The sequence below is a fragment of the Copadichromis virginalis genome, linkage group LG23, assembly GCF_057382275.1.
Source record: "Copadichromis virginalis isolate Kocher_CV1m ecotype Utaka linkage group LG23, C_Virginalis_male_GT1.1, whole genome shotgun sequence".
Classification (NCBI taxonomy): Eukaryota; Metazoa; Chordata; class Actinopteri; order Cichliformes; family Cichlidae; genus Copadichromis; species Copadichromis virginalis.
The window spans coordinates 46,433,203-46,501,364 of record NC_140639.1 but is presented as its reverse complement, the minus strand read 5'-3'; the positions used below and the strand labels follow the sequence as shown (position 1 = coordinate 46,501,364).

The following is a 68,162-nucleotide window of genomic DNA, read 5'->3' as shown; positions in this document are numbered from 1 at the left end:
TTGTCAATATCAAATAAACTGAGAACTAAAAGGAAATTCTCAATCTCTCCTTGTTGTATAGCTGAGCTTTTCAAACAGTTTTAACAGTTACTTTAGTCTTACAAAAGCCGAATGACGAATTAGCGCTTCCAGTCAGAGACTGAGGCTACGTCCACACGTACACGGGTATTTTTGAAAACAGAGATTTTCCGTTTTCGTTTTAAAAAATAATCCCGTCCACACATAAAGGCAGAAATGAAGGAAAACGCTGCTATGAACATGCCAAAGCAGCGTTTTGGCTAGATTCCTAACCGTGCAGAAATGTTGGCCAATCAGAAGTCTAGAAGCCTCGGTGGGAAAAAGTAAACAAAGCTGGGGCATAGAAGCAGAACCGAGTCGTGTGTGTGGAGGGACAGTAACTGTGTGTATATGTAAGCATTTAAACACTGCAGAGAGTAGAATTAACAGTAACAGTATTGTAGAAATTCATTTCACCGAAACAATAACGCGGCGCACAGTGTGACGCATGCACCAGTTTATTGTATTTCCAGACTTGCTTTCGGCACAATTTACAGTGCACGCTACTCTGTTTTTTGTCAGACTTGAAATAGCCGAAATACCTTCACACTACGGAACTTCTATGGCTCTTCCGTTCGACAATCTCTCCGGCATTGGAACCATCATCTGTTTTCTCTTCGGTCACGCTCGGTTGATTTTTCTAGTCGGCACACTCATTTCCTCCATTACCCGCTGGCTGCTTCCCAAACAAACACACGTGCGGCTTGGCACTTGTGCTGTACGTAACAAGTCACGCGACGTGACGCTGCGGCTGTGATTGGTTCGGCTCTGCGCTACTTAGTTTGGATTGGCTGACCTTTTTTTTTTTTTTTTTTTTCTTTTTCTTAAGAGGACAAGAGCGGCGAGGTCTATCGCGATAGCTTAATTTCTCTATCGAGTAAAAGTTATATCACGATACATATCGTTATCGTTCTATCGCCCAGCTCTAGTATGAAGTGAGAGGCATTTAATGAACTGGAAGTGCTTCTCTGAGCCCTCACACACCCAAGACAGATTAGGAAGAGAGGGGAACCACCTTGCTGCATGAGCAGCTCCGCGGTCAGGTTGACTTCCACATGGTTTGCTGGGGACGCTGCCAGGGAGGAGAATGTCAATTTTAAAAGAGCGTCTCGTTCCTCTGGCAGGGCTGGACTGGGACAAAAAATCGGCCCGGGCATTTTGACTAGAGACCAGCCCACCAGGTATTATAGGAAAAACCATAAATCCTTTGAAAGAAAACAAACGCTGTTGTCACAGTGATGTACACTGTCTTGTTGGTATATATGCGTCAGTCTAATAAACTTAAACCTACACCATCCTCCCTATTCTGGTATTCTAAACAGTACCCGAAAGTAGACTGCTTGGTCGAGTTAACCTCCTGAACTATCTACAACACATGGTGAAAACCTGAAATTAAGACAAAGAAGACTAGAGGTGAGACATGATCATTACTGATTACTGATGACAGATTTAGATATATTTTCATAAACCATTCATTTACCACATCAATAAACAGCATGGCAGGGCAAAATATTTTTTCCAACAGGGCAACCTTTAAAAAGTGAAACAGTTCATAACTTCCCTTCAACTCATTCATGTCACCTAAAAGGTAAACCTGTTTCTCCATCACTGTTCAGCTCTGATGATTCAGTAAGGACATCTCCTGGTTTCATCTTCATGTTTCCCTCTCACCAGATAACCAAACCGATATCATGACCAGCAGCTTTTACAGCTGTGGCTCCAGCAAACATCAGCTGATACTAGAAATTAATATTCAATAAATTCTAACAACAGCTGATCAAGCTTAAACGTGCTGCTGTTGTTTAGCGCGACATCTGCTGGTTTCCTGTTTCTGGCACAAAGTGGGAGATAAACAAACCAGAGAGAAAAGCCGATCAGCTGATCATGGATCAGTTTAATGATTGAAGTAGAAACAGGGGAGGGAGAGAATGAGAGAAGAAGAGGCAGCAGTGCAGCAAAGACACAGAATAACTCCAGCTTTGTGTCTTTTTCATTGTAGCTGAAGTCCGGGACAAACTGTTCCTTTTCACCTCAACACGAAACGCACAATATTTTCTCTGAATACGAGACCATTCCGTTTTTTACGGGATGGTTGGAAACTCTAATAACTAACATTATAAATAAAATAAGATAAAACAAGTTCAACATCATTAACATCATAGCACGGCCCACCGGGCAAATGCCCTGTTTGCTGGGCCTTGTTTTGTGTTCATGTTTTTTCAACCTAATAAATGGTTTGCTTTTTGTTAAGATTCAGTTCCATCTCTCCCTTGTCTGCTTTCGGGTTCATATTGCAATCACATCAGCCACCGTGACAATAAACTTATTTTGATTTTTAACTTTCTTTATTTTTTCAACAATATTATGTATATATAAACGTTTTGCATCTTACAATATAAAGCCTGGATCCTGCACATATTGCACTTTGAACTTGAAGTGTGTTGTCTGTTTATTGGAGATTGTACTACTTGAATTCATTATCCTGGTGATATAACACATTAATTCTCCATTTGGAATCAATATAGTATATAATACAGTATCTGTCTATCCATCTATATAGCTATTGAATTGAACTGGAGTGAATGGAAGAGAATTAAATAATGGATTTCATGTTTATCTATGTTGTAACAGTGACGACTTGAGACATCTGTTTGGCACTATATGAAGAGAATTAAATAAAATTTAAATAAAAATGATATTAACTGTATTTATACATTTTCTTTTTTTGGATGAGACACTGTCAGTGTGCTGTTATATAACTCAGGTATTTTTAAGGCCCAGTGGCGTGTCCAGCGGGGTGGCCTGGGGGGGCACAGGCCACCCCCCCAACCAGACTGGCCACCCCAAAGGCAAAACAATAAAATTCAATCAAATATCAAATGTCCGATTATGTTTTCACGGTGAAGTTCAGATATCCGAGTGTAAGTGAATGCAGCATCGGCTTCTGCGCTATGTGCATCACGTTAGCAAAGGTAGGAGAGCCAAGCACGAAAGACGGCACCGCAGGAAACAATTTTTCGGTGAAAGAAAATGAGGACAGAATAAATGTCTCGGTAAGTAATATTAAGTTTGTTGAGTTTAGTAAACTTCGGTGAAATTAGAATACCAAGGAAAAAATAACACTTATTATTGCAGCCGTCGAATATTTCAGGCAGTATGCTACTGAGGGGAGCTAACATAAGAGTTATGAGTTATAAGATATAATCTAAGTCGTAACATTGCTGTATGGAGCTGCAGATTTGGTTGCAGGTTAACATACCTGGACTGGCCATCGGGCATACCGGGCATATGCCTGGTGACTTTTTTTTTTTGTAAGGGCATGAACAATGAGAGGTGGTGGATTGGCCAGATGCAGGTCGATGTGTAAAAATAACTCAATTGTTTGGTGGTGGCTATGGCGGGGCTTCCACAGAGGCCAGCAGGTGGATGAGGGAAGGGGAGGCAGGAGAAGAGACCCGAGGCAGCCACCAGTCCGAGTGTCAGGTGAACTGAACACAAAACAAGGCCCAGCAAACAGGGGCGACAACTAAAACTAAAACCTACACTGGGAATAACTCAGTATGACTATGACAACTATGACAGGAAAAACATGAACATGAATCTGAGGAGGTGCATGCGAGAAACTCTGATGAAAAAACATGAACATGAACATGAACATGGACCTAAACAGAATCAGGAGATAACCTGAAACCCGGAATAACGTGAACGGAGGAAAACAGACACACCAGCACTGACCAGAGGAAGACAGCGGACTTAAATACACAGAAAATAAAAGGGGAAGTGGAAACACAGCTGACACAAATGAACCTGACACCACAGGGGAAGCAAAATGAAACACACTGAACATGGAAACACAACCCTTTCATAATAAAAGACGAAACAAGGAGAGACATAGACGTGTGATGGGCTGAGTTGAAAAAGCAGGAGGAGTCACAGGAATTATTACAAAAACATAGTTTTCATTTATCTAACCCAAAAAAGCTGTGATGGATGGCCTTCGCCTCACGGTAATGCACCAAAGCTTTTAATCCGCCACCCTCCAGCCCAGAGGACATAGTTGGACTGGCCATCGGGCATACTGGGCATTTGCCCGGTGGGCCGATGGTGATTTTTCGTTTTTATGGGCCAATGGTTTTTTTTTCATTTTTTCCCCGTAACAGTATAAACACTGAAAGGTGGTGGATTGGCCAGATGCAGGTCGATGTGTAAAAATAACTCAGTTGTTTGGTGGTGGCTATTGCGGAGCTTCCACAGAGGCCAGCAGGTGGATGAGGGAAGGGGAGGCAGGAGGAGAGCCCCGAGGCAGCCGCCAGTCCGAGTGTCAGGTGAACTGAACTTGAGGTAAGAAGTTATGACCTGCAGTCTATCTGGGTCAGATATAAACCAAGTTTAGGTGGAGTTTATTTTCGTTATGCTGACTTTTTACCGTCAGTTGCAATAACTCGTACTGCGTTCTAGCCAGCTTGACGGAGTTTCTATACAGCTGTTCGGTTGCTATGATGTTACTGATAGTGAACTTTATTTTATTCATAAGGTTAGTTAGTAGAGTTGCCAACGGCTCCTTAAAAAATGGAATGGTCCCTCATTCAGAGAAAATATTACGGGTTTCGTATTGAGCTGAGAAGAGACGCAGTTTGTCCCGTACTTTAGCTAGAATGGGAAAAGACACAAAGCTGGAGTTATTCTGTCTTTACGCTGCACAGCTGCCTCTTCTCTTATCCCCCCCACCCTCCCTCTTCTGTTGCTACTTTAATCATGAAACTGATCAATGATCAGCTGATCGTCTCTCTTGTTTATTTATTGCCCACTTTGCGCCAGAAACAGGAAACCAGCGGATGTCACGCTAAACAACAGCAGCACGTTTAAGCTTGATCAGCTGTTGTTAGAATTTATTGAATATTAATTTCTAGTATCAGCTGATGTTTGCTGGAGCCACAGCTGTAAAAAAGCTGCTGGTCATGATATCGGTTTGTATATGTGGTGAGAGGGAAACATGAAGATGAACCCAGGAGATGTCCTTACTGAATCATCAGAGCTGAACAGTGATGGAGAAACAGGTTTACCTTTTAGGTGACAGGAATGAGTTGAAGGGAAGTTATGAACTGTTTCTGAGAGACAAATAACACCAGCATCCTTTTTTTATGTAGCTGACAGCTGGTAACTGTGCAGGGACGGGTCTAGGAAAGTTTTGCCAGGGGGGCAGGTAGGGTATTAACAGGGAGAGGGGGGCACAAAGAAATACTTTTCTTTCTTATTCTCATTTCAAATATTTAGCTTTTATTAAATAATTATCTAAATCTTACAACCAAAGTTTTTATCTGACATAAATGTATAGAAACCATACATATACCAACAAGACAGTGTACATATGGAAAAGATATATATAAATTTTATAAAGTTTGTAAATGTCTTGTGTGAAACTTGTATGAAAAGCATACAAGAGTAAAAACAGATATAAGATCCCTTGAAAGATTATATAATGAATCTTGTATGTTTTGGATACTTACTAAAACAATATATGAAAGTAATGAGAAAGTGGCCACTTTCATGAGTAAATCATATACGTTTTTACTATTTCTTTTCCATATGGGACTGTCACAACAGCATTTGTTTTCATTCAAAGGCTTTATGGCTTTAATACCTGGTGGGCTGGTCTGTAGTGAAAATGCCCAATTTTCTGTCCCAGTCCAGCCCTGCAGGTTAATACTGGCAGTGTCACCATGCCAGCTGACTGTATTTCATCATCAGCCAGTGTTGTTCTTTATACATCAATATTACCAAAGTTTACCATAAGGCAGCATAGAAAGTATTTACTTGCTTTCAGGTGTTATTCAAATGTTAGTCTTTTCATTTGTTTCCACACTTTTTCCTGTTTCAAAATCAAACTTCAGTTTGTGAGAAGATTATCTTCTTTTTTTAATAGGCATTGGTTTTGCATTGGCATTGGCTAATTTGTCAATTGTTTGTTACAAATGTTTGTATTTTAATATTCAAAAATGTTTTTGCCCAAAACATATGTGCACTACATGTCAGTAAAAATACTATGCAAATATTGATGTCCTTGACTGCTGAATAAACACTGACTGATTGTATCTCTTGTACTTTATCAACGCAGTATCTAAAAACTTTGCACCGTAGTGGTTAAAATCTCATTCTAATAAGAGTTAAAAGCGCATTCGCTTATTAGGTTTATAGGGTTATTGAATTATGGTTAACGGTTGGTAGAATTTTTTTTAAACATTATCTGCCAATTACATCTGCCACCCTTCTCCAAATCTGTGCCCCTACCTGGCCCCCTAACAAAAATTTTCTAGACACGCCACTGTTAAGGCCTGACTGGTGGCATTGGTGCCCATTGCTTTACTGTGCTGTTGGATGTGTATGTGGGTTATCCCTTGTACCTGACATTTGACTGGGCATCACTGTGTTGCTATGGTATAAACAATAACAAATTCAAATTCAAACATTGCTGCATTCTTCTGTCACTGAGGATTCCAAACCTGCACTCAGTCTCCTCATTACTTTGGTACTGAACAGACAAACTTTGGAGCTCCTGCAAACTTTATTCACAAACTGCAACTATTTTACACAAATCTGCGACTGACAACAAGCACAGAGACTTCAAACAATCACTGAAGTAAGGACTGAAAGATTTACTTTTAAACAATAATGATTAAGACCTTTTTCGTAAGGTTGTTTTCCCTTGATTGCCAGCTGTTACTGTTTTTATCTTCATATCTTTCATATTTGTCCACCTAAACAATGCTTTAATGATACAGTTTGAGAAGTTTGATATGAATTTATCCAACTGACTTGAAAATGAAACTGACAACTGTCCTGTAATCTTACACAGAGAAACCAAATCCTGCGTCTTTGCCTTGACAGACGCCTAAAATGGCTCGAGCTGTGGTAAGTTACCCTTCACTGTGTCTGTTTCTAAACATTAAATCGCGTGAATTTTTAAAGAAAAATCCAACAACAACAATAATAATATGTAACAGAGCAAAACGTCAGATGACTTGAATGTTCCTCTGCAACACAAGATCCCTTTGGCTCAAAGTCTGCCTCCTCCACAGGCAAAGGAGAAGCTCCCACACTCATCCGATGCAGACCGCTGTGCTCTGGACAATGAAGTTCCCGCTTTCATGTTCAGACCTATCAGCGCACCTGCATGTGAGCTCCCAAGTCCACCACCTGCTGATGCCAGCTTTCAGTCGAAGGACACAAACAAGATCATTCACCCAGATTTGAAAAATGATCGTTCATCCCTGGATGATGAAGTGACGTTTTTCATGTGTCCTACTGATGTTCCTCTGCCTCCGAGACCTCCACCCACTGCAGAGTTACGTCTCTGCAGAAAGCGCAGATATTCTACTGTTTTTTCTGTGGAGGATGAAGAGGAACATTTGATGCCTAAACGCATGAGGCTGATGAGTTCTGATGTTCCAGTTTCTTCAGTTCCTCCACCTGCTGATGACAGCTTTCATTCAAAGGACACAAACAAGATCATTCATCCAGATTTGAAAAATGATCGTTCATCCCTGGATGATGAAGTGACGTTTTTCATGTGTCCTACTGATGTTCCTCTGCCTCCGAGACCTCCACCCACTGCAGAGTTACGTCTCTGCAGAAAGCGAAGATATTCTGCTGTTTTTTCTGTTAATGATGAAGAGGAACATTTGATGTCTAAACGCATGAGGCTGATGAGTTCTGATGTTCCAGTTTCTTCAGTTCCTCCACCTGCTGATGCCAGCTTTCAGTCAAAGGACACAGACAAGATCATGCATCCAGATTTTAAATATGATTGTTCATCCCTGGATGATGATTTGGCCTTTTTAATGTCTCCTCTGCCTCTGACACCTCCACCCATTGCAGAGTTAGGTCTGGGCAGAAAGCGCAGATATTCAAGCGTTTTTTCTATGGAGGATGAAGAGGAACCTTTGCCTCAGCCTAAACGCATGAGGCTGATGACTTGGGATGTCTCTAAGTCTCCAGCTGCTGAAAAGAAGTATGTTTGCTTTCCGTGTCCTGAAGATAAGAGGTCTGAGGTACCTCTCAGCTCCCCCCAAGGCCATCCACCATCACCGGTCAATAATAATGACACTGACCAGTGTACCATTCTGCTGCCTCCTGAAATCCCAGTACCTCCAAGTCCTGCCCCTGTTGGAGTTCTAGAAACTGTTGACTTTCCTTGTGTTGATAATTAAATACGTGTTTGTAGTAATAAATTAATTTTTGAGCATATACATGTTGAGATGATTCGGTTGCTTATGATGGTTATAATTATCCAAACAGTATTATTCCTAATAAGATCTTTACTTTTTCTACTTATTTTCTCCATGAACTATTTTGATGTCTATTTTGAAGATCCACTCATATCGTGACAGTATGCTTATTCTCAGTAGAGTGTATAGCCACATCTGAAGAAAGAATAAATTAAAGTCACTCATTAACAACTTACCACATACGCCGGAGCTGAGTTCAAGATGTAAGCAGACGTTTCACAGATATCTTGGTTGTCTTTCCATTTCCTACACTAACAGTATCCTGAGAATTGTCTTATAAAGCTGATATAAAGGTGAAATTTGATGACTTAATCTAAGCATCATCAACTTAAATGCAAATGAATCCACTGTACTTGAGGTAACCTAGAGCTGGGCGATAGAACGATAACGATATGTATCGCGATATAACTTTTTCTCGATAGAAAAATTAAACTATCGCGATAGACCTCGCCGCTCTTGTCCTCTTAAAAAAAAAAGAGAACAGCCAATCCAAATTAAGTAGTGCAGAGCCGAACCAATCACAGCCGCAGCGTCACGTCACGTGACTTGTTACGTACAGCACAAGTGCCAAGCCGCACATGTGTATTTGTTTAGGAAGCAGCCAGCCACCGTACCCCCCGGGTAATGGAGGAAATGAGTGTGCCGACTAGAAAAATCAACCGAGCGTGACCGAAGAAAAAACAGATGATGGTTCCAATGCCGGAGAGATTGTCGAACAGAAGAGCCATAGAAGTTCCGTAGTGTGAAGGTATTTCGGCTATTTCAAGTCTGACAAAAAACAGAGTAGCGTGCACTGTAAATTGTGCCGAAAGCAAGTCTGGAAATACAATAAACTGGTGCATGCGCTACGTTCACACGTACCCGGGTATTTTTGAAAACGCAGATTTTTCTATGCGTTTGCACCTTTCGTCCACACGTAAACGGCGTTTTTGGTCACTGAAAACGAAGATTTTTGAAAACTCCGTTTTTGCATTTACGTGTGGACTAGAAAAACGGAGAAAATGCAGCGTCAAAGGTGTGCGCATTTTTTGACGTCACACTGTGCGCCACGTTATTGTTTCAGTGAAATGAATTTCTACAATACTGTTACTGTTAATTCTACTCTCTGCAGTGTTTAAATGCTTACATATACACACAGTTACTGTCCCTCCACGCATACGACTCGGTTCTGCTTCTATGCCCCAGCTTTGTTTACTTTTTCCCACCGAGGCTTCTAGACTTCTGATTGGCCAACATTTCTGCACGGTTAGGAATCTAGCGCCACCTGCTGCTTTGGCATGTTCATAGCAGCGTTTTCCTTCATTTCTTCCTTTATGTGTGGACGGGATTATTTTTTAAAACGAAAACGGAAAATCTCCGTTTTCAAAAATACCCGTGTACGTGTGGACGTAGCCTCAGTCTCTGACTGGAAGCGCTAATTCGTCATTCGGCTTTTGTCAGACTAAAGTAACTGTTAAAACTGTTTGAAAAGCTAAGCTATACAACAAGGACAGATTGAGAATTTCCTTTTAGTTCTCAGTTTATTTGATATTGACAAAAGTTAGTGAGTTTTGTCTGTTCTTCTGTAAAACAAACTAAGATTTATTTTTAGAATTAATATTTTGTTTCTAAGTGGAATTGACAATTTAGTCGTCTGTTTCGTTTGTTCTATTTTGAAACTTAAACGCTTTAACGGCTGCCTTTTGTGTAGTTTGCAATATTTGCCTTTATTTATCTGAAAAAGTCTCATGTTCCTTGAGTACATCTACCCTGTTGAACTTATTATGGGAAATAAATATTTAAATAAAAACAAGCTGCTGATTATTTCACATTTTACTTGTGAGCAACGTCACATTTAAATCTTATATCGTGATAGATATCGTTATCGCCTGAAATGAAAAAAACATATCGTGATATGAAAAAATGTTATATCGCCCAGCTCTAAGGTAACCTAACACTGACCATGAACGCCACAATCACTGTGCGCCAGTCCAACACAGTGCTTTACTGTGAACTCACCACAGTACTGCAAACTAAAGTGTTTATCTTCCAGTCCAATCCAATCCATCTTTATTGAGAAAGCACTTTAAAATACCCAGGACAAAACCAAAGTGCTGTACAGTAAATGAGTTAAGAACAATAGAATAAAACATAACAGTAAAAAAATAAAACACATAATACATAAAAAATTTAAACAGCCCTATATTTAAAAACAAGATAAAACAGCAAAAATAAACTAAAAAACTCAAACTAAAAACCAACATCTTACAAGGTGTCAAAGGTCAGGGTGAAGAGATGAGTTTTCAGGAGTGATTTAAGAACAGGCAGAGAAGAAGCCTGTCTAATCTCTAAAGGCAGATCGTGTCACAGTTTCAGAGATGCTACAGCAAAAGCACGATGTCCTCTAAGTTTGCGCTCAGTCCTGGGAACATTCAGGAACAGCTGATCAGCTGACCTGAGACAGCGGGTGGGTTTATAATAGTGATGGGATTTCCGGCTCTTTTTAGAGATCCGGCTCTTTCGGTTCGGCTCACTAAAAAGATCCGGCTCTTTCGGCTCCGAACCGGCTCTTGAAGGATATAAAAAAACAACAACAACAGCAATAGAATAATATTAAACACAAAGTGAACCCGTCTTCCTTCATTAAATAGGTTCTTTTAGATGTTAAGGAGGAATTGACTTAACCAGGCTGGCGGAGAATGAAGACAACCGGACACCTGCTGCAGATGGGGAATCAGTGAACTTTTATTGAGACAGAGACAACCTCTCAACACAGCTCACATCAGGAGATTCCCAAGATTTGCTGTGAGGATAGGTATATATTCTCTAAAACTTACAGGAGGGGGTTGTGAGGAAAGTGCTGCATTAGCAGAAAAACAACTCCATAAAAGGAAATCGGCCTTGGGTGTTCTAGTCTCTTCGCTTGCAGATATCTTGCACCTGCAGGATGAGGCGATCGCTTCTTATCGCTCTCAAGGCCAAAGTCGTGAGCACATTTTTATTACACAGTTGCACAGTAACTTTAAAACTGAACAATATTTAAAGCTGAATAATGTTTGATCAGATTATATTTTCTTCAAATCCCCCTTTTGACCCATCTTAAATGGGTCAACACACAAAAATAAGTAACATTCAAAGGAACACAGAGACGTGTCGAAGCCTGGCTCGAAAAACTCCTCGGGTCTTATCATTTGTCTTTATCTGTCATTGCAGATGAGGAGAAAAGAGTCCAGGCACCACCCTGCCCAGGGGTCGGCTGCAAGCAGTCTCGGTTCCCGACGAAAGCAGTAACAGCTGTCCTGCACACAAGGATACAACGAGTCAGTGCAACCAGGGTAGTGACACAAAATTAACAGTTCCTGTAACTCAGCAACCAAAAAGCATAAGTAATGATAAAAATGTGGAGAGTACAGAGTATACTATAATAATGAGAGATATAAACGTGAAAATGTGAAAGAATAAATCAACCGTAAAATAAACCCAGAACGGTAACTGCTAAGGACATTCAAAAGTGAATATGGTAAAACGTGAGGAAGGGGTGTGGAAAAAAAACAATTTATATCCAGTGGTGGGAGTACACATTCGCTCAGGCTTAAGTCCGGAGACCCTGAGAACATCGCTTAACCCTCACAACCCGACCAGACACAGTTCAACCAGATATATCCTTCAAGAGGAAGTGGGTGAGGGAAACAATTAATAACAAGTCTAATACAAAACACCACAGAGAAACAACCATTCTAGAAGCATTTAAACAAGAGAAAGACGATAATGTTCGTCACCCTCACGATCAGAGTTTTCATCATCCGTTGGCGAGGAGGTGGGAAGTTGACTAGCCAATAAAGGCATCTGCCGGGCGAGATCCTTATCCTCAGGAGTGAAAGCTGTAACAATCAGTCTCTGGAAGAGGGATCGAATGCATGGAATACAACAGCAACCGCAGGTGACTAGGACAGCAACAAAAACTGAGATGGAAACTAGGATGGAAGCTACAAGGGCCTTATATTTGCCAAACATGTTAAGCCAAGAGTCCCACATGGCAGTATCAACGCCCGAGTGTTCCTTCATTTTAACAGTAAGAGCTGTGAGGCCAGTAATAGCTTTAGTGAGGGAACCATCAGGAGCTGTGTTATTGGGGATATAGGTACAGCACTCCTGACCAAAAAGGCTGCAGACTCCGCCTCTTTCTGCGAGGAGAAAATCCGTTGCGACCCTGTTTTGGAAAGCCATTAGGGAAGTGGCAGATAACTGTGCATGCACAGCTTCAAAACCATCTCGAGTGTAATTAGCTAACAGTTGCACATTAAAGTGAATGTAGTTAATTCTGTCTACATTCGCATTTATTTCAACCATCCAAAGTATCGAGGCCCATCCTGCTTTAACCTGGTCTCGCAGTTTATATTCATCGGGGACCCCACGGGGTATACCTACAGCATCAATATAGGTTGGATTATGAGCTGAACCTGGGATTAGAGAACGTTTAGAGCGGCGTTCAGAGGAGGATGGGAGGCCAACTTCGTGTACTTCTATAGAGAGATCTACTGGAGTGACTAAAACAGGTAAAATAAGAGTTATGAGAGCGCAAAGACCTGACGCATCCCGAGGGAAACCATCATATAACTTGTTATTGCCACACCACCACCACAAATCAGCCCTAGCCGTAGGTCGGAAGTTTGGTTTCATAACCGTCATCTCAGTGCACCAAGAAGAGTTCAAGCTACCTAGTTTTACTGCATTGCCAGTCAGGTTAATACAAGTGAAATTGTTCACAGCTACATCTGATGAAAAGAAAGGTGGTTTATTAGAGACCGAGCGTTGAGTTTTAGGAAAGTGGTTTTCCAGATATGAGCAATGACCTCGTTTTGTATTGTTCATAAGATGCAGGAGGCATGCACTATTGACTGGCGCCGGTACCACTCGTAAAGTGGGGCGGGCTCCCATACACACTATGCAGTCGGAAGCCGTCTTGTCAGCAGCTTGTTCAGCTAGTAGTAACCAGTTGTTTGTTGCTCCAGAAATACCGGTTAGAATTTGGAAGAGGTCATCTTTAGACATTTTATTTGTGTCTACAATGCGTATTCGGCCGTTTCTCCCCCCGTTTGTATATGTCACCGGAGGGCCATTAAAGGTGGGGTTATCATCTTTAACTACAGAGCTTGGAGCTGCACCAACGCTAGGGCATATTTCCATTTGCCAATACAGGGCGGTGCGATCAGTCCAAGGGGCAAGTATAAATTGTTGACAGGAGGTCAAGGCCAGATCCTTTAGGGTAAAAATTAAGCCTGAAAGATCCGGTTTTTTTGCTATTCTGAGCATATTTTGGTTTCTCCAGTGCAAAGCCTGACCCCTAGAGTGCTTGGACCAATCGAGGTCCGTTTCTGACACTAAACTGGACCACTTCCACTGATGCCAACCTCCCAGGGTTATATACCACACTGAGGAGGAGAGATGTACTGCAAGGTTAAAAAGATCCCCCCCTTGGTCTTTGGTGACGGGAGTGACTGGGAAGCTAGCGAAATCTATTTCGACTACCCAACTTTTATTGTTGGGGACACAGAGAGTAATCATTCTAGTCTTACTTGGGGTACAGGAGGTAACCGTGTCTCGTTTCTTTCTAACTGGATCGGGCGTGGGCAAAACTGGAGAGGAAGTGGTGGGCAAGACCCTAGGGGCTACATTTGTCAGATTGGGACTGTCAGAAGGGGGCGAAGCTTTTGAACTTGAAGGTGTCAGAAGTGTCGGGGGCCCTTCACAGATCAGGATTATGCCAATGGGAATGAGACCCAGGGCCAGGAAGCAAACAAAGACGCAACATCTTTGCCTGCCTGTCATTTCAGGGGGAAAGGGCCAAGACATGTTTACTTAGCTTGGATGTCGTCTAATAGAGGATGATGGGGCAGAGAAAGGTGGTCCAGTTCCCCCCACCTCGCCAAGGGCGTGTTCTAGGAGTTAAAGAGCAACAAAAAGTATCAGTGACACAACTTTAAATGAGCTTTCAGCGGTTAAAACTATTGCAATGTAAAATGTAAATCTTAAAAACTCAAGCCAATATAAAAGCAAAGTCATAAAAGATGTTAAAAATAGAAAAATAAAAATGTTTAGTTCAGTATGAAGAACACCCCCTTTTGTAACCAGCCGGCTTGTAGGTTGAGTTTTGGCTCCCTCAAGTGGTTGGTGATGCTGTTGCAGCTCCTTCTGACAGGTCCTTCTGCACCTCTCTCAAGGTTCTTCCTGGTTCGGTGGCAGCAGCGCACTGTGTGTAATGAAACCAGGTGTCACCTTTCCCTTCGAGCCTGACAGCGTGGGAGGTCCGCTCTGTTATGCGGTAAGGGCCTGTCCAGCGAGGCTCAGCCCACTTTCTCTTTGTGACTTTCAGGAGGACGTAGTCCATTCCAGGTGTAGCCGCCTCTTTCAGCTCTTGCTGGTTTCTTTCAGCGACCTGTGAGGAATACTGGGCAACAAAACTGCGGAGCATGTTATAATATGTCCTCGGATCGAGGTCTGAATCAGCTTCATCCGACATTAACAGGCGAGAGGAGGGGCCAGGAAAAGGCCTGCCATGCTCCAACTCAAATGGAGTGTAACCAGAGGTTTGATTTACTGAGCATCTTATGGACATTAATGCAAGAGGCAATGCCTTAACCCAATCTAATTTGGTCTGTGCACAGATTTTAGCCAATTTAGTTTTTAGAGTTTGATTCATCCTTTCCACTTTCCCCTGGGACTGGGGGTGGTAAACTGAGCCAAACTTATGTTTCAAACCTAATGCGGCTTCAACCCTCTGCAGATCGTGGTTCCTGAAATGTGAACCATTGTCCGACCTTATGACCTCGGGAAACCCATGCTGTGGTATATAATGATTAATCAGACACTTCACCACAGTTCTACTGTTTTCACTTGCTGTCGGCCAGGCTTCTGGCCAACCTGAAAATGCATCCACAGCCACCAGCAGGTACCTGTAACTACCTACTCTGTCCACCATGTCTGTGTAATCAATGATTATTTCTTTCCCTGGGCAAAGTGGGATGGGGAAGTACCCTGCTATTGGCTTGAAGGCGGGCTTGATTCCAAATTGGTTGCACTCCTTACAGGTTTTAACCATGTATTTTGTCATGTCTTTTAGATAAGGGTGCCACCAGGCAGCTAAGTTCCTCATCATTTGTGCAGGTCCCACATGCCCCACTCCATGTGCCTCTTCCATTGCTGTCTGTCTGACCCCTGGCGGTAGAATGGGCCTTCCATCTGGGCCACGCCAAACATCTGTGTTTGTGGCCCCTCTTGTTACCCATAATGATTTTTCCTGGGGGCTGGCTTTGTCCTGTAACTCTCTGATTGTGGCTAGGCCTAGTTGTATGGGTGGTCTTTCTGGAGGGGGTGTGGCTTCTGGGTCCATTACCATAATCAGGGAGGGTAAGTAACCAGCTGTCTGCTTAGCTACTAAGTCGGCCTGTTTGTTACCTAATGCCACTAAGTCCAATCCGGCACTGTGTCCTTTGCATTTTACCACTGCCACCTTAACAGGTAACAACAGTGCTTCCGCTAATTCCCTCATTTCTATCTCATGTTTAATAGGCTTTCCGCTGGCTGTCAAAAAACCAGCTCTTAGCCACTGCTTGAGCTCCACATGCACTGCTCCCACAGCATAAGCTGAATCACTGTATATATTCACTTTCTGTCCCTTTCCCATCCTTAAGGCTTCAATCACCGCTCTCAGTTCAGCTCTCTGTGCAGACTGTTGTCCTGTCAACTGCTCTGCCTTCACTGTTTTCCATCTCATGTCTGTCTGTTCCACTATTGCCCATGCAGCCTTCAACATTCCACTTTCAGTTCTGAAACAACATCCATCTGTGAACCAATCTTTTTCTGCATCCATTAGAGGTTCTGCCTGCAAATCTGGCCTGATTTTCTCCTGTACCTGCACAACCTCTTCACACATATGTGGTTCCCCTGATCCCATGTGATCAGCCATGTTTATGCCTTCATGTGAGTAGGTGATGTGTGGTGCTTCCAAAATGGTACTGAGGCGTCTCTGCCTGAGTGAAGTGAGTGTGAAGGCCTGTGAGGAGACGTAGGCCACCACACTGTGTGATGTCAAAATTTTTAGTGGGTGATTCATCACTATGTGTGCTGTTTTCTGAATGATTTTTGCAAGTCCAGAAACGTGTTGTGTGCACGGTGGGTGGCGTTTTTCAGTGTTGTCAAGCATTACGCTTACATATGTCAACACTTTTCTCTCTCCCCCTTTTTTCTGGAACAGGATACCATTGATATGGGTTCCAGTTCCAGAAACATCAAGATGAAAAGGCAAAGCATAATCTGGCACAGCAAGGTCAGAGGCGACAGAAAGCTGTTGTTTTAACTTTATAAACGCCTGTTCTGTTTCTGTAGTCCATGAGAGGGGAGCAGAGAGGTTTCTCATGCCTTGTTCATTTACCAAAGCGCGCAAAGGGGAAGTAAGGCCAACATAGTCTGGGACATAGGTCCTGCTGTAACCAGTCAGGCCCAAAAATGACAACATGTCTTTTACAGTTAGAGGTTTTGGATGGTGCAAAATGGAGTTCCTGTGTTCTGGGGACAAGGAAATACCGGACTGTGAGACCATGCGGCCTAGAAAAGAAACCTGTTTTCTTGCAATCTGTAGTTTGTTTTTGCTCACTTTAAAACCTGTGTTGGCCAGGTGGTGAAGTACCACTCTGGTGGCCTCCAAACAGATGCCAGCCGTGGGGGCAGACAGCAAAAGGTCATCCACATATTGTATTAACATACAGTCAGATGGTAGTGGGCTGGTTTGTAAAAGTTCTTTCAAACACTGATTAAACAGTCCTGGGGAGAGGGCAAATCCCTGTGGTAAGCGAGTGTAACGCCATTGTCGGCCTCTAAATGTAAATGAGAAAATGTCACGCAGTGACTCACGAAGTGGGAGGCAGAAAAAGGCATTAGCCAAGTCAATGCAGGTGAACCAGGCATGAGATGGTGGGAGGTTGGTCAAGGCAACATAAGGATTAGGCACAGGCAAAGTAGGAGTGCCAAGTAAGGCATTAATCCTTCTCAAATCATGTGCCATTCTGAACTTCCCCGTGCCTTTTTTCTCAACGGGTAGGATGGGCGTGTTCCACTTAGAGCAGGAGGGCTCCAAGACACCGGCAGTGACCAAACCAGAAATTGTTTCTGCAATCCCAGCCTCAGCCTCCGGTCTGTGTGGGTACTGAGGCTGCCACAAAGGGGTAGCAGATGACAGTTGAAAAGAGACTGGCTCCACATCAACTAAACCTACATCTGTGGGTCCAAGGGACCACAAACAATCTGGAAGAGAGTCGAGTAAAGGCGCAGCATCACAGTGGTCTGTGTGTTCTCTTCCATGTGACCCGCTGACCACTCCATGTTGCAGTGTTGAGGAATTAAAGCAATCATTTAAAATTTGGTATGTCTTGGTAGATGGAGAAAACAAAACCTGTGGGAGTTTTGTAGGTGTCCAGTCAGTGACCGCAAGGGAACGTTTAACCATTCCACCCAGCTCCTTAGCCTGGTGTCCAGGATGTAAGGCCAGTGACACATGGGGAGCTGCCTCATCAGACATCATGTACCACTGTAATTGATCTGTTGTAAAAGTAACCGCTGCTGCCACTCCCTCCGGTGCCGCAAAAATGCACGACATGTTCAGAGACCAAGCCCGCCCCTCACACTGCTTTTGGAACATGTGCTGGTACCAGGTGGTGTCATGCCTGTCACAAAACAGTGTAACATGAGGTGGGTCAGGGGGAGGGACATAAGGATGTAGGAGTGAGAGCCACGGCCGCCATTGCTGAAAAGCAGTCCAAACTCCTGGTTCAGCAGGTGTTTCAACTTCCAATAATGCCCAGTAGATGTCAGCAGAGTCCGCCAAACAGGAGGAGGGTTGCAGCAGAAACTGACCACCTCCCTCTGGCCCATCAGAGCAGGGAAGTACAACCCCAGTAGGGAGAGTCACAGTTAGGCCTTGTGAAGAGCAGAGTATTGTGGCTCCTAATTTAATCAACAAGTCTCTTCCCAGTAAATTCACAGGCGCCTGTTTTGAACAAACATAGCTGTGTAGCAAGGTCTGACCTCCAACCGTTGTGGGGAGGGGCACGGTGTAAGGCAGAGTTTTAGGTTCCCCAGATATGCCCACCACTGTAATCACTCTGTCAGTAAGTCTTTCACGAGCAACATCCTTAATGGTGGAGTACGTAGCTCCAGTGTCCACTAAAAAGCTGCTTCTTCTTCTATCTACAGTTATGGACAGCATAGGGTCCGCCGTTGTCCCTTCACCGTCCTGGGCAGTCTGTGGGGTGTCCTATAGCTGGGGACCACCCTCGTAGTACTCCCACCCCATCACAGGCATCTGTGGGGCCGGGGGCACTTCAACTAAAGCACCACGAGGTCCACCTCTGTGGCCAGGATGCTGATAGGGCCCACCACGGGCTCCCCTGCCTCTTCCAGCAGCCGGGTTCAAAGGGCACGCTTTAGCCCAGTGTCCAGGTTGTCCACACCGGAAACAAACATACATCTGGCCTCCCCTACCACCTCCCATCTGACCCCTTCCCCTGAAACCACCTCTGTTTCCTCCAAATGGGGAACCTCTCTGCCCATAAGGGGCCGGGGAATGATAAGCACCATACTGGGGGGGCTGTGGATCAGTTGGCCATGGGTTCGGATACAAATCAGGGGCAACTGGACCAGGAGGGGGAGCCGCAGCGGCCACAAGCTGCTTTTTAGGCTTGTCACCTTTTCCACCCAGGTCGTTTTTAGCTTTCTGCAGCTGAACCTTCAACAGTTGCAACTGTAAATCTTCGACGCTCTCCGCTTTATCATCAGACTTAATCTGCACTTTGTTAAGATTAAAAATCAAATGTTTCTTCCAGATTGCAAAGTCACAGTCCTGCAAATCAGGATTATCTTCCATTTTCTGGCTTACTGACTCCGGAATGCCCCTCAGCACCGCCCTTCTAAACCACATGCTCTGTGAACAAGTCCTACTGGGGTGATGACCTGTATGGTTCACCCAGTCTTCAACAGCCTGATTTAGATAATGGGTGGGATTTTGCTTTCCCTCCCATTTAAATTTCTGTAAGGTGCCTTGATTTTTGGGTGGGAATTGTTTGCGCAGGGCCGGTCCAATAAACCTCAAGGCCTGCATTAGTGGCACCTCGTTCTCATGCATGGTAGTACCCGCATTTTGTTCCAGGTCCGCTGCCTGAGATCGGGATGTGCACCTAGTTATAATAGCTCTAAAATCTCCCAGTGCGAGGTCCTGTCCAGCTGTGTATTTATCCAAACCAGCCAACCAGGCATTCCCTCCCTCCGTTATGTCAGGGAGTTTGTCCACTAGGGCCTGGACATCTCCGAATGAATAAGGTTGATACACTGGTCTACGTTGCGCTTTAGTCTGGACCAGGGGAAATATGCCTGGAGGCTGAGGCACAGGGCCCTTAGATCTAGTCTGATATCCTAAACTGGGAGGGGTAGAGGGGGGTGTATGGTTAAGGTCACTGAGTTCATCATCAGTATCCTCAGTTTCTTCCCCGCCTGGTGGGTTAGCAGTGTCAGCAAAAACGTGGGCTAAACTCATCTGTGTTTCCGGATCCTGACGGCCCACCAAAGACATGGTAACTGTGACATTTGGTGAAGTGCCAGGCTCAGTTTTTGCAGTAGCGGTCAGATCTCCTTTAACAGCGACAGGAGTGCTGGCAAAGGGGTTGGACCGGGAAAGAGGGGCTGACGCAACACGATTATTCACCTGGACCACTGACCTATGTTCATTTAAGCAGCTGCGTAATGCTGCTTCTTGATCAGTTAATTGTTGTTCAGTGGGTTCCTGTCTGTTCATTCGAACCGCAAATGGTGCGCTCGCAAAGGGGTCAGTTAGGCCCTCAGATCCGGTTCCAAAACAATGGGACATAGAAGAGGGGGCTCTACTACTAGCTGAGGATGTCGCCGACAGAGAGGAGCTTCCTGGGCAAAAATGCTTGGTATCTATGGGAGTTGGAGCTACGGGCGGTTCTTCTCCAATAGTCATTATTCCACCAGAGATATTAAGTACCGGATATATGCCTGCTGAGGGAGGAGTTGAGGCAGAATAGGGAGGTGGCTGAGACCTATTTTTCTTCATGTGTGGTTTTGCAGTTTCCCATAAACACACCCAGTGATTAAATTTAGCTTTGCGGCCTGCGTGCTTATCTGCTTCCTTTCTGTGTCTCACCCCGCTCATCACACCTGCACCTGCTGCTGCTGAGTTGGCTTCTTCCTCTTTCTCTTTTGCCTGCATAGCCTTATTCTGCCAAATTATTCCCCAGTTACCACTACTCCCCTCGTCCTTTCCCTTTTCTTTCATTAACCTTTCAGCTGTTTTCCTCAATGACTCTTTCTGCTTTTTTGCTTCTTTAGGCTGGTGTGTGGAGTTGATGACTGTCTCAACACATGTTAATTGTTCTCCCAATGTGCTAAGAATAACACCGGGACCCCAACCATCATCATTAGTTTCTCGATCTAATTCTCCATCCATTTTACTGTCAATGGAGGAGTGTTCTTTTATTGATTTTAAAGGAGAATTTGGGCCAGCTGGGTTTCTGCCTCTGTTAGGCACTAACAGCTGGGGCGCTGCTTTAAAGGTGAGTCAGCACTGAAATATCCCTTCAGGTGTTACCAAGCTTCTACCAAACCGGAGTCTGGCGGGTAACCTTGCCTAGAGCTTCCTGATAGGGGTGCTAGTTGGTTGTCACCTTGTTCACACGTCTCATTCACACTTCATACATTACCTGCAGTCACTCATTACCCCCCTTATGTATGTAATAAATGTGTAAAAAAAAATTCTATGTGTGGTGTATTATTTTAACCAAAAGAGGAACCTAGTTCCTTTAATTGTGTAATCTGTGAACAACGGAGAACCAAACTGTCCTGCCCAGTGTTCCACAGCAAGCATTCAGCGTGTATTTATGTGTGTCCAATATCAAACAGAACATCAAAACATTTAAAACACTAAAATCATCGGGGTTTTAAGAAGAGATCCGTTTTCTCCTATTGATCAAAGGGACCCCTCCTTTGGACTCCAACCAGTACTTCTCCTTTTTAAGTTTTAGAGGATCTTTTCTAATAAAGTCCTCTGGGCCTTCCTAACCCTTCTGTAGTTTAGAGAATATTACTAAAAAATATTCTCAAGGCCTTTAACCTTTTAATTTGTTTAGAAAGGCGTTACTAATAAACCCTTTCAAGGTCCCAGACCTGCACTGAGGTATTTATCCGACACCGGAGAGCAACCCGTCGGCTGCAACCGTGGTCAGACCTCAGTTCACTCTTATCTTTATTCACTTATTCACTTATTTCTTATTCACTTATCTCTTATTCACTTGTCTGATTCTCAACAAGCCTTAAGTAAGCCAGACAATTTTGGTTATGAATTACTAGGAGTTTGGACACTAAGTATTTTTATAATGTTCAATATAGCAGAAATAAAAGGTCTGCTTACCTTGTTTTTGTGTGCACACAGCTTTTGTCCAAACTCCGTTCACTCAGACCACGGCCGATGTCCTCCCATCCGTTCCAGTTGACCTGGAGCGGATCCTGTTCGTGACGCCAATTGAAGGATATAAAAAAACAACAACAACAGCAATAGAATAATATTAAACACAAAGTGAACCCGTCTTCCTTCATTAAATAGGTTCTTTTAGATGTTAAGGAGGAATTGACTTAACCAGGCTGGCGGAGAATGAAGACAACCGGACACCTGCTGCAGATGGGGAATCAGTGAACTTTTATTGAGACAGAGACAACCTCTCAACACAGCTCACATCAGGAGATTCCCAAGATTTGCTGTGAGGATAGGTATATATTCTCTAAAACTTACAGGAGGGGGTTGTGAGGAAAGTGCTGCATTAGCAGAAAAACAACTCCATAAAAGGAAATCGGCCTTGGGTGTTCTAGTCTCTTCGCTTGCAGATATCTTGCACCTGCAGGATGAGGCGATCGCTTCTTATCGCTCTCAAGGCCAAAGTCGTGAGCACATTTTTATTACACAGTTGCACAGTAACTTTAAAACTGAACAATATTTAAAGCTGAATAATGTTTGATCAGATTATATTTTCTTCACTCTTCAGGTTGTTTTGTTGCTTTAATTAATTTATTATTAACAATAATATAAAATTATGCACAAAAGGAATTACTAACGTAAAAACAAGTGGTTTTATTTATATATGTTTATATATAAATATATGCGGTGGCCCCTAGAGACAAAACACGTACAAACTCCAAAACACATTTCTAGCATGAACTGAACTTCCAAAGCAGAGCTACTAGATCACTTAAATTACACAATTGAAAGCATGTGTGTATTGTTTGTGTATTTATACACAGGCACTCATATATATATTCAAATAATTTAAAAAAAAGTTCATTTACCTGTTACTACCACACACCAAATCCGGTCGTTGGTACTTGCTGGCTTGTGTAGCCACAAGATAACAAAGGCTCAACACTGCGCCCAGCATCCTGGAGCACTTCTGTTGTCTTTTGTACGTGTTTTGAGTTTTTATGTGCTTCTGAGTTTTTACGTGCTTCGGAGTTTGTACGTGTTTTTACGTGTTTTGGAGTTTTTACGTGTTTTGGAGTTTGTACGTGTTTTTACGTGTTTTGGAGTTTGTACATGCTTCAGAGTTCGTACGTGATTTGAAGTTTGTATGTGCTTTGTCTCTAGGGGCCACCGTAAATATACTTTTATTTATTCACTCCACATAAAATGTAATAAATAAATCATATAATACAAAAATCAACTATTCACATTTCAAGTTTTAACTATTTAAATTTTCAGCTTTTTCCTTTCACAAATTTAAAGTGAAAAGAACACAAAACACTGCAAACCACAACACAATTAAATATAAATTATAATATGAAAACAAAAAGAACATGCATATTCTCTGTCATATGGACCTGCATGAATAAACTTTCTCAATCCTTTATCATCTGCAACCGAAAATAGTTGTGGATGATTACTATACCTTTCTAATGTTGTTGTCCCTGCCTCTCTTTCTCTCTCTCTGGCTCTGTTCCTGTGCTACTGAGTGTAACTACCGCCCCTCCCCCCTCTGCCCAGCGTAAAGCACAAGGCTCGCGTGCAGAGTGAAGCGGAAAAAAAGTGCGAGAGAGAGGCTGAGAGAAAGAAAGAAAAAAAAAAAAAACCCCACGTGACGGCTCGCGATAAGGAGCCGGCTCGCGTCGTTCACGTCAAAGAGCCGGCTCTAAGAGCCATTTCGTTCGCGAACGACCCATCACTACAGTCCAGCCCTGCAGGTTAATACTGGCAGTGTCACCATGCCAGCTGACTGTATTTCATCATCAGCCAGTGTTGTTCTTTATCAATATTACCAAAGTTTACCATAAGGCAGCATATAAAGTATTTACTTGCTTTCAGGTGTTATTCAAATGTTAGTCTTTTCAGTTGTTTCCCCACTTTTTTCCTGTTTCAAAATCAAACACCAGTTTGTGAGAAGATTATCTTCTTTTTTTAATAGGCATTGGTTTTGCATTGGCATTGGCTAATTTACCAATTGTATGTTAAAATGTTCGTATTTTAATATTCAAAAATGTTTTTGCCCAAAACATATGTGCACTACATGTCAGTAAAAATACTATGCAAATATTGATGTCCTTGACTGCTGAATAAACACTGACTGGTTGTATCTCTTGTACTTTATCAACGAAGTATCTAAAAACTTTGCACCGTAGTGGTTAAAATCTCATTCTAATAAGAGTTAAAAGCGCATTCGCTTATTAGGTTTACAGGGTTATTGAATTATGGTTAACGGTTGGTAGAATTGTTTTTAACATTATCTGACAATTACATCTGCCACCCTTCTCCAAATCTGTGCCCCTACCTGGCCCCCCCAACAAAAGATTTCTAGACACGCCACTGCTCGTTTACGGAGGGTGCAAAATGCGGCAGCTTGTGTTTTAACTGGCACTCGAAGGTTTGAGCACATCTCCCCTATTTTAGCTTCACTTCACTGGCTGCCCATTTCTTTTGGCATTCATTTTAAAATTCTTTTATTTGCCTTTAAAGCTCTCCATGACCTAGCTGCATCTTAACTCTCTGAGCTGCCACAGTCTTATAAACTAGTGATGGGTCGTTCGCGAACGAAATGGCTCTTAGAGCCGGCTCTTTGACGTGAACGACGCGAGCCGGCTCCTTATCGCGAGCCGTCACGTGGGGTTTTTTTTTTTTTCTTTCTTTCTCTCAGCCTCTCTCTCGCACTTTTTTTCCGCTTCACTCTGCACGCGAGCCTTGTGCTTTACGCTGGGCAGAGGGGGGAGGGGCGGTAGTTACACTCAGTAGCACAGGAACAGAGCCAGAGAGAGAGAAAGAGAGGCAGGGACAACAACATTAGAAAGGTATAGTAATCATCCACAACTATTTTCGGTTGCAGATGATAAAGGATTGAGAAAGTTTATTCATGCAGGTCCATATGACAGAGAATATGCATGTTCTTTTTGTTTTCATATTATAATTTATATTTAATTGTGTTGTGGTTTGCAGTGTTTTGTGTTCTTTTCACTTTAAATTTGTGAAAGGAAAAAGCTGAAAATTTAAATAGTTAAAACTTGAAATGTGAATAGTTGATTTTTGTATTATATGATTTATTTATTACATTTTATGTGGAGTGAATAAATAAAAGTATATTTACGGTGGCCCCTAGAGACAAAGCACATACAAACTTCAAATCACGTACGAACTCTGAAGCATGTACAAACTCCAAAACACGTAAAAACACGTACAAACTCCAAAACACGTAAAAACTCAAAAACACGTAAAAACACGTACAAACTCCGAAGCACGTAAAAACTCAGAAGCACATAAAAACTCAAAACACGTACAAAAGACAACAGAAGTGCTCCAGGATGCTGGGCGCAGTGTTGAGCCTTTGTTATCTTGTGGCTACACAAGCCAGCAAGTACCAACGACCGGATTTGGTGTGTGGTAGTAACAGGTAAATGAACTTTTTTTTAAATTATTTGAATATATATATGAGTGCCTGTGTATAAATACACAAACAATACACACATGCTTTCAATTGTGTAATTTAAGTGATCTAGTAGCTCTGCTTTGGAAGTTCAGTTCATGCTAGAAATGTGTTTTGGAGTTTGTACGTGTTTTGTCTCTAGGGGCCACCGCATATATTTATATATAAACATATATAAATAAAACCACTTGTTTTTACGTTAGTAATTCCTTTTGTGCATAATTTTATATTATTGTTAATAATAAATTAATTAAAGCAACAAAACAACCTGAAGAGCCGGTTCGGAGCCGAAAGAGCCGGCTCTTTTTAGTGAGCCGAACCGAAAGAGCCGGATCTCTAAAAAGAGCCGGAAATCCCATCACTACTGGACTGGGACAAAAAATTGGGCATTTTCACTACAGACCAGCCCACCAGGTATTAAAGCCATAAAGCCTTTGAATGAAAACAAACGCTGTTGTGACAGTGATGTACACTGTCTTTTTGGTATATGTATGATTTCTATACATTTTACGTCAGATAAAAACTTTGTTCGCAAGATTCAGATAATTATTTAATAAAAGCTAAATATTTGAAATGAGAATAAAAAAGAAAAATATTTCTTTGTGCCCCCCTCTCCCTGTTAATGCCCTACCTGGCCCCCTGGCAACACTTTGCTAGATCCGCCCCTGCACAGTTACCAGCTGTCAGCTACTTAGAAAAAGGATGCTGGTGTTATTTGTCTCTCAGAAACAGTTCATAACTTCCCTTCAACTCATTCATGTCACCTAAAAGGTAAACCTGTTTCTCCATCACTGTTCAGCTCTGATGATTCAGTAAGGACATCTCCTGGTTTCATCTTCATGTTTCCCTCTCACCACATAACCAAACCGACATCATGACCAGCAGCTTTACAGCTGTGGCTCCAGCAAACATCAGCTGATACTAGAAATTAATATTCAATAAATTCTAACAACAGCTGATCAAGCTTAAACGTGCTGCTGTTGTTTAGTGCGACATCCGCTGGTTTCCTCTTTCTGGCGCAAAGTGGGCAATAAATAAACAGTAGCAACAGAAGAGGGGGGGGGGGGGGAGATAAGAGAAGAGGCAGCTGTGCAGCGTAAAGACAGAATAACTCCAGCTTTTTGTCTTTTCCCATTCTAGCTAAAGTACGGGACAAACTGTGTCTCTTCTCAGCTCAATACGAAACCCGTAATATTTTCTCTGAATAAGGGACCATTCCACTTTTTAAGGAGCCGTTGGCAACTCTACTAACTAACCTTATGAATAAAATAAAGTTCACTATCAGTAACATCATAGCAACCGAACAGCTGTATAGAAACTCCGTCATGCTAGCTAGTACACAGTACGAGTTATTGTAACTGACTGTAAAAAGTCAGCACAACGAAAATAAACTCCACCTAAACTTGGTTTATATCTGACCCAGATAGACTGCAGGTCATAACTTCTTACCTCAAGTTCAGTTCACCTGATACTCGAACCGGCGGCCGCCTCGGGTCTCTGCTCCTCCTGCCTCCCCTTCCCTCATCCACCTGTTGCCTCTGTGGAAGCCCCGCCATAGCCACCACCAAACAACTGAGTTATTTTTACACATCGGCCAGCATCTGGCCAATCCACCACCTCTCATTGTTCATGCCGTTACAAAAAATAAATAAATAAGTCATCAGCCCACTGTGCAAATGTCCGATGGCTAGTCCAGCTATGTTAACTTGTTAATCTTTCGCTGAAAAAATGTTTTCTGTGGTGCCGTCTTTCGTACTTGGCTCTCCTACCTTTGCTAACATGATGCTCATAGTGCAGAAGTCGCTGCTGCATTCACTTACCCTCGGACATCTGAGCTTCACTGTGAAACCATAATCGTACATTTGATATTTCATTAAATTTTATTGTTTTAGCTTCAGGGTGGCACCTGGGGTGGCCTGTGCCCCCCAGGCCACCCCGCTGGACACGCCACTGCTTTGTGTTCTGGCTGTTTGCTTTTGTTTTGTGCATGTTTATTTTATCTGAAAACGGGAAAAACTTAAAATGTCATAAATCTGCTTTTCATAATATAAATATCATTAAATAACTTTAGAAAAACTTTGACTCTTTACATTTAATGTTATAAAAATATATCTTATTTTTTTAATTAATCTTAAAATGTTAGTCTGCAAAATGTGCAGCAATTTAATTTATTTATTCTCTTTAGCTGGTAGTTGGTGGGGCCCAGGTAGACTGTATAACTGCATCTCTACCAGTGTCTCTGCACTCCAGCGTCCTCTGTGCCATGTGAAGGGATTTTCCTTAAGGCAGGAGAAATTATCTCCACGAAAGGAACAGGTTTGGTCACCGCACAGTGAAACAAATTCTCTTCTTAAATAAAAATGAAAAAGGGTTACCTTAAATGCATCACGTTTTTAATTTACAAGTTCATAAGCATTTTCCTTTTCCAGTTCACAATCAATTCTACCCCCAGGTCAAAAATATGTATAGGAAAATGTCCCTAATATAATATTATTTATAAATACACCCGTCCGGCGATTAATTGCATAAGTACAAGGAGGCGGGACCTCAGAGCAGAAACATACTCCATAATGTGTTGTACATTATTTTATGTATATTATATGTAGCGTGGTATTTTTCAATCATTGTATTTACCAACATCAAGAAGTCACAAGCAAAGAAAGACCACGCCATGGTGCATGTTTAAATAAGGAAAGTTTACTGGTCAAAATTATGTATTAAAGAAATAAACAACATTTTTTTCACCCCCAAAAATACATATTTAAAGCAACACAGCGGTGGCCCAATATCAGACAGAACTCCACTCTGTCGAGTGGGCAATCATAATGAAGCAGTTGGTTTTATTTTGTGGATTCAAGCTGCTCTTCATATTTTTGGCCACCAGATGTCACCAGAGAGGATTGTGTTGAAAAGCTTCGAGTAATGAACCGTTTTTCAATACAAGTTTCAGTGCTTCAGAAAGCTTCATTTGGCCATCACTACCTAAAACACCAAACTAGAAAAGGTCACTAACGACCACAATATAGTTTTATTGGTGCAACCTGCCAGCAATGCAACTATCACCTGAGAGCTTGCTCTGCCCCAGTGGTCCCAGATGCTCGTTGCTTTAAAAAAACAAAACAAATCCACTCCAAATAAATTCGAGCCCAACAGAACACTTATCGCATGCACTAATTGTTTTAGTTCAGGAAATAATTGATGGCACTAAAATCACTCTTAATAAAACTTATTCACTGCAAATCCACACGGTGCACCTCTAAAAGACCTAATTCCCCTAAGGCAGGGGTGGGCAACTCCAGGCCTCGAGGGCCGGTGTCCCTGCAGGTTTTAGATGTGTCCTTGAACCAACACAGCTGATTTAAATGGCTAAATTAGCTCCTGCAGTTCTCCAGAGGCCTGGTAACGAACTAATCATGTGATTCAGGTGTGTTGACCCAAGGTGAGATCTAAAACCTGCAGGACTAATATTGCACCAGCCCAGTAGAAATAAAAACAAACCCCGCATTAAAAAACAACAACACAGTTTTAAAAGTTGACCCTACTCTAAAACCAACTTGGGAGAAAAACGCAACGAAAAGGAGGAGGAAAAAACTGTGACAAATTCACATGTGCAGCCTGTCCTCCAGCAGACAACTGCGTTTGCTGCACACCTGGCTTGTCTTCTAAAACACTACTCGAACCTCTGCTGTAGAGGTTTAAAACAACCGCACTATTTGCAGGTAAATAAAATTATCTCATTTGTTTAATTCTACTTCTCTGGATATTACTGCGTTACGCCCCCACATGAAGGCTAGGCGAAGAGGGTGGGGGACAGTAACAGTTGGATCCGGGTTGAAATGAAAAGGACGCCAGGCAGAGGGGTTTAACACAAAATAAATCTTTATTATAATTAATTAACCTAATAATCATAAAAGCAGTAACAACAGAAAGAGATGGTGGCTGCTTCAACTAAGATAACAACAAGGATTCAACAGAAAAAGACAGCAACGCTGCTCGACCGACCGACACAAAGGAAATCCAGCAAAAGCCTCTCTCACACCCACACTGCTCTCCTCCAGCTTATATCACCTCTGGAGGGTAATTGGTGGTAAGCGAGGGCAGATGAGCAGCAGGTGTGTCCTAAAGGAGAAGGCAGGGGCAGAGAGAAACAGGGGAGGGGCAATAAAGAAGGAGGAGGAGAGAGAGAGGACAACACCACGCCCACACACTCCCACAGCCTCACAGATGTAACATTCAACCGGGGTGCTGCAAAGGAGAGATTTTGCAGACTCAAATGCATGCTGGCATTCCCCTGACCACTCAAAAGGGATTTGGGGGCTACATAGCTTCATCAAAGGGGCCACAACTACTGCAAAGTTCTTGCAAAAACAGCGATTGTATCCAGTCATGCCCAAGAACCGCTTTAGCTCCCGCCTAGTGGTTGGGGCCGGGTAGCTGAGGACAGCCTCGACTTTTACCTCCACCGGGCGAACCTGCCCAAAACCCACCTGCTTTCCCAGGTACGTGACTGTCGCTTTGGCAAACTCACACTTAGCGAGATTTAGAGTTAACGAGGCTTCGGCCAATCGCTGAAACATTGATTGTAGGATGGCCACATGCTCTTCCCACGTGTCCGTGTATATCACTACATCATCCAAGCACACATTACACTGAGGCACATCCCCCAACACCAGCTGCATTAAACGCTGAAATGTGGCTGGAGCATTTTTCATGCCAAACGCCATCACGGTGTACTGCATGAAATGGTCGGGTGTGACAAATGCAGAAATGTCGGAGGCTCTGGAGGTCAGAGGCACCTGCCAATACCCATTAAGAAGGTCCAGTTTGGAAATGTATTTGGCAGGACCTATATTGTCAATGCAATCCTCATTACGAGGAAGTGGAAAAGAATCAGAGACAGTCACTGCATTTACCTTCCGGTAGTCGGTGCAGAAACGTGGGGTGCCATCAGACACGTAAACACGGGGAGCTCCAAGGGCTGTGGCTTGGTTGTGCCAAACCGTTCTCCACTAAATAACTGACTTCCTTCTTCATCACCTCGCACTTTCCCATGGGACAGCGGTACGCATGCTGTTTGATTGGGGTTGCATCACCAACATTGATATCATGTTCACAGACATTAGTACGCGAGGGCACATCCCCAAAGAGAGAAGGGTAAGAGTGGAGTAGCCCAAGTACATCTTCGGACTGTGAAGGAAAAAGATGAGACAAATGGGCCGTTGCCTCTGCTAAATAAGCTGAATTCGCCAACCGTCTGATTTTTCAGTATGTACAGATAACTAGGTGTCACAGAAAGACTAAGGGAAAAAAAGACTGTAAGATATTTTCAAATACCACTTTATACACAAACTCAGTGTTAGCAGAGATCCTTTCAAACTTTAAAACTGTTCAGACATTATTCATTGGAACAGAACTGAAGCCCTCGTTCAGCTTGTTTCCCTCCTCACCCATGGCAGGCAGTTCCAGCAGGTGAACTCCCAGGTAGCGATGTAGGTTGGGCATGTGTAGCGGTCCAACACGATGTAAGCAGCCTCTGGGTCACACACAAAGTTAAACTCTCCACATATTGTGATGTTACCCCTGGCTGCACACAGAAACAAGCACAGTCACACACTCATTCTCATATATATCAGATATTTATAAGACTAAAATCACGAATGGATAATGAGAGACAGAGGAAATACTCTGTGAGGAGACCACCTTCAATGGTTCCCCCCATGATGTAGAGCGCCTTAAGCTTTTTAGGCAAGGAAGGGTCCAACTGCACTGCTGCAGCCAGGTTCATGAGGGGGGCAGTGGATATGAGGATCACCTGGAGGCAGGAGACAGAGTTGAATTGATGATTTTATTGCCTCCTAACCAACCTTTGAGCTGAAAACAAACCCTCAGTTGTAAAATAATAATTTTCCTTGAAAAGTTTTTTAAAGAATTATCATTTATAAATGTGTTTAGAATGAATTGAGAATTAAACTGGTTTGGTTGGCCCAGTGGTGCAGTTTGTCTATTAAGCACTTGAAACTTGATGAAAATTGACAGATAATTTTTACGACTTCCCAATTTAAACTGCATTAAAGCTTCAAGTTATGCTTTTTTATGTGTGTTTGGCAACTTTGTGATACTTCGCAACGAGTTGGCTTCTTTCACATCAAGTGCATTGTACCCTTTGCAATCCATAACCAACAGATGATATCATTGTGTCTACATCCATTTTTACTGGTCACCATGAAAAAGCAATTAAATCATTAGCTCTGGGTAAAACAAGTTTTTATTAGTCAAGTGATGCAATTTCATCTGTGGGAGTTCAACAATTTTCAGCTAAATGTCAACATATTTTTTAGGAAGACTTCAAGGCATGTCTGCTGAAATAATCGGTGACTGGGCCTTTAAATAAAACATTTGATCAGAACCACAAACCATTTACAAAAAGTAATTTTCATTCATGTAAGAAGCTTAATGGTGCAGACACTCACCTCTTTATCATTTGCGTTCACAAGGTCAATAATGGCCTGTTTGGCTTTTTTCTGCTGCACCAGATCCAGGCTTGGTGCGTGTGGATCTGGAACGTCCCCAAACCCGTCTGATCCAAAGAAATTATCTGCATGGTTTTCATGGTCCACCAAAGGCTTTGAGCAGCCACGGTACACTGGAATCTGTATGAGTATTATATGCTGGATGTAAGAACATATCTACGAACATATTCGTGTAGAAGGGCTCTCTTACAGCGTGACACAAACTTACGTCCAGCCTGTCGCAGACTTTCAGGACACGAAGGACATTTCTGAGGACATTCTCCACAGACGTGTTGCCATAGCAGCAGGTGATCCCCAAAACTTCCACATCAGGTGTGGAGAGGGCCATCATGATGGCAATAGCATCATCCACCCCAGCATCCACATCAATGATGAGCTTCTTCATCCTGTGTTTAACCACAGGATTCAAACCTGAAGAGTGATTATTTCTAATAATAATCCATTTTTGACCACATATCTAACTGTAGCCTATCTCAGCTGTCAGATGGAGGGAAAGAGGCAAAAACACAGATAACTACAAATATTTTAAATAAACACAATACAGTGTTTTTCTCTTCACACTCTCAAAACCTTTCTCTCATAGCATAACTACATGTTTTGTAGCTTTCCTAAATATGAAGGTTAGATTGAAAGACTGCTTCAACTGTTTTATGGTAGAGGCAGGAGAATGTTTTAGATACAGCATTAAAATGTGTAGTGTTCAGTACAAATATCATAATTAGATCAGCTTTTAAAATATCTGGGATCTTCATTTTACAATATATATGAAAATAGTCGCTTGCACAAAGATTTAGAAAAATGTTCATGAACAGGCAATTGACCTGCATCTGATTGTGGCAAGGTTAAAGAATTTTAAACAACAGTTTCCATTGTCAAAAAACAAATCAAAACACCACAAAATTATGCTTTTAGGTGCAATAAAAAGAAAGAAAGAAAAAAATAAGTGATTTCTGGGGGTTTTAAGAATTACATTTTATTTTATTTTTTTATTTTTTTATTTTTTATTTTTTTCTTAAATGACATCAGAAACAGCAGTATGCGACATTTTTTTTTAAATAAATAGGACAGGGGGAATGAATGAGAGAGAGAGGGGGAGAGAAAGAAAGAAAACCAAAGAGGAGAAGAGACTGTGAGAAGGGGGGGGGGAAGAGAGAGAAAAAAAAAAAAAAGAACTCCTGGGTCACCTGTATGGAGAAAAAAACAAACAAACAAACAAACAAAAAAAACAAACAGAGGAGACAGCAAACAACAAAGAGCAACATAATAATAGAGAAAACAAAGCACCATCACAATAAACTAGCTAGTCATAGATATCAATATTTACTAAATAATAAACGATATTGTGCAGCACGCAAGATAGACAGCGCACAGTGTGCTTTGAGGCAGCAGCCAAGAAAGCTTTAGTCCGTGTCTGTGAATACCCATGTGTGCATACCTGTGTGGATCAGCATGCTTGCATTCCAAAGGTTTCTCCATGTAATGATCTGCTAGGGAGTGTGGGGGGGCCACAGCCCCGTCCTCCAGGGTGTGAAGCGGGTATGGAGGAGATCAAAACTCCAGACATCCAGAGGCCCCCAGAACACAAGAGACCATGGAAGACCAACAGAGGGGCAGCCGCGCCACTGTCCCAGTAAGAGCTGAGGAGAGTCCCAGATGAGGGCTCGCCCAGCAGCCGCGGAGCAGAAGTCAGGGGGAGTTGCAGTGACGCGCCCGTGAGCTCCGCCGGCCCCCAGCTGCGCCTGAGTGACCGAGCCCTAGGCCGAGAGGCCGGGGGCACCCCACCTCCAAAGGGGCCCGAGCGAGCCCCAGGCCCCAGGCCCCGACAAGCGGCCGCCAAGGAGTGAGCCGGTGTGTACCCGGACGCCCACCCCCAGACACAAAGAACCACCAACACACCGACACCTGAGGGAGTCCGCCACCGGCAGGGGAAGTGGTGGTGGGTGGAGATAGGCCTCCAAACCTTGGAGGGCCTGAGGTGTCCCCAGAGAGGTGGCGTCTGATACCCAACCTGACATATAGACACAGACATACAGGCACACACAGATACAAACATCCATTCCCACCCTCATGCTCTCATATGCACTCACTCCACACTCACCCAACGTGGAGACAGACATAAAGAGACGCTGTACACACAATCACACTCCCCAAGCGTACTCTACAAACCGGGTCTAGGTACCCTTGCCCCTGGAGGGGGGAATTGCACCCAGACCCAGGTGGTGTTACCCTTTTCCCTGCGGTGGGGAGAGGCAGACCACCCCGACTCCGCAGCAGCAGGGAGGCCCCACACCCCAGACCGCAGTCGGACGGCCAACTCCTCCTACTAGCCCTCCCGCTCCAGCAGGCCGCAGAGAATGGGGGTGGGAGAAGACTCCAAACCTCCCTCCACCCGCTCATTGTAGTGTTGATGCATATGTGTTCTAAGGTGCAATTAAAACCCAGGAGGGCATGGAGCTACCTGCCAAGGAGCAGCAGGTAAGCGCATAGTCCCTCCTGCTAACCCTCAATGACTAAGTGTATTTAAAATTGAGAGGTGGGCAACGACGTCAGGGGTGAGGTATACACCCTGATGGTGATTTGGACTCCGTGATTGTGCCCACCCCCAAGATCCTATATGTATGTGTAATGAGAGTGTGAATAATGTGAATGTCTAAGTTGTGGGATAAAATTGAGGCAGAGGCAGCCAGAAGGGGACAGGGGGGGGGGGGTAGCCTCCTCTGCACCCTGGTGACATACCCCTACTCCAAGGCCCTGCATGTGTGGGTGGTTGTGGAGGAGCGGGAAGAGGGAGGCAGCTGGAGATGGGGAGGGAAGGAAGGGAGGGGCAGGTAACCCCTCCCTGGGGCCAGCTCCCCCGCTGACCCCAGTAGGCACTCCCACCCTCCGCGACCCGCCAGGGAAGGGGGGCCCAGGCCCATCAGACCGGGGCCCAGTGCAGTAGCGCCCCCCGGCTCCACAGAGCCCTGGACAGTCCACCCAACCCCACCACAGAGAAAACTGCACCCACCCCACCAACCACACATCTTCCAGACTACATAAGACGGTAAACGCCCAGGCTGAGATCTTCCTCCACCTCTCCTGTATCTCCCCCTCCTGCAGAGAGTTCCTGAAGAGAAGAAAGCTCCTGCAAGATGTGACCATCCCCCCCACCAGTTGAAGAGCCCCCCAGGCGGCTCGACGCACCGGCGGCACCCTGCTCCAGGGCCGGGCCCCCATGCACCCACCCGCCCACAACCCCGGCAACACACCAACCAGGACCCAAGCCCCCGAGGCCCGGCCCGGGCCCCAGCCCAGAGACGGAGCGCCCCCAGAACCTCACGCCCATCCCGGACCCACCCAGGGGCAGCCAGGTTGCCAGGTCAGTAACCCACGTCCGTCAGCACAGACCCTCCCCTAGCCCCGCTGCACGCAGCCGCGAGGAAACAGTCACCTGAGAGCCAACAGAGCCCTCAACCGGACGTGACCGCTACCCCGGGTTGAGCCCCCCAAGGAAGATGCCTCCGGGGAACCCCCCGACGCCCTAAGCCTGTCCCTGCCCCCTCACCAATCACAACAGTGAAGGCGGGACCAAACTATGACCCCCCACCCCCACTAGGTGATGGGGCTGATAAAAGGGGCCCAGAGCAATTGATCTAATGTGGTGGCAGAGGCTGTGTCAAGACTAATGTAATCTAATAGATAATTTCTATATTGGTTAGAATTAAGATTATTTTTATTTTTCCAGTTCATGAGGACTGTTTTCTTGGCTATGCATAGGGCGGTGAAGATCATATGGGCTATATTCTTTTCTGAAGCGATATTATCTAAGCTGCCCAACAAACACACTAAGGGGGAGGTTGGAATGTTACATTTCAGACACTTTGATAAGTCTTCACATATCTCGCGCCAAAACTTTTGCACTGGTGGACAGAACCAAAGAGCGTGGATGTAATTGTCTGGTGTATTGCCTTGACAGTGTGAGCAGTTGTTGGAAGATGTAAAGCCCATCTTGAACATCCGATGACCTGTATAGTGCACTCTATGAAGTATTTTGTATTGTATTAATTGCAGACTGGGATTTTTAATTAATTTAAAAGTTTTTAAGCAAATCTGAGACCAGAAGTTTTGGTGTAGGTTGACTGATAAATCTGCTTCCCACTTTGCAGTAGGAAGGGATATTGATTCATCTAATTTAGAAAGTGTTCTGTATATTTTAGATAATAATTTGGGGGATTTAAGAGTAAGAAAATGTGCCGCACTTAGTGGTGTTTGTAATTCAACTTGACTGAGGTTAAATTTCTTTTTTACTATGGATTTAATTTGTTGATATTCTAAAAACCTTGTCTTGTTGATCCCATATTGTTCAACTAGTCTGTCAAATGGAATAAATTCTGTTCCCTCTAATATATGTTCTAAGTATTTAATTCCTTTACAACTCCATTCTGGGAAATTAATCATATTATTGTTTTGTAATATGTCAGGGTTATTCCAGATAGGTGTACGTTTGCATGGGATTAATGAAGACTCCGTTATTTTTAGAAACTCCCACCATGCTGTTAGAGAAAAGCTGATGTTGATACTTTTAAAGCATTCATGTCTTTTGATGTTTGAGCTAATAAATGGTAGGTCTGAAATCTCTAGATCCTTGCATAGTGCCTGTTCAACATCTAGCCAGGGCTCAACTAAGAAGGTATGTTTTAACCATTCTGAGATGAACTGAAGCCTGTTGGCTAAGAAGTATTGGTGAAAATTAGGCAGATCTAATCCTCCTCTATCCTTGGTTCTTTGTAGCGTTTTTAAGCTAATACGCGGGGGTTTATCTTTCCAAAGGAATTTGGAAATATATGAATCCAGAGATCTGAACCAATCTTGTGATGGTTTGTTAGGGATCATCAAAAATAAGTAATTTATTTTTGGCAAGATCATCATTTTTATAGTGGCGACCCTTCCCATGAGTGATATGGGTAAAGATTTCCATCTAGTCAGATCGCCTTCTACTTTCTTTAGAAGTGGGATGTGGTTTAGTTTAGTTAAGTCTGAAAGCTTAGGAGAGACATTAATACCTAAATATTTAATATTTCCGGATTGCAGTGGGGCAGAGGAAGAATTATGGAAGGAGCAGTTAATGGGGAGAACTGTAGATTTTGGCCAGTTAATTGAATAATCTGAAACTCTTGAAAACCAGTTTATTAAAGTAATTACCTCAGAGAGGTTGGTTTGTGTGTTTTGCAGAAAAAGCAACACATCATCCGCATAGAGACTGATTTTATGTTCTATGTTCTTACATTTTATGCCCTTAATTGTTGTAGCCTGTCTAAATGCTGCTGCTAGAGGTTCGATAAAAATTGCAAAAAGTGAGGGGGAGAGTGGGCATCCCTGTCTGGTGCCCCTCAGGAGACAGAAGCTGGAGGATGTCTGGTCATTTGTTCTGATACGAGCCGTTGGGGAATTGTATAATATTCTTATCCAGTTTATGAAAGAGTTTCCAAAACCAAATTTGTGTAAAGTTGCGAATAAAAATTTCCAATTAACTCTGTCAAATGCTTTTTCTGCATCTAGAGATAATATTATGGCTTCGATGTTTTTATCGTATGAGTAGTCTATTAAATTAAGTAATCTACGAGTGTTTGTTGAGGAGTGCCGACCTTTTATGAAACCAGTTTGGTCAGGATGAATTAAGAGGGGGGTCATTTTCTCTAATCTCTTTGAGAGAGCTTTGCAGATTATTTTAAGGTCTACATTTAAAAGAGAAATTGGACGATAGCTTGAGGGAAATAAAGGGTCTTTGCCTGGTTTTAGCAGGAGACTAATGTTGGCAGAATTCATATTTGGTGGTAGTCTGCCCTTTTCCTCGATTTCCTGCAACATGCTGTGGAATACTGGTGCCAAAATTGTCCAGAATTCTTTGTAGAATTCTGCAGGGAAGCCGTCTGGACCTGGAGCCTTATTATTGGGCATACTTATCAGGGCTTCCTGGAGTTCACTTGGCGTCAGTGGCGAATCCAGTTCCATTGCTTGACTGTCTAGTAATTTTGGAAGAGTTACGTTGTCAAGAAACAGATCAATTTCATTTTTAGATGGGTTTATTTGTGGTGAGTATAAAGTTTCATAGAAATCCCTAAAAATGTTGTTTATTCTTCCAGGATCATATATTGTGTTCCCCGATAAATCTTTAGCAGCACATATAGTTGTTTTTTCTTTATTTATTTTTAGCTGGTTAGCTAGAAATCGACCTGATTTGTTACTGTGTTCAAAATTCTGCAAGCGAAGTCTTTGTATAAGGAATTGTGTTTTTTTATTAATAATTTCATTTAATTCTAGTTTTGTTTTGCGTATTTTGTTCAATGTTTCCTGATCTTGGTCGCACGCGTAGGCTTCTTCTAGTGATTTGATGTTTTTTTCTAATTCCTGAATATTTTTGTTTTCTTCTTTCTTTTTGTGTGATGAGAAAGAAATTATTTTACCTCTCATCACAGCTTTCCCTGCTTCCCATAGAACAGAAGCAGATATTCCGGGAGTGTCATTAAAGTCTAAATATGAAGTCCATTCCTTTTTAAAGTATTTAATAAAGTCTTCATCTTTAAGTAGTGATATATTAAATCTCCAGTTTTTACTTGGCGTAGTATTATTCTTGTGCATTAGTGTTAAAGATACAGGAGCATGATCGCTGACAGCTATAGGATGAATCTCAGTGTCTGAAATGTCACACAGCAGTGAGCTGCTGACCAAAAAATAATCCAGACGAGAGTAAGAGTGATGAACATGCGAGAAAAAAGTATATTCCTTACTGGTGGGGTGAAGAGAGCGCCATGCATCGCAAAGACCAAAGTCGTTCATATACTGTTTGATTATATTTGTGGACTGCCAATTACGCTGAGTTCCTGTTGTGTTGAGCCTATCCATTTCTTCATTTAGTCCAAGGTTGAGGTCACCGCCAAGAATGAGTGTGCAATCAAGGTGTTCAGAGAGTGCACTAAAAAAACCGTGGAAGAATGAGGGTTCATCAACATTTGGACCATATATTGTCATGGTCCGGGTGAGCACGGGGTTTTTCCACTCCGCTGGGTTCTACCTTCAGGCAGAGACTCCAATCAGCTTCCACACCTGGTTCCAATCAAGTCACCTGCATATAAGACCAGCATTCACAACAGACCTCTGCCAGATCTTCTGCTAACCCATGTCAGTGCTAGGCTGCGAACCCCATGTGAGAACCCTCAACTACTGCTTTTCCCTCACCGTGTTTTTCTTTGTCATAGGACCCACCTGGCAGTCACGTTTCCCGAACTACTCTCATCTCCGCCTGGACGCTGGTTCTGTCATCTGGTTTCTTCCTCTCCACCATCGGACTACACCTGCCAAGTCCCTGCCAAGTCCCTCACTCCACGCATATTCTGGATCCTCTCTGGACACTCCTCACCCGGAACCCCCTGGACACCCCTTCCTCGCATGACACTTTAAACCTGCAACGCGTAAGCCCTAACCTCCATAGCCTAATCCTGCAGCTGTGATTCACTGGACTGCCACTGACTACTTGTCTCTTCTCATTATAGTGACTGCGTACCTCCATCCAAGCCGCTGCCCCTTTTTTCCATCCGTGAAATCCAGCACCTAGCCATAGCACTCAGTTTCATGTTCACAGTTTGGCCTCACAGTTCACAGTTCATAGCATTTCATAATTCATAGCATTCATAGTCTCCTGTTGTGTAATTTCACTAGACACTTGTAAATAAAGCACTGTGTTCACGCCCGTTTGCCTCCCTCTGTGTCTGCATTTGAGTCCACACCCACAGCCGGGCCCTCTCGGCCGTAACAGTAAGATCTGGCCACAATATGGACTCAGCAGACGCAGAGCGGACAGCCATTCAGAAACAAGGTGCAATCCTAGGTCACCACGAGCAATCCATTCAATATCTCCTGGCTTCACAGAAAGACCTTGGTGAGGGACAGGCTAAGATCTTTGCTGCCCTAGAGACTCTACAAGCTAACCTCGCTTCCGTGCCGCGTCCTGCCCCCGAACCCGCGCCCCCCGCACAAGACACACAGCCATCCACTTCGTCCCCTGCCTCGGCTTACGCGCTCCAAAGTGGGCCGATTTTTCGCGACGCATCATCCCCGGAGCCCGAACCTTTTTCTGGGGATCCGGGGAGCTGCACGGGGTTCCTACTTCAGTGCGATCTGGTATTTGGCCGCTCACCGCGCACCTTCATTGACAACGCCGCTCGGATTTCCTATTTCATAGGGAAATTACGGGACCGTGCTCTAAAATGGGCAGAAGCATACCTGTCAAGCCATCCCCTGCGAACTTGCTCTTATGATGACTTCCTGGGTGAGTTTAAAAAGACATTCACTCATCCTGTCTCTGAGGGCAGTTCGGCCCGTAAGTTGTTAAAGCTGCGCCAGGGTCGCCGTAGTGTTGCTGATTACCTCATAGATTTTCGAACGGCCGCCGCAGAGACGGGGTGGCCGGATCACGCGTTGCAGGGAATCTTTCTACAGTCCCTGAATGATAACATGAAAGATCAGCTTGCTTTACGGGATGAGCCCGCTACGTTTGAGGAGTTAGTCTCCCTTTCTCTCCGTATTGACATCAGGCTGAGAGAGAGGGAGAATGAAAGGAACTACAAACCCCAACGTCCCCTCCTCCGCCCACTTCCGTGTTCGTTTACGCCAGCCCCACCCATAATGCAGTCGCCTGTGTCGGCCGCCTCTCCCTCCGTCGTGGACGCGGCGCCGGAACCGATGCAGATCGGCCGCGCTCAGCTGCCGCCGGAGGAGAGAGAGCGTCGCTTTCGTGCACGCGCATGTTTTTATTGCGGGTCGACAGAACATTTAATCGCAGCATGTCCCAAGAGGGGAAAAGGGCCAGCCCGCCAGTAGATTCGGGGATACGGGTGGGCGGTTCTCATAGTGATGATAAACCCCGTTTGCTTCTCACAGTCAGTTTAGTTATCAACCGTGCCACGCACACCTTTCAGGCCCTGGTCGACTCCGGTTCAGAGCAAAACCTAATCAGTTTTGACCATGCCACACGGTTAGGATTGCACCTTGTGCCTTTAGATCCGCCCATTTCTGCGAAAGCACTTAATAACCAGGTCTTTGCACAAATAACTCACCACACTGAGCCAGTGACTGTAATCACTTCAGGAAATCATAGGGAGGAGCTCACTTTCTTCGCCCTCTCATCGCCTGACACTCCCCTCACATTCGGCTACCCTTGGTTAAAGCTACACAATCCACACTTGGATTGGTCTGGACGGAAGATAATAAGCTGGAGTGTATTCTGCCATGCTAATTGTTTGAGGTCGGCGTGTCCCCCGGGCCCTGATGAGCCCTATGCGTTGGAAGAAACAACCCCCGATCTCACTGGTGTGCCCAGGGAATATCACGATTTCAAAGAGATTTTTAGTAAGAGTAAGGCGCAAGCTTTGCCGCCTCACAGACAATATGACTGTGCCATAGACCTTCTCCCCGGTGCTCCTTTGCCCTCCAGTCGATTATACAACATATCTAAACCAGAACGTGTTGCTATGGAGAAGTACATCAGAGAGTCACTTGCTGCTGGAATCATTCGACCGTCGTCTTCACCTGTTGCTGCCGGATTCTTCTTTGTGGGTAAGAAGGACGGGTCACTACGACCATGTATTGATTTCCGTGGTCTCAACGACATAACTATAAAGAATAAATACCCATTGCCACTCATCAGTTCTGTGTCAGAGTCCCTGCAAGGCGCCACTATCTTCACTAAGCTGGATCTTCGTAATGCTTATCATTTGGTTCGCATTAGGCAGGGAGATGAGTGGAAGACGGCCTTTAACACGCCACTGGGCCACTTCGAGTACCTGGTCATGCCCTTTGGACTAACGAACGCCCCAGCCGTATTTCAAGCTTTGGTGAATGATGTTCTCAGGGACTTTCTGAACAGATTTGTGTTCGTATATCTGGATGACATACTCGTATTTTCCAGATCGCTCCAGGAACATCACGCTCATGTCCGTGCTGTCATCCAGCGCTTATTGGAGAACAAACTGTACATAAAGGCAGAAAAGTGTGAGTTTCATGCATCGTCAGTCTCTTTTCTTGGTTATATCCTGGCAGGGGGGCAACTGAAGACTGATCCAGCAAAGGTCAAGGCAGTCACAGAGTGGCCGGTGCCCACATCCCGTAAGCTTCTCCAGAGATTCCTGGGCTTTGCCAACTTCTACAGGCGATTCGTCAGGAACTACAGTCAGGTAGTTGCACCTCTAACACGCCTCACGTCTACAAAGCACCCATTCACGTGGCCTACCGAAGCCGACAGAGCTTTCAACAAGCTGAAACAACTGTTTACAACAGCTCCCGTGCTAATTCAGCCCGACACCAGCAAGCCCTTCATCGTTGAGGTGGACGCATCAGATGTTGGAGTGGGGGCAGTGTTGTCTCAACATACTGGTCCATCAGCAAAGTTACAACCCTGCGCTTTCTTCTCGCGTCGCTTGTCTCCGGCAGAGAGAAACTACGATATTGGGGACCGTGAGCTGCTTGCTGTGAAACTAGCATTGGAGGAGTGGCGGCACCTGCTGGAGGGGGCTGAGCACCCATTCATAGTCTGGACAGACCATAAAAATTTAACATACCTACGGAATGCAAAGAGACTAAATACCCGCCAAGCCCGTTGGTCACTGTTTTTTGCCCGTTTCAACTTTTCTATCTCATATCGCCCAGGTACCCGGAATGTTAAGCCAGATGCTCTCTCCCGCCAGTTCGAAGCTGCCTCAGAGCAGTCAGGGGTGCCCTCCATACTCCCTGCCAGCTGTCGTGTAGGGGCTGTCACATGGGAAGTAGACTCCGTCATTCAGCGGGCTCTGCAAGCAGAACCTGATCCGGGCACCGGTCCAGCTAACAAGCGCTATGTACCCACAGCAGCCCGCACCAAGGTTTTGGAATGGGTTCACACGGCCAAGTTCACAGGTCACCCGGGCCGAGGTAGGACAGCTATGCTACTGAAGAGACACTTTTGGTGGGAGACGTTGGATAGGGATGTACGTGAATACGTAGCTGCTTGCACGGTTTGTGCTCGTAATAAGTCCAGGAATCACCGTCCTTACGGACTGCTTCACCCACTAACCACCCCACACCGGCCATGGTCACATATTGCGTTGGATTTTGTAACAGGGCTTCCAAACTCTGCAGGAAAGACTACCATACTTACCATAGTTGACAGATTTTCCAAGGCAGCACATTTCATAGCTCTAGATAAACTGCCCACTACTTCAGAAACAGCTAAACTGTTGGTTGAACATGTTTTCAGACTCCATGGGATCCCTATGGAAATAGTGTCTGACAGGGGTCCCCAGTTTGCTTCTCAGGCCTGGGGAGCCTTTTGTACGGCCCTGGGGGCCAAGCCCTGTTTGAGCTCAGGCTACCATCCACAGACCAATGGCCAAACTGAGCGCCTGAACCAAGAACTCGAGACCACTCTTCGCTGCGTCACTGCCCATAATCCAGCCTCTTGGTCCACATTCTTGCCGTGGGTTGAATATGCGCATAACACACTCACCGCCTCGGCCACGGGTCTTTCACCTTTTGAGGCGTCCGTAGGTTACCAGCCACCTCTGTTCCCCGAGCAAGAAGCTGAGCTTGCGGTGCCTTCTGTCCAGCATCATCTGCAGCGTTGCCGCCGGGCCTGGACGCGGACTCGTGAGGCGCTGTTGCGCGCTGTGTCTCGCCAATGCCACTACGCCAACCAGCGGCGCACGGCGGCTCCTACTTACTCTCCGGGGCAAAAAGTGTGGCTGGCGGCTAAGGATATCCCGCTCCAGGGAACCTCCCGCAAGCTGTCTCCGCGCTATATTGGGCCTTTCGTGATTGACAGGCTGATTGGCCCTGCGGCAGTCCGGCTCGCATTGCCTGCATCGTTGCGGATCCATCCGGTGTTCCATGTTTCGCAGGTCAAGCCAGTGTTGTCTAGTCCTCTGTGCCCTCCTTCCGACCCCCCTCCTCCCGCCCGGCTCGTCGATGGTCATCCTGCCTTCTCGGTGCGGCGTATCCTGGACGTGCGTCGGTGGGGCAGGGGCCGGCAGTTTCTGGTGGACTGGGTGGGGTACGGGCCTGAGGAGCGTTCGTGGGTGTCTCGGTCTCTGATCTTGGACCCGGCGCTTGTTTCTGATTTTTTCAGGTCTCGTCGCGTGTCCGGGTCTGCTCGGTCGCCGGGGGGCGATCGTTGAGGAGGGGGTACTGTCATGGTCCGGGTGAGCACGGGGTTTTTCCACTCCGCTGGGTTCTACCTTCAGGCAGAGACTCCAATCAGCTTCCACACCTGGTTCCAATCAAGTCACCTGCATATAAGACCAGCATTCACAACAGACCTCTGCCAGATCTTCTGCTAACCCATGTCAGTGCTAGGCTGCGAACCCCATGTGAGAACCCTCAACTACTGCTTTTCCCTCACCGTGTTTTTCTTTGTCATAGGACCCACCTGGCAGTCACGTTTCCCGAACTACTCTCATCTCCGCCTGGACGCTGGTTCTGTCATCTGGTTTCTTCCTCTCCACCATCGGACTACACCTGCCAAGTCCCTGCCAAGTCCCTCACTCCACGCATATTCTGGATCCTCTCTGGACACTCCTCACCCGGAACCCCCTGGACACCCCTTCCTCGCATGACACTTTAAACCTGCAACGCGTAAGCCCTAACCTCCATAGCCTAATCCTGCAGCTGTGATTCACTGGACTGCCACTGACTACTTGTCTCTTCTCATTATAGTGACTGCGTACCTCCATCCAAGCCGCTGCCCCTTTTTTCCATCCGTGAAATCCAGCACCTAGCCATAGCACTCAGTTTCATGTTCACAGTTTGGCCTCACAGTTCACAGTTCATAGCATTTCATAATTCATAGCATTCATAGTCTCCTGTTGTGTAATTTCACTAGACACTTGTAAATAAAGCACTGTGTTCACGCCCGTTTGCCTCCCTCTGTGTCCGCATTTGAGTCCACACCCACAGCCGGGCCCTCTCGGCCGTAACAATATATACTAACAATACATAGTTTTTTGTTCAATATTGATAGTTTAATAATTAGAAATCTACCCTCTGGATCTATAACTGTATCGAGTACTGTAAAATTAACATTTTTATGTATTAAGATTGCTACTCCCCGTTGTCTAGAATTATAACAGGCTGCAAACACGTTAGGAAACTCAGGTGTTTTAAGTTCATTTAAACCTGTGACAGGTTTGTGAGTTTCTTGTAATAAAACAACATCTGCCTGTAGTTTTTTAAGCTGGTTAAATATTTTTAACCTCTTTCCTCTGGTGCCAGCTCCATTTACATTCCATGTGACAAACCTCAGCATGCCCTTAATTATGCGTGTATGTTTAATGATGTATGCTGGGTGTTTCGTTTAGACAGGTGGAGAGAATATGGAAACATCCCTTGTTTGTAAATAGAAAGAGAAAAAGAAGTGTGGTGAGAGACTCCATAAGTCTGACTATGTGTGTGAATATTCACTAATATGAACAAGCGTGGCTTGCTTATGTGTCCTGCAAGTCTGTGCGTGCTGTGAGGCTGTTGTGAATGTGCTGCCGTTGAGCTGATGTGTTTGCGTGATCGTCTTGTGAAAATATGGAGAAATAGAGGGTGTTGTTTGTAGGTGAGTGGGGAAGTAGGTGACCACAGCAGTGAAAGACAAGAGAAAGAAAGAAACCACATGAACTGTGAGCGACAACAAAAAAAAAAGAGACGAAACGGAAACATTCCAATTAAAGCAATGACGGAGGGTGACGGTGTTATATCTGCTATGACATCCTACTGATATTACTAGGTTAAACACATTTTAAAGGAGAAAGTGTGAATGAATAAGAAAAGAGTGTAGCGGGTTCTTATCTGGAGTGCAGTCAGTATAACCACGGTGTGGTGCCGGGGTCGCGGTACAGCTGTCCGTCCACGTAGAGCCGGTCCACAGCGATGACAGCACGGGAGCCTTTCTGGATAAAGCTACGTCGAACTGGGAACAGGACCTTGCGTCGTTCCAGGATCTCTTTGGGGAACTGGTCGTTCACGCTGAAGTCCGTTCCTTTCAGCTCTCTGCCGCGACTCTTCACCTGTTCCTTCTGTTTGAATTGACTGAATTTGGCCACAATAGGCCGTGGTCTCCCGGTCCGCGACCGCGCGCTCCCCAAGCGATGTACTCTATCGAAGTCGATGTTCTTTACGGTGTCCTCCGGCAGCTTCAGGTGGATTTTAATGAAGTTTTTCACCGTTGCCTCTGCGTCCTCTCCGGCAGTTTCTGGAATACCAGAAAACACAAGATTATCTCTCATGCTACGGGCTTGTAGATCGATAACGGACTCTTTTATTTTTTTATTTTCAATGTTTAGCTGGGTCACGTTATCGGTGAGAGATTTAACCGACTCCCGTAGCGTGGCATTTTCAGCGGCAAGCGTTTCCACCTGCCGCTGGCTGAATTCCAGGGATTCTCTCAGAGATTTAAATTCCCGGTGTAAAATCTCCACCAGGGACAGCCTCGCATCGAAACTGGACAATCGCTTGTCGATTGACTCCAGGATTTCTGCAATGTCTTTGCCGGCAGGCGATGTTGTACCGGGGGAGTCTGCCTGGCGACTTCTCTTCGATGACGGCGTCTCGATTTTGGCCGGGGAAGATGCACTCTGGGCCTTATGCATTACTAAATCTTGAAAACAGCGGTCGATGTAATCTTGGAGAGCGTCTAAACTCTCCCCGTTGTCCTCCAGGGTGTTAGAGATGATAAAACAGATGTTGTTAGTTATATGACAATTGATTAGTATATTTGGTAATACTGAAGCTTGGAAAACCTTTGTTAAACTCTATGCTACCATTTGCTTTTTCTCCGCCAAAATCTCCGGCGTCTGACGTCACCTACAACATCATTACATTTTAAAGATATGTTAACCTTCACAAATACTGTGAGATTCTGAAATTATTACTGAAATAAAATGTAAAATACTCACCTGGTAAATGGATTCTGGCAGATGTTTAGAGCTTAGTGATTGGAGCTGTGATAGCTGAATGCTATCAACTGAAGAGCAGCCAGCTTTATATAGGGAAGTGTTACATAAGTACATGGCTAACTCCACCTTCAGATATTCTTTAGGTGTTACAAATTTAGCTTTAATCGAGATTGTCCAAATTTCCGCTTGCTTGAATAAAGTGAAAAAATATTTTTGTCATGTAAATGAACAGCATTTAAAAAAATCACGCACAGAGAGGTGGGTTTGGTAAGTAGATTCTTAAGGTGTAACACTTGTATCCTTTGGTATCGACTAATGGGTGTTATCTTTGTATTAATGTTTAAGAAGATGGTTACAAAAGTGCTACCTGCTAAATTATGTAAAAAGTGGCACACTAAGATAGACATTTTCACTTTTTATTGTCATACAGCAACAATTTAGATAATTTCGTCCACTCTCGTAGGTAAAATATGATGCTCTTTTATCTCTGCAGTTATTAAGCATTGGGGGTCTTGGTCTTTTTGCTAAACTGCATTCTTGACACTTTATTTCAGCAGGTATGAAAAGTAATCCTGCTGCATATATTGCCACCCACACTTTTTAGTATAGCCATGTTTACTAAAAATCTAAATATCTTCAGTGGAATTCAATCATGCAGCCTTTTTAATATCTAAAAAGAGCTTTACACACACATGATGGCACCGAGTTACATAATTCCCTTAGGGATTAATAAAGTATCCTGATTCTCAAATATATGCATACAAATGAATTTCTTCATAATATTTTTTTTTTATTCTTACCTTGGTAGAATCTGAGTTTTGAGCAAGCAAGGTCTGGGTTCCTTTACAGGGAGTGCAGAATTATTAGGCAAATGAGTATTTTGTCCACATCATCCTCTTCATGCATGTTGTCTTACTCCAAGCTGTATAGGCTCGAAAGCCTACTACCAATTAAGCATATTAGGTGATGTGCATCTCTGTAATGAGAAGGGGTGTGGTCTAATGACATCAACACCCTATATCAGGTGTGCATAATTATGAGGCAACGTCCTTTCCTTTGGCAAAATGGGTCAAAAGAAGGACTTGACAGGCTCAGAAAAGTCAAAAATAGTGAGATATCTTGCAGAGGGATGCAGCAGTCTCAAAATTGCAAAGCTTCTGAAGCGTGATCATCGAACAATCAAGCGTTTCATTCAAAATAGTCAACAGGGTCGCAAGAAGCGTGTGGAAAAACCAAGGCGCAAAATAACTGCCCATGAACTGAGAAAAGTCAAGCGTGCAGCTGCCAAGATGCCACTTGCCACCAGTTTGGCCATATTTCAGAGCTGCAAGATCACTGGAGTGCCCAAAAGCACAAGGTGTGCAATACTCAGAGACATGGCCAAGGTAAGAAAGGCTGAAAGACGACCACCACTGAACAAGACACACAAGCTGAAACGTCAAGACTGGGCCAAGAAATATCTCAAGACTGGTTTTTCTAAGGTTTTATGGACTGATGAAATGAGAGTGAGTCTTGATGGGCCAGATGGATGGGCCCGTGGCTGGATTGGTAAAGGGCAGAGAGCTCCAGTCCGACTCAGACGCCAGCAAGGTGGAGGTGGAGTACTGGTTTGGGCTGGTATCATCAAAGATGAGCTTGTGGGGCCTTTTCGGGTTGAGGATGGAGTCAAGCTCAACTCCCAGTCCTACTGCCAGTTTCTGGAAGACACCTTCTTCAAACAGTGGTACAGGAAGAAGTCTGCATCCTTTAAGAAAAACATGATTTTCATGCAGGACAATGCTCCATCACACGCGTCCAAGTACTCCACAGCGTGGCTGGCAAGAAAGGGTATAAAAGAAGAAAAACTAATGACATGGCCACCTTGTTCACCTAATCTGAACCCCATTGAGAACCTGTGGTCCATCATCAAATGTGAGATTTACAAGGAGGCAAAACAGTACACCTCTCTGAACAGTGTCTGGGAGGCTGTGATTGCTGCTGCACGCAATGTTGATGGTGAACAGATCAAAACACTGACAGAATCCATGGATGGCAGGCTTTTGAGTGTCCTTGCAAAGAAAGGTGGCTATATTGGTCGCTGATTTGTTTTTGTTTTGTTTTTGAATGTCAGAAATGTATATTTGTGAATGTGGAGATGTTATATTGTTTCACTGGTAAAAATAAATAATTGAAATGGGTATATATTTGTTTTTTGTTAAGTTGCCTAATAATTATGCACAGTAATAGTCACCTGCACACACAGATATCCCCCTAAAATAGCTCAAACTAAAAGCAAACTAAAAACTACTTCCAAAAACATTCAGCTTTGATATTAATGAGTTTTTTGGGTTCATTGAGAACATGGTTGTTGTTCAATAATAAAATTATTCCTCAAAAATACAACTTGCCTAATAATTCTGCACTGCCTGTACAGCCACTTGCTTACACAGATGAAAAGATGATCTGAAGAGACACTAAAAGAAACCGAAACTTCAACGTACCAACTGATGAGTTCTTCTTTCCAATGTTTATACTTATCCATTGTCCTTAGAAGCTGCATCACATTCTTGTTTGTTTGCATACATTGGTACACTCGATCCTTTTCAGTTGGCCAAATAGATCCAGAGATATTGCCATAGCACTGGCTCTGCATACTGCCCTCTTCCACCTGGACAATAACACCACATGTGTGCGGATGCTGTTTATTGATTACAGGTCCACTTTCAACATTATAATTCCATCCAAGCTCATCATAAAGTTTTGGCATCTGCACAGCATCATCTCCTTATGCAGCTTGATCTTGACTTCCTCACAGACAGACCACAGTGGTACAGATCGGCAGTGCCATGTCATCTACACTGACGAAGGATGTGTATTCAGCCCCATGCTGTACACCTTGTTCACCCATGACTCTGAGGCCACACAAAGCTCCAACACTATAGTTAAATTTGCAGATGATACCACCGTCAAGTCTGCTTCCAAAGCAGAGGTGAGAGCCCTGATATGATGGTGTTGAGACAAAAACCTACTGTTCAGTGTCAGCAAGACCAAGAAGCTGTCACGGCTGCCGGGGCGAGCCGTGTGGTGTAGGAGGAAAAGTAGTGATGTGACGTTCTGTATCGAGGCTTCGAAGCTTGTGTCGAGTAATTGAGGGGGCGTTTCCGCGATGCGCGTATCGAGGCTTGCTTCATTTATGGGAGGAGCTGAAAATGATGACGTCTGAAGCCTCGCTGCCCGGCTGTACCACGTCACTGGTTCATGAAGTGGTTCGAACTTTGCCGCGAGCTATGACAGAGATATAAACCCCTCAGACTTCATTCAAAATGTAGGTGTTTGATGGAGAGTTGCGGTTAGTGAGAGTTTGGAGACAGTTTGGAGGTTTATGAGAGTAACCTCAACGTTACAAAAGCACAACTACTGTCCACACCCTAACCCCACCACACAGTAAATGATCATTTCCATTTTAAACATTTCCAAATAATCATTTTCCATACTGCCAGTGTAAATATACACAGTATACTGCCATCACTACAATATACATGTTTTACACACTCCTTTTGTTGTTGACATTTACAGGCTGTGTGCAAAAGGTCACGCTCTTCCAATTCATGCCAACTAATATTTTTACATCCAGTAGATGTCCTACTAGAGCAAATGAAGCTTCAAGATGCTTTGCACTGGAGTGAACCATTTGGATGAAAAGCTTCAGTGCTTCATGAAGCTTCATCTGCCCATCACTAAGGAAAAGGACCCAAAATGCAGGCAGTTGACTGGTGATGATAGTGACATTTATTTACAGAAGTGGCAGTGACAAAAACAGGCAAAGAAGGGTGGGGAGCTAACCGAGACCTAAACTGGAGGAAACTAAAGAACAGACCTGAACATGGGACCGAGAACAGAGGATGCAGCGAGCGCCGTAGAACACAATGATTTACACGGCGTTACACAGAGAAACGCAGGCGAGCCGACGACGACCAGAGGCAAACACACTATAAATACACACCAGGTAATAAGGAGATGACATGCAGGGGTGGACACAGCTGAAACTAATGGACATAACGAGAAGCAGACCTAGAAAGTAAAACAGGAAACACACAGACTGTTTTACAAGACAAACTCGGGGACACAAACAGAGCACAGAATAAACACCAAACCCAAGATGAAGCCAAAAGGAAACACAAAAAGCTGGGTCAACAACCCAGGACCATGACAGAAGCTCATTGTGGACTACAGGAAACTGCAGGGCGGAGGGCACACCCTGATTTACATCAAGGAGACAGAGGAGAAGGGAGTCAGATACTTCAGGTTCCTGGGGATTAACATCAGTAATGATTCGAGTTGGTCACATCGAGTGGATATGATCACAAAAGCAGTGAAACAGTGGCTCTTTCAGCGGCGGTTCAGGGTGTTTGACGTAGACTCCAGAATACTTACCAATATCTATCGATGCACCATCAAGACTATTCTGTCTGGCTGTGTCTGGTATGGAGGTTGTAATGTTCTGGTCCCCAAAGCTCCAAGGAGGGGGGTCAGAGAAGCACAACAATCACCAGGTCTGAACTGCCAGCCTTCCAAGACGTCTACAGACAGCACTGTAGGAGGAAGGCCCAGAGGATCCTCTCTGATCCTGGCCAGACATCCTTCATGCTCCAGCTGTCACACAGAAGGTACAGGAGCATCTGGACCTGCACCAGCAGATTCAGGGAAACTTTTACAAGCCATCAGGCTGCTGAACTGCTAAAATGTTGGACATTGGACAACACTGAGGGGGCTAACGTCACTAACTTTCACATTGGTACTTCTTAAAAGTACCACCACAACACATTACATTACAAATTACTTTTTTTTTTCTCGTTTAGCTCTTGCCGAAGGCGGTCGCACATTTCTCCTCTCCTCCTCTCCCTTATCTTCCCTGCTTAGCCTCTTATGTCCTTGTCTAGTCTCATGTTTTTTGTATTACTTTTCCCTGGAACACTCTCTCACAGTGTGTTCTCTAAAACCTAAAAGAGAATTATGGATTTGATCAACTGGTCCCTGAATGCAATTGACACCCTTTTCTCAACGAGAAGTCTGGGCTCGGGTGAGCCTGAGTGTCCTGGAGGTACTTTCCCTGCCGGCTACACGATGGACGGGTGGCAGAAATGGAGAATCGTGTGCCTGGCGGGACTGTCGATCGAAGACACTGAAGATATCTACCTATTCGGAACCATGATAACAGGGTTCTTGCTGATCGGAGCTGGCTTGGCCCTGGCTTATCGAAGAATTAAGAAAGCGGGACTGGCTGTTCAAACCCCCACAAGGCTGCCTGCTGGGATTGAAACGATGGGACGAGGCGTGACTTCTCAGAATGGGCTCACTGAGTGCAGCATGGATAAGATCTTGGAGAAGCTTACGGCTGCCGTGAACACTCAGAATAAGACCTCTGAGCGCAAACTGGATCACATCCTGGAGCAACTCACTGCGGTCATGAGTTCTCAGAATCTGCTCTTTGAGCACAAGAATGACAACATCACGGAGCGCAAGTTTGATAACATCATGGAGAAGCTCGCGGCTCTTATATGGGAGATTGAGAGACCAGTGTCGGACTGTTAGAACAGCTTTGAAATTCTCATGAGTTGTTCGCACTAAAGAAAACCACCATCATAATGCTATTGTCATGGTCCCTGTGCCCCGCTGGTCAATCCTCTATGGGGCAATATGTTTGTGGTTTGTTTGCTCTCTCGCCCTCTCTCTCTCACTCTCTCTCTCTCTCGCCACAGCGATGCTCACTGCGGGCTCCCGCTGCTGGCCCACACACCTGCTCATCACCACACCGGCCGCTGATCCCAGCTGATTACTGCACTACTTAGATGGCGAGTCTGCACTAGTCTTCGCTGGATCGTTGAGCTATCAGTGTCAGTTAGACTTGTGTTTCTGCTAACCTGTACCTTGAGAATTTCTTATAATTATCCTGCTAACCCGACGTTTTGTGTGTAGATCGTTTTTGGAACCCGATGCGGAGAGGAGTGATTGAGGGGGAACGTTTTTGTACAGAAAGTGTGGAACACCCTTCTCCCAACCCTGTTTCCCACGGACCCTGGCGACCCGGACCCATTTCCCCTGCACGTTGTATATAGCCACTTGGTGTATGTGTTCACTGTAAATAAACGCACTGTCCTTCGCTTAAAGGAAAACCCTGGCCTGCGCCTGAGTCTCTTTCGGAAACCTTATCAGAACGATCCAGCCATTATGGACTCAGCAGGACAGGACCCCGTGGGCCGGGCTCTGGCCGCCCAGGAAGCCGCACTGGCCCGCCATGAACAAATGCTCGGGCAGCTACGGCAGGATGTCGCCGCATTGACCCTGGCGGTGGCGCAGTTAATACCACTGGAGGGAAATGCGCAACCAGGGAATCCCCAGCCACCCAGCCCGGCTCCCCAGGCGGCACCGCCCGCCGTAGCGTCAGGTAGCTCACCGCGGGTCGGTACGCTGACTGACGGACCTTTACCCACACCGGAACCATTCTCGGGTGAGTCTGACAAATGTGCCGGATTTTTGGCTCAGGTGTCTCTGACGTTTCGCGAGCTGCAGCGTTTTCATAGCAACGATGGGGCGAAGATCACTTATTTAGTTCAACTTCTGAGGGGCCGTGCACTAAAGTGGGCCCAGGTTGTGTTAAACTCTGATCCTGTCATCACCTACGCTGACTTTCTCTCCAAATTTAAGAGTGTGTTTAACCCAGGCACCGGGGCAGAGGCCGCTGCTCTCCGTCTCCTCAACTTCAAACAAGGTAGGAGAAGCATGTCTGAATACGCTATCGACTTCTGGATTCTGGCAGAAGAGGCAGGGTGGAATCAGGAGGCGCTACGGAGCACGTTGCTGAACAATATCAGAGAAGAATTAAGGGACGAGCTAATCATGCGTGATCTCCCTGCCTCCTTTAATGAGCTAATGTCCCTGTGCATTAAGGTGGATGAGCGGCTACGGGCTCGCCGGTCGCAGCGGAACTACAACTTCCATGAGGCTGCGGGAGTCTCTGGCACCGGCGCCATAGCGGATGCCGGCCCCTCCCGGACTCACGAGAGTGGGGACGGAGAGGAACCCATGCAGCTGGGCGGCTCCCATCTCACCGCGGCGGAGCGTCAGCGCAGGATTACGGCCGGTGAGTGCCTCTATTGTGGTCACAGGGGACATGTTGTAGCTACCTGCCCTTCGCGGGCAAAAGGGCGCGCCCGCCAGTGATGGTAGGAGTACTGGTGGGCGAGCTGAGCCAGGAAGAAGCTCCTCCCCGTTTAACACTACCGGCCACGCTTTCCATTCACTCTAAGAGCCGCTCCCTATCGGTGTTAATCGACTCTGGGGCGGAACAAAACTTTATTGACTGTCAGTTAGCCCGGCAACTTGGGTTACTATTGGAGCCCCTGCCTCATGCATTACGTGTTACGGCGTTGTCAGGTCAACGCCTTCCAGACATCACTCTGGTGACAGAGCCTGTCGAGCTCACCCTCTCTGGCAATCATTCTGAAGAAATCTGTTTTTTGGTGTTTAAAGCAACTCGCACTCCACTAGTTCTCGGCCATCCTTGGCTACAACAGCACAACCCTCACATAGATTGGCTAAAGGGGCGTGTCACTGGGTGGGGGGAGGACTGCCACATGACCTGCCTTAAAGCTGCCTCGCCTCCAAGCACTGAAACGCCCTCTCCTGGGAAATTGAAATCAGCTGATTTAACTAATGTGCCCTCTGTTTATCACGACCTAGCTGAGGTGTTTCAAAAGGCCCGCGCCCAGTCACTTCCTCCGCATAGGCGCTATGACTGTGCTATCGAACTGCTCCCGGGAGCTCCTTTACCCACCAGTCGGCTATATAGCATCTCACTTCCAGAACGAGACGCTATGGACAAGTACATCACGGAATCCCTGGCTGCCGGCCTCATTCGGGCCTCCACCTCTCCAGTCGCGGCAGGCTTCTTCTTTGTCGAAAAGAAGGATAAAACCCTCCAGCCATGCATTGACTATCACGGATTAAACAACATCACAGTAAAAAATAAATACCCTCTGCCGCTCCTCAGTTCGGCCTTCGAGCTCCTCCAGGGGGCTACTGTTTTTACCAAACTGGATTTGCGAAACACATACCATCTGGTTCGCATCCGTGAGGGCGATGAGTGGAAGACCGCCTTCAACACCCACCTCGGCCACTTCGAGTACCTTGTCATGCCCTTTGGTCTCACTAACGCCCCTGCGGTGTTCCAAGCCCTGGTGAATGACGTGCTCAGAGACTTCATTAACCGTTTTGTTTTTGTCTATCTAGATGACATCCTGATCTTTTCCAGAAACCAATCCGAGCACGAGACCCATGTCAGACAGGTCCTGCAACGACTCCTCGAAAACCGATTGTTCGTCAAAGGAGAAAAGTGTGAGTTCCACGTCTCCACCGTCGCATTCCTGGGGTACATAATCGACCAAGGAAACCTCCGCCGGACCCTGTGAAGGTAAAAGCCGTTGTTGAGTGGCCGGAACCTCCTAATAGGCACCAACTGCAACGTTTCCTTGGGTTTGCCAACTTTTACCAGCGGTTCATTCGGGACTTCAGCCGAGTTGCCTTGCCGCTGACCCAGCTAACCTCTCCCAAGCTTCCTTTTCAGTTGAACAAAGAAGCTCAGGTAGCTTTCCAAGAACTGAAGAAACGATTCGCCTCAGCCCCCATCCTGATCCAACCCGACCTCACGCAGCCATTTGTGGTCGAGGTCGACGCGTCCGACTCAGGGGTTGGAGCGGTTCTGTCGCAACGGAAGGACGGTAAGCTCCACCCTTGTGCCTTCTTCTCCCGCCGTCTGTCCCCTGCAGAGAGAAACTATGATGTCGGGGATCGGGAACTGCTGGCGATAAAACTAGCCCTGGAGGAGTGGCGGCACTGGTTGGAGGGCACGGCTCAGCCTTTCCTCGTCTGGACAGACCACAAGAACCTGGCATACCTGCAATCAGCTAAGAGGCTCAACGCCCGACAGGCCAGGTGGGCCCTGTTTTTCACCTGTTTCCACTTCTCCATCTCTTACAGACCCGGTTCCCGGAATGTCAAACCCGACGCCCTGTCCCGTCAGTTCTCAGTCTCGGAGGACCCCACTGAGCCCGCTCCCGTTCTCCCCGCCACCTGTGTCGTGGGCGCCATCTCCTGGGGGATCGAAGCAGCCATTCGGGAGGCTCAGGTGTCGGAACCGGATCCGGGAGGTGGGCCAGCCCAACGGCTCTACGTCCCTCAATCAGTACGTTCTCAAGTACTTCAATGGGCCCACACTGCCCGCTTTACGTGCCACCCAGGGGTCCACCGCACTATCAACTTCCTCCAGCGCTACTTCTGGTGGCCCTCTCTGCTTAGGACGCTCGGGAGTACGTCTCCGCCTGCGCGACCTGTGCCCGGAATAAACCGTCTCATCAGCCGCCCGCTGGACAGCTCAATCCCCTGCCGACTCCGTCCAGGCCGTGGTCCCATATAGCTTTGGACTTTGTGACCGGACTGCCGCCATCAGCAGGCAACACTGTCATACTTACCATCGTAGACCGTTTTTCTAAAGCTGCCCACTTCATAGCTCTACCCAAGCTTCCCACGGCCATGGAGACCGCACGACTGCTTACCCATCATGTGTTTCGTTTGCATGGGATCCCGGAAGACATTGTGTCTGACAGAGGCCCCCAGTTCACGTCTGGCGTCTGGAAGGAATTCTGCTCCTCATTAGGAGCAAAGGTCAGTCTGACCTCCGGTTACCATCCCCAAAGCAACGGTCAGTGTGAGCGAGCTAACCAAGAGCTCGAGGCAATGTTGCGGTGCATAGCGTCCTCCAACCAGTCCATCTGGAGTGACGAACTACCCTGGATTGAGTACGCCCATAACAGTCTGACTTCCTCCGCCACTGGTCTGTCTCCCTTCGAGGTCTCACTGGGTTTCCAGCCACCTCTCTTCCCCTCTGTCGAGGGTGAGCATTCTGTACCATCTGTCCAGGCCCATCTACGTAGGTGCCGACGAGCTTGGCGGGCCGCACGGACGGCGTTGCTGTGCACAAAGGACCGAACCAAACAGACCGCAGATCGCCGCCGCACACCAGCTCCAGCATACAGCGTGGGACAAAAGGTATGGCTGTCCACACGCTTTGTTCCTCTCAGGACTGAGTCCAAGAAGCACAACCCAAACTTCATTGGTCCGTTTGAGGTTTCGGCGCTGATCAACCCCGTCTCTGTGAAACTCCGGCTGCCGCGCAACATGAGGATTCACAATGTGTTCCACGTCTCCCAAATCAAACCTGTCCGGAATAGCCCTCTGTGCCCTCCTTCCAGGCCCCCTCCACCCGCCCGGCTTGTGGACGGCTTGCCCGCCTATTCCATCACGCGGATTATGGACTCTCACCGCCGCGGGCGTGGCTTCCAGTACCTTGTGGACTGGGAGGGCTATGGCATTGAGGAGCGGTCCTGGGTTCCGCGGGCCGCTGTCCTGGACAAGCGTATGCTGCGGGCCTTCCATCTGTCTCATCCTGGTAAGCCTGGTGGGTCGCCGGGGGGCTCCCGTTGAGGGGGGGGTACTGTCATGGTCCCTGTGCCCTGCTGGTCAATCCTCTATGGGGCAATATGTTTGTGGTTTGTTTGCTCTCTCGCCCTCTCTCTCTCACTCTCTCTCTCTCTCTCTCGCCACGGCGATGCTCACTGCGGGCTCCCGCTGCTGGCCCACACACCTGCTCATCACCACACCGGCCGCTGATCCCAGCTGATTACTGCACTACTTAGATGGCGAGTCTGCACTAGTCTTCGCTGGATCGTTGAGCTATCAGTGTCAGTTAGACTTGTGTTTCTGCTAACCTGTACCTTGAGAATTTCTTATAATTATCCTGCTAACCCGACGTTTTGTGTGTAGATCGTTTTTGGAACCCGATGCGGAGAGGAGTGATTGAGGGGGAACGTTTTTGTACAGAAAGTGTGGAACACCCTTCTCCCAACCCTGTTTCCCACGGACCCTGGCGACCTGGACCCGTTTCCCCTGCACGTTGTATATAGCCACTTGGTGTATGTGTTCACTGTAAATAAACGCACTGTCCTTCGCTTAAAGGAAAACCCTGGCCTGCGCCTGAGTCTCTTTCGGAAACCTTATCAGCTATCCCTTCGGCGCCAGCTGCGGGCTCAAGGCTGGAGCCGAACAAAAACTCCCTGATAACGACTGTGTTTAGACTGTTCTTCCCACTCCATGCAGGCTACCTGGGTTGGCTGAAAGACTGTTTACTTAGCCTGGCAGGGCGAAGGACACTGTCTCAGCTGAACTCTGGAAACGCACACACTTACACTGATAAGCACTCACTCGTCCCCCACCCCCCCTTTCCAAACGCCTTCGATGCTTGTTCCCTCCTGGAGAACACGGCGGGTCTGGGCCTGCGCTGGAGAGACGGCGCAGTGGCAGGATGGCTGCTATGTTTGCTTAGGATTACTCCTCATCCCCTACCCAACCCTGTTGGTTGTCACGTGCTCCATAATGTTGTGCTGTGGACATTTATGTGCTTTCTGTGCAGAGGAGTTTTTTTGTTTCCTGTTCTCATACCATAGGAGCCCAGCATGAGTAGAGGTGTCTTTTTTCCCTCTTGTACTTTCCCATTGTAGTGTACATTTCAGTGGTTTTCTGTAATGTTACCAATTTTGCAAAGAAAAGCATCTGGATTTCTTTAAGTTACTTGAAGACGTTTCACCTCTCATCCGAGAAGCTTCTTCAGTTCTAAGGTCAAATGGTGGGGAGTCCCAGATTTAAACCTAGTGGGAGTGTCCTCCCACAGAGGGACAGAAGGACCCCCTGATGATCCTCTAATCGCCTGAGCCAAGGTGTGAAACTGGGTGTGGGTCCCAATCAGCCAGAGTTTCAGGTGAGCTCATTGTGAAACCTGGCCCCACCTTATCATGGCCCAGGATGTGAGTGGGCGTTAATGATGGATAAGGATACTGCAGGATTACCTTTCACACCTGCTGAATCAACCAAACTGCATTCCTGACACTTGATTCAGCAGGTGTGACAAAACAATGGTTTTGTCACACCTGCTGAATCAAGTGTCAAGAATGCAGTTTGGCACAGCCTGTAATAATAATGAGTTAACACACATTTTCACAATCACACATCAGCCCTGCAGCGGTTTGTGTTGAACAACAGTTTGTAGGAACTGTCGTTGAGATGCCAACCATTGACAGACATGTCCAACTTGATCCTCAAGTTCACTCTTGAGTGAACTTGAGGATCAAGAACTTGAGGAGTAAGAAATGGCCCCTATTACAATAGCACCTTTTTGTTGAGTGTCCTCAGACTAAACTCCACTGCAGAGGTGAAAGAATTAAATTGAGGCTTTTGCTAATGATGTAACCACACAACTTCTGTGGTGATCAAATGAACATAAAGTCTGACTTTAAGTAGGAATGAGTCCTTTTGATTAAGACATGTAGACCTGTTTTAGCATAACTCTGTTCCTGGGGGAAGGTGGTATATCATGCTAATGAAAGATGTCATTATGTCTGTGAATGAACCTAAAAATTGAATGAAACCACAATATTTTTTAACAGTCAACAGCTTTATTCGCCACATGCAGGTTGCCCTGCAGTGGAATGGACCCGCCCCCCCAACCTTACACACACAACACAGTGAGTGCTTATCAGTGTATGTGTGTGCGTTTCCAGAGTTCAGCTGAGATAGTGTCCTTCGCCCAGGCTAAGTAAACAGTCTTCCAGCCAACCCAGGTAGCCTGCATGGAGTGGGAAGAACAGTCTAAACACAGTCGTTATCAGGGAGTTTTTGTTCGGCTCCAGCCTTGAGCCCACAGCTGGCGCCGAAGGGATAGCATTATGATGGTGGTTTTCTTTAGTGTGAACAACTCATGAGAATTTCAAAGCTGTTCTTAACACTCCGACACTGGTCTCTCCGTCTCCCGTTGAAGAGCCGCGAGCTTCTCCATGATGTTATCAAACTTGCGCTCCGTGATGTTGTCATTCTTGTGCTCAAAGAGCAGATTCTGAGAACTCATGACCGCAGTGAGTCGCTCCAGGATGTGATCCAGTTTGCGCTCAGAGGTCTTATTCTGAGTGTTCACGGCAGCCGTAAGCTTCTCCAAGATCTTATCCATGCTGCACTCAGTGAGCCCATTCTGAGAAGTCATGCCTCGTCCCATCGTTTCAATCCCAGCAGGCAGCCTTGTGGGGGTTTGAACAGCCGGTTCCGCTTTCTTAATTCATCGATAAGCCAGGGCCAACCCAGCCCTGATCAGCAAGAACCCTGTTATCATGGTTCCGAATAGGTAGATATCTTCAGTGTCTTCGATCGACAGTCCCGCCAGGCACACGATTCTCCATTTCTGCCACCCGTCCATCGTGTAGCCGGCAGGGAAAGTACCTCCAGGACACTCAGGCTCACCCGAGCCCAGACTTCTCGTTGAGAAAAGGGTGTCAATTGCATTCAGGGACCAGTTGATCAAACCCATAATTCTCTTTTAGGTTTTAGAGAACACACTGTGAGAGAGTGTTCCAGGGAAAAGTAATACAAAAAACACGAGACTAGACAAGGACATAAGAGGCTAAGCAGGGAAGATAAGGGAGAGGAGGAGAGAAGAAACGTGGACCGCCTTCGGCAAGAACCAAACGAGAACAAAAAAAGTAATTTGTAATGTAATGTGTTGTGGTGGTACTTTTAAGAAGTACCAATGTGAAAGTTAGTGACGTTAGCCCCCTCAGTGTTGTCCAATGTCCAACATTTTAGCAGTTCAGCAGCCTGATGGCTTGTAAGACTTTCCCAGAATCTGCTGGTGCAGGTCCAGATGCTCCTGTACCTTCTGTGTGACAGCTGGAGCATGAAGGATGTCTGGCCAGGATCAGAGAGGATCCTCTGGGCCTTCCTCCTACAGTGCTGTCTGTAGACGTCTTGGAAGGCTGGCAGTTCAGACCTGGTGATTGTTGTGCTTCTCTGACCCCCCTCCTTAAAGCTTTGGGGACCAGAACATTACAACCTCCATACCAGACACAGCCAGACAGAATAGTCTCGATGGTGCATTGATAGATATTGGTAAGTATTCTGGAGTCTACGTCAAACGCCCTAAACCGCCGCTGAAAGAGCCACTGTTTCACTGCTTTTGTGATCATATCCACTCGATGTGACCAACTCGAATCATTACTGATGTTAATCCCCAGGAACCTGAAGTATCTGACTCCCTTCTCCTCTGTCTCCTTGATGTAAATCAGGGTGTGCCCTCCGCCCTGCAGTTTCCTGTAGTCCACAATGAGCTTCTGTCATGGTCCTGGGTTGTTGACCCAGCTTTTTGTGTTTCCTTTTGGCTTCATCTTGGGTTTGGTGTTTATTCTGATTTTGTATTAGTTCTTTGGGTTTGGTTGTCATGTTTATCATCCCTACCTGTGTCTTCCCTCTGTGTTTTGTTTGTGTCCCTGAGTTTGTGTTGTAAACAGTCTGTGTGTTTCCTGTTTTACTTTCTAGGTCTGCTTCTCGTTATGTCCATTAGTTTCAGCTGTGTCCACCCCTGCATGTCATCTCCTCATTTATTTGTATGTATTTATAGTGTGTGTTTGCCTCTGCTCATCGTCGGATCGCCTGCGTTTCTCTGTGTAACTCCGCGTAAATTAGTGTGTTCTCCATCCCTCTGCATCCTCTGTTCTCGGTCCCATGTTCAGGTCTGTTCTTTAGTTTCCTCCAGTTTAGGTCTCGGTTAGCTCCCCACCCTTCTTTGCCTGTTTTTGTCACTGCCACTTCTGTAAATAAATGTCACTATCATCACCAGTCAACTGCCTGCATTTTGGGTCCTTTTCCTCCTACACCACACGGCTCGCCCCGGCAGCCGTGACAGCTTCTTGGTCTTGCTGACACTGAACAGTAGGTTTTTGTCTCAACACCATGATATCAGGGCTCTCACCTCTGCTTTGGAAGCAGACTTGACGGTGGTATCATCTGCAAATTTAACTATAGTGTTGGTGCTGTGTGTGGCCTCAGAGTCATGGGTGAACAAGGTGTACAGCATGGGGCTGAGTACACATCCATCATCAGTGTAGATGACATGTCATTGCCGATCTGTACCACTGTGGTCTGTCTGTGAGGAAGTCAAGATCCAGCTTCAAAAGGAGATGATGTTGTGCAGATGCCAAAACTTCATGATGAGCTTGGATGGAATTATAATGTTGAAAGTGGACCTGTAATCAATAAACAATCAACAGCATCCGCACACATGTGGTGTTATTGTCCACCACAATAACAAAGGGCAGTATGCAGAGCCAGTGTTATGGCAATATCTCTGGGTCTATTTGGCCAACTGAAAAGGTGATTATTGCACCTGATCACATGCTCTCAGAAATTAGGCAGCATATCAATTTTTTAGACTGTTCATTTCAGTCGAGTCTCAGAAACTTAGGTGTTATATTTGACAGTTAAATGTCTCTTGAGAAACACTCTAAACATCATCTAAGAAACATTTCTAAACTCAGACTACTGGTGTCAAAGGCAGAACTTGAGATAATTATTCATGCTTTTATCTCTTCTTGTTTGGATTATTGTAAAGGTCTTTTTACGTGTCTCAACAAATCAGCTCTGGATCGCCTTCAGTCTGTACAGAATGCAGCGGCAAGACTTTTAACTGGTACAAACAAGAGGTCACACATTACTCCAGTTTTGGCTTCTCTTCATTGGTTGCCTGTAAATTTTAGGGTTCATTTTAAAATTTTAGTTGTGACTTTTAGAGCTCTGCACGGTGAAGCTCCCCAGTATATCTCTGACCTGTTGAAACCTCATGCTTCATCCCGAGCACTTAGGTCTTCAAGTCAGAGGCTACTAATGGTCCCACGTACTAGGTTTAAAACACGTGGGGATCTGGCTTTTCAGACACTGGCACCTAGGCTGTGGAACTCTCTGCCGTTGTCTTTACGCTATCTAGACTCTACTGACTCCTTTGAAAAGCAGCTGAAGACATTTTTATACAAACGGGCTTTTAATTAATTTTAACTTGTATGTCTGATCTATTGTAAAGCACTTTGTGATTTTTATCTGTGAAATGTGCTATATAAATAAATTTTACTTACTTATTTACGTACTTGTCCAGGTGGAAGAGGGCAGTATGCAGAGCCAGTGCTATGGCAATATGTCTGGATCTATTTGGTCAACTGAAAAGGATCGAGTGTACCAATGTATGCAAACCAACAAGAATGTGATGCAGCTTCTAAGGACAATGGATAAGTATAAACTTTGGAAAGAAGAACTCATCAGTTGGTACATTGAAGTTTCGGTTTCTTTTAGTGTCTCTTCAGATCATCTTTTCATCTGTGTAAGCAAGTGGCTGTAAAGGAACCCAGACCTTGCTTGCTCAAAACTTAGATTCTACCAAGGTAAGAATAAAAAAAATATTATGAAGAAATTCATTAGTATGCATATATTTGAGAATCAGGATACTTTATTAATCCCTAAGGGAATTATGTAACTCGGTGCCATCATGTGTGTGTAAAGCTCTTTTTAGATATTAAAAAGGCTGCATGATTGAATTCCACTGAAGATATTTAGATATTTAGTAAACTGTCATGGTCTGTGGAATGCGTGATGCTCGGGTAGCCACACCCCCGGGCTGGGCCATCACTAGCACACCTGCTCTCCATCCCGGTGATTTCACGGAGATCCACTTAATCCGGCGCTGACGGAGGCTCCACGCCAGTCCGTAGTCATCCCCACAGTGGTAACCAGACTTCCACGAAAAGTGTGCATTCTCTTCTGCTTGGAACTTTGTTTAACCTGCCTACTTCTGTCCAGATTTCTACTCGGCGTCTGCTACCTGCCTGTCCTCCGGCTGAACTGGATCTCGCGGCGCTCACCTGGCCCACTCGCCATTCCACGGACTTCCTGCCCCCACGGACTGCCACACTTCCCTCCCGAGCTCCCACGGTTCCGTTCTATCGTAAGCCCCTACTCTAACTCAGTCCTGATATGTTCTCCCCGCTTCCTGGCTCCCTAGTAATCATCTCCCCTTTCTATTGCAGCCCCCCGCCGTCCCGATCCCGGCTTCCTCGTGTCATTGTTTCCCCGGATTTTTAGTTTCTGTTTTGCTCTCTACTTTCCCCGGGTCGCCTTTCGTTGTTTTAATAAAGTGTCTTTTTGTTAGCTCGGAGTCTGCGCCTGGATCCTTTCGTGCCCGCGCACCACGGCGCATGACAGTAAACATGGCTATACTAAAAAGTGTGGGTGGCAATAAATGCTGCAGGATTACTTTTCATACCTGCTGAAATAAAGTGTCAAGAATGCAGTTTAGCACAGACTGTAAGTAGAAAAAGACCAAGACCCCCCATGCTTAATAACTGCAGAGATAAAAGAGCATCATATTTTACCTACGAGAGTGGACGAAATTATCTAAATTGTTGCTGTATGACAATAAAAAGTGAAAATGTCTTTTTTTTTTTTTTTTGCCTGTCCCGTTTGGCTCTTTTGCCATCATAATTGTTGTCTAAAGGCAAAGAAAGATGCCCAACGGATTTACTTTACCAAATTGACCATCCCAGCCTTGCCGTAATGATCCATTTGATTCACCTTTTATTGTTTATTTTATTTTCACTTGCTGAATACGGGACAGACTTGACTGGGGGAAAGAAGGGGAGAAAGAAAGAGGGAAAGAGAAACAGCTGAGAAGAGGGACGGGGGAGAAGGGCAAAAAACAAAAACCAACAGAATGGGCAGGGGGAAAAAAAGAAGAAGAAAAAATGCATCTATCAATCACCTGGATCACCTGTTGAGAAAGAAAAAAGAAAACAAGCAGAAGAGAACAAGAGTAATAGAATAAACAACGTCACAATGATATGAGGGAATATGACAGTAAATACTAAATATTAAACATTATTGTGCAGCACATAAGATCAACAGAACACAGTGTGCTTTGAGGTAGGAGCCAAAAAGGGTGTAGTTTGTGGGTGTGATCACCCGTGTGTACACCTGTGAGCATGGACGCGCTTGTTTTTTTAAAAGGTTCCTTCATGTAATGATCTGCTAGAGGGTGTGGGGGGGCCACAGCCCCGTCCTCCAGGGCATGAAGCAGGTATGGAGGAGATCAAAACTCCTACATCCAGAGGCCCCCAGAATACAAGAGACCAAGGAAGACCAACAGAGGGGCAGCCGCGCCACTGTCCCAGAAAGAGCTGAGGAGAGTCCCAGATGAGGGCTCACTCAGCAGCCGCGGAGCAGAAGCCAGGGGGAGTTGCAGTGACGCGCCCGTGAGCTCCGCCGTCAGCCAGCTGTGCCTGAGTGACCGAGCCCCAGGCCGAGAGGCCGGGGGCACCCCACCTCCGAAGTGGCCCGAGCGAGCCCGATAAGCGGCCGCCAAGGAGTGAACTGGACGCCCATCCCCAGACACAAAGAACCACCAACGCACCGACACCTGAGGGAGTCCGCCACTGGCAGGGGAAGTGGTGGTGGGTGGAGAGAGGCCTCCAAACCTTGGAGGGCCTGAGATTTCCCCAGAGAGGTGGCGTCTGATACCAAACCTGACATATAGACACAAACATCCATTCCCACCCTCATGCTCTCATATGCACTTACTCCACACTCAACCAACGTGGAGACAAACATAAAGAGACGCTGTACACACGATCACACTCCCCAAGCGTACTCTACGAACCGGGTCTAGGTACCCTTGCCCCTGGAGGGGGGGACTGCACCCAGACCCAGGTGGTGTTACCCTTTTCCCTGCGGTGGGGAGAAGCAGACCGCCCCGACTCCGCAGCAGCAGGGAGGCCCCACACTCCAGACCGCAGTCGGACGGCCAACTCCTCCTCCTAGCCCCCCCGCTCCAGCAGGCCGCAGAGAACGGGGGGTGAGAGAAGACTCCAAACCTCCCTCCACCCGCTCATTGTAGTGTTGATGCATTTGTGTTCTAAGGTGCATTTAAAACCCAGGAGGGCATGGAGCTACCTGCCAGAGAGCAGCAGGTAAGCGCATGGTCCCTCCTGCTAGCCCTCAATGTCTACGTGTATTTAAAATTGAGAGGTGGGCAACGACGCCAGGGGTGGGGTGTACACCCTGATGGTCTTTTGGAATCCGTGTAGCGTGCCCACCCCCAAGATCCTATATGTATGTGTAATGAGAGTGTGAGTAATATGAATGTCTAGGTTGTGGGATAAAATTGAGGCAGAGGCAGCCAGAAGGGGACAGGGGGGGGGGGGGGGTAGCCTCCTCTGCACCCTGGTGACATACCCCTACTCCAAGGTCCTGCATGTGTGGGTGGTTGTGGTGGAGCGGGAAGAGGGAGGCAGCTGGAGATGGGGAGGGAAGGAAGGGAGGGGCAAGTGACCCCTCCTTGGGGCCAGCTCCCCCGCTGACCCCAGTAGGCACCCCCATACTCCGCGACCCGCCAGGGAAAGGGGGCCCAGGCCCATCCAGACAGGGGCCCAGTGCAGCAGCGCCGCCCGGCCCCACAGAGCCCGGGACAGTCCACCCAACCCCACCACAGAGAAAACTGCACCCACCCCATCATCCACTCATCTTCCAGACTACATAAGACAATAGACGCCCAGGCTGAGATCTTCCTCCACCTCTCCTGTATCTCCCCCTCCTGCAGAGAGTTCCTGAGGAGTGGAAAGCTCCTGCAAGATGTGACCATCTCCCCCACTAGTTGAAGAGCCCCCCCAGGTGGCTCGACGCACCGGCGGCACCCTGCGCCAGGGCTGGGCCCCCATGCACCCACCCGCCCACAACCCCGGCAACACACCAACCAGGACCCAAGCCCCCGAGGCCCGGCCCGGGCCCCAGCCCAGAGACAGAGCGCCCCCAGAACCTCACGCCCATCCCGGACCCACCCAGGGGCAGCCAGGCTACCAGGTCAGTAACCCACGTCCGTCAGCACAGACCCTCCCCTAGCCCCGCTGCACGCAGCCACGAGGAAACAGTCACCCGAGAGCCAAAAGAGCCCCCAACCGGACATGACCGCTACCCCGGGTTGAGCCCCCCAAGGAAGATGCCTCCGGGGAACCCCCCGACGCCCTAAGCCTGTCCCTACCCCCACACCAATCACAACAGTGAACTATGACCCCCCCCCCCACCGCCACTAGGTGATGGAGCTGATCAAAGGAGCCCAGAGCAATTGATCTGATGTGGTTAGGATAAAATTGAGGCAGATCTAATCTAATCTAATCTAATCTAATCTAATCTAATCTAATCTAATCTAATCTAATAGATAATTTCTATATTGGTTAGAATTAAGATTATTTTTATTTTTCCAGTTCATGAGGACTGTTTTCTTGGCTATGCATAGGGCAGTGAAAACCATATGGGCTATATTCTTTTCTGAAGTGACATTATCTAAGCTGCCCAACAAACACACTAAGGGGGAAGTTGGAATGTTACATTTCAGACACTTTGATAAGTCGTCACATATCTCGCGCCAAAACTTCTGAACTGGTGGACAGAACCAAAGAGCGTGGATATAATTGCCGGTGAATTGGTTTGGCAGTGTGAGCAGTTGTTGGTAGACGTAAAGCCCATCTTGAACATCCGATGACCTGTATAGTGCACTCTATGTAATATTTTGTATTGAATTAATTGAAGACTGGGATTTCTGATTAGATGAAAGGTTTTTAAGCAAGTCTGAGACCAGAAGTTTAGGTCTAAGTTAACTGATAAATCCGCTTCCCATTTTGCAATAGGAAGTGATATTGATTCATCTGTTTTAGAAAGCATTCTGTATATTTTGGATAGTAATTTGGGGGTTTTAAGAGTAAGAAATTGAACCACACTTGGTGGTGTTTGTAGTTCAACTTGACCCGGTTTAAATTTCTTTTTTACTATGGATTTAATTTGTTGATATTCTAAAAATCTTTTCTTGTTGATCCCATATTGTGTAACTAGTCCGTCAAATGAAATAAATTCTGTTCCTTCTAGTATATGTTCTAAATATTTGATTCTAATTCTAATTATCTAAATTGTTGCTGCATGACAATAAAAAGTGAAAATGTCTATCTTAGTGTGCCACTTTTTACATAATTTAGCAGGTAGCACTTTTGTAACCGTCTTCTTAAACATTAATACAAAGATAACACCCATTAGTCGATACCAAAGGATACAAGTGTTACACCTTAAGAATCTACTTTCCCAACCCACCTCTCTGTGCGTGATTTTTTTTAAATGCTGTTCATTTACATGACAAAAATATTTTTTTCACTTTATTCAAGCAAGTGGAAATTTGGACAATCTAAATCTCAAGCTAAATTTGTAACACCTACAGCATATCTGAAGGTGGAGTTAGCCATGTACTTATGTAACACTTCCTTATATAAAGCTGGCTGCTCTTCAGTTGATAGCATTCAGCTATCACAGCTCCAATCACCAAGCTCTAAACATCTGCCAGAATCCATTTACCAG

General features: G+C 45.6%; 4 protein-coding genes and 2 long non-coding RNA genes across 7 annotated transcripts in view; 3 read left to right on the top strand and 3 right to left on the bottom strand.

Annotated features, from left to right (window-relative positions):
- Nucleotides 1–11,042: 11,042 nt before the first annotated feature.
- LOC146681807 (uncharacterized) lies at nt 11,043–16,422 on the bottom strand. The gene has a single exon (XM_085447761.1). The coding sequence runs from the start codon at nt 14,172–14,174 to the stop codon at nt 12,069–12,071; it is 2,106 nt and encodes a 701-aa protein (XP_085303887.1). The 5' UTR covers nt 14,175–16,422; the 3' UTR covers nt 11,043–12,068.
- Nucleotides 16,423–18,407: 1,985 nt separating this feature from the next.
- Nucleotides 18,408–22,435, bottom strand: LOC146681806 (uncharacterized). Its single transcript, XM_085447760.1, has 2 exons — nt 22,025–22,435; nt 18,408–21,893 (listed from the first exon to the last, which is right to left on the bottom strand). Exon 2 carries the CDS (start codon nt 20,836–20,838, stop codon nt 18,631–18,633), a length of 2,208 nt encoding a protein of 735 aa, XP_085303886.1. The 5' UTR covers nt 20,839–21,893; nt 22,025–22,435; the 3' UTR covers nt 18,408–18,630.
- Nucleotides 22,436–30,461: 8,026 nt separating this feature from the next.
- On the bottom strand, nt 30,462–32,829 carry LOC146681805 (inosine-uridine preferring nucleoside hydrolase-like). Of its 2 annotated transcripts, XM_085448696.1 has the most exons (5): nt 32,081–32,829; nt 31,813–31,992; nt 31,043–31,154; nt 30,790–30,926; nt 30,462–30,639 (listed from the first exon to the last, which is right to left on the bottom strand). In XM_085448696.1, the coding sequence occupies exons 1-5, from the start codon at nt 32,255–32,257 to the stop codon at nt 30,622–30,624; spliced, it is 624 nt and encodes a 207-aa protein (XP_085304822.1). In that variant the 5' UTR covers nt 32,258–32,829; the 3' UTR covers nt 30,462–30,621. The 2 variants fall into 2 exon arrangements, with proteins under 2 accessions (XP_085304822.1, XP_085304821.1); XM_085448695.1 differs by having other exon boundaries at nt 30,462–30,926.
- Nucleotides 32,830–38,881: 6,052 nt separating this feature from the next.
- Nucleotides 38,882–40,047, top strand: LOC146681804 (uncharacterized). The gene is made up of 3 exons (XR_014918243.1): nt 38,882–39,030; nt 39,108–39,320; nt 39,402–40,047. It is a non-coding gene; the product is annotated as an uncharacterized LOC146681804 (long non-coding RNA).
- A 3,742-nt stretch (nt 40,048–43,789) lies between these two features.
- LOC146681803 (uncharacterized) lies at nt 43,790–44,797 on the top strand. Its single transcript, XR_014918151.1, has 3 exons — nt 43,790–44,221; nt 44,299–44,511; nt 44,593–44,797. It is a non-coding gene; the product is annotated as an uncharacterized LOC146681803 (long non-coding RNA).
- A 23,233-nt stretch (nt 44,798–68,030) lies between these two features.
- LOC146681802 (nucleoside hydrolase-like) overlaps nt 68,031–68,162 on the top strand; it is a 3,678-nt gene continuing 3,546 nt past the window's right edge. Inside the window, exon 1 of the mRNA XM_085449214.1 lies at nt 68,031–68,162. The gene's annotated coding sequence lies outside the window, so the exon portion shown is untranslated.

Excerpts from the sequence above, each read along its gene's own strand:
- LOC146681805 (XM_085448695.1), bottom strand. The coding sequence starts at position 32,257 with ATGAAGAAGCTCATCATTGATGTGGATGCTGGGGTGGATGATGCTATT. Across the intron at positions 31,993-32,080 it reads AAGTCTGCGACAGGCTGGAC|ATTCCAGTGTACCGTGGCTG; the intron begins GTAAGTTTGTGT and ends ATACTCATACAG. Across the intron at positions 31,155-31,812 it reads TGAACGCAAATGATAAAGAG|GTGATCCTCATATCCACTGC; the intron begins GTGAGTGTCTGC and ends TCCTGCCTCCAG.
- LOC146681807 (XM_085447761.1), bottom strand. The coding sequence starts at position 14,174 with ATGTCTTGGCCCTTTCCCCCTGAAATGACAGGCAGGCAAAGATGTTGC.
- LOC146681806 (XM_085447760.1), bottom strand. The coding sequence starts at position 20,838 with ATGGATGGAGAATTAGATCGAGAAACTAATGATGATGGTTGGGGTCCC.